General features: G+C 33.1%; 1 protein-coding gene across 1 annotated transcript; it reads right to left on the bottom strand.

Annotated features, from left to right (window-relative positions):
• Positions 1-6,352: 6,352 nt before the first annotated feature.
• Positions 6,353-32,586, bottom strand: LOC143204498 (uncharacterized). The gene is made up of 15 exons (XM_076417045.1): positions 32,370-32,586; positions 29,295-29,564; positions 29,096-29,239; positions 25,928-26,139; positions 25,652-25,874; positions 25,381-25,597; positions 24,283-24,559; positions 21,030-21,279; positions 17,406-17,678; positions 17,207-17,350; positions 11,975-12,186; positions 11,702-11,924; positions 11,433-11,649; positions 7,444-8,060; positions 6,353-7,158 (listed from the first exon to the last, which is right to left on the bottom strand). The coding sequence occupies exons 1-14, from the start codon at positions 32,557-32,559 to the stop codon at positions 7,790-7,792; spliced, it is 3,123 nt and encodes a 1,040-aa protein (XP_076273160.1). The 5' UTR covers positions 32,560-32,586; the 3' UTR covers positions 6,353-7,158; positions 7,444-7,789.
• Between the last annotated feature and the right edge of the window lie 39,503 nt (positions 32,587-72,089).

Here is a 72,089-nt window from a genome sequence, read left to right on the forward strand (position 1 = left end):
GAATGTACGGCACGGCTAATCTTCAAAAATTGAGATTTTGTAACGTCATTTCACGTTACGAATTACCCTTTCGTGTAACATAACAACAACAAAAGGTGATGTCTAAATTGCAAGTTCGTGTTTTGTCGTCTATCACTTTTTCGCTGGTGCGCCATAAAGGTTTTGGAGGCGGAAATGTTTTGTCGGAAATATTTTCTAAAAGAAAAGGCACCTTATTTACAGCGAATGGCTGTTCCTTTATGTTTTCCTTCTGTTTTTCGAAATTCCTCGCCCTATTTTACGACGTTTCAGCGTCAACTTATTTACGGCGCGGCGAGACAAGTTTATTTTTTCCCGTCAGACTGTGACTGTCTATGAAACTTGTACATTATTATTAATTTTAATTATAAATGGGAGTTATATTGTCAAGAAACCATAACAATATGTAAAAATTTACTTATTTTATTGCATTTACTTTATGATATTTATTTATTTAATTATTTTTTAGCTTACTTTAACAACTGTTTTATTCAAATAAGATAATTAGAAAACAGATGACCCTTGCACATGGCCGCAATAGTCAGGGCCGTAACGCTGCATTATAACAGGTGAATTGAAAAGTCCCGGGCCTGACACATAGATGGCGCTACTAGAATTAAATCCATATATTTTTTAGTTAGCCCTAACGCTCATAAGGTGCGTGTATAAATTTGACAGATGTCGAGTCGTTAGTTTGTGAATTATAGCATTTTGAGTGAAGCAACTTTTGTTATTGTGAAAAAATTAATAATATTGGGCCGTTTAGTGGTGCACGCCAGAGACCAAGGAGCAGTCGAAACAGTGGACTTCGCCTAGTTAACTTGCTCCGAAAGAGGCGAAGACTGTCCTATCGGCCGGAAAGATGATGGTCGTCGTTTCCTGGTATTGACAAGGTGTGATCTACATCGATTGCCTGGAGAACGGCAAAAAGATCACAGGGCTGTACTATGGCGAACTTTTGGGCCGATTCGATGCCGATTTGTAGAAAAAACGGTCTCATTTTGGAAAAAAAGTGCTCTTCCACCGTAACAACGCACCGGTTTACGCTTTCTCCCGCCCAATTCAACGCATTCTCCAGATTTAGCCTCGTGCGACTTCCTTTTGTTTCCGTACTTGAAAAAGTCACTCATCGGGCAGAAATTTAAGTAATTTTGCTGACCTCGAGAAAACATACTTTTCGGACGAATTAAAGAAGTCGGAACATCTCTGGATCAGATGTACCGAGCTGAAAGTGGACTATGTTGAGAAATGAATCACCAGCTTTCTATAATTGTCCCTTTTCTTTTGTAGGCGTATCAGATTTTCTTATCGCCGGCTTCGTTGACGCAGTGGTTAAGGCGACAGGACCGTCCTAAAACTGCCGCGTGATTGTAAACATTTTTATAGGCAACCGTAGAAAATCAGACAGGGAATAATTGTCGCAGTCACGCCACTAAGCAGCCATAAACAAGAGGTTCGGTCAAGATAAACCCTCGTTGGTAAAGAGACTTAAAAATATGTTAAAGAAAGATCTATTTAACGGGGCGTCCTCGTATAACTCACTTTTATGAAAATATTTTCCATCTGATGTTCGAATTATTTTTTTAACCGTATACCTTTTCTTGGACGCATAAGACAGACATTGTTGAAAATTACCATCGCGTCCCGATGAGGTATAATAAGGAACGGCGGGTTCGAGGATGTCGTAGTCATAAGTTCCTACTTTGTCCTCTATCACCTTCGCGCCGGCGTGCCATAAACGCTCCGGAAGCGGGCGATGTTTTGTCGAAAATATTTCCTAAATGAAAAAGCGCCTTATTTACAGCGAATAGCTATCCTTTTATGTTTTTCGTTCCGTTTCGCGATTTTTCTTGTTTCGTTTTACGATTTTTCGACGTCGACTTGATTACGAACACGGCGACACGATTTTATATTGTTTTACAATGGAGCTTCTTTGAAATATTGCATGCCGGTTAGCGCAGATATACGGAATTCTTCGTTTAATATGACGTTGCGTATAGTTTTAACATGCAACCTTAGTTTATATAATTGCATAGGTATGCAAGAAAAACATCTGGAAACCCTGTAGGTTTTCGCTAATCGTCATGTTTTTAGGTTTGCTGAATCAGATAATGACATAGGACAATATGTTTCTTGAAAATATGAATAACTACATCAAACAGTTATTATATTTAAATGAAAGAGAATAGATTTAATAATATTAATCTATTTACAAACCAATAACGATGCATATTTCGTCTAGTTCTTGCTCCGTTCGGTGTAGTGTTTCATTGTAAAGTCATTTTTATATCAGTGTTTCTCTTTAGTTTATTCTGTTACTACCTGTATACATCCTTCTCGATAAATATACATTTAAACATTATCTCTAATACATTTGTCTTCTCCGTAAAACAGTTAGTATTCTTACTCTTCTCGCACATTTTAACCAAATGCTCATGTATATTCTGAACAATTACACCCAAATATTTGCACATATATCTTTCATACCCCGTAATATATTATCCTACAGTTATCGTATATTAATTATATACGCATCATACTCTCTTGGAAATTGTCAGCATTGAGTCATAATCTTGAAAAGAAAATCCACACTTGAAAAGTTTCACTTAAATGTATAACTAAGCTTTTAACTTCCAATCTATATAATATTTGATCTTTTTAATTCTTCAATATGTCTGATCGAATTCATCCAAACCGAAGGTGTTATTAGCCATGCCTGAACGTGTACATCATATCATTCACGAATATTTGGGTATGAGAAAGCTCTGTGCAAAGTGGGTGCCGCGCGAGCTCACTTTTGACCAAAAGCAACGACGAGTTGTTGATTTAGAGCGGTGTTTGAAGATGATCAAGCGTAAAAAACCCGAGTTGTTGCGTCGATATGTGACAATGGATGAAACATGGCTCCATCATTTCACTCCAAAGTCCAATTGACAGTCATCCGAGTGGACTGCACACGATGAACCCGCTCCAAAGCGTGGGAAAACTCAACAGTCGGCCGGCAAGGTCATGGCGTCTGTATTTTGGGATGCGCATGGAATGATGTTCATTGACTACCTTGAAAAAGGAAGGGCCATCAACAGCGACTATTACATAGAGTTATTGAACCGTTTGAATGAAGAAATCGCCGAAAAACGGTCGCATTTGAAGAAAAAGAAGGTGCTGCTTCACCAAGATAATGCACCGTGTCATAAATCAGTGAAAACCATTGCAAAAATCCATGAATTGGGCTTCGAATCTAGCCCCCGTTTCCTGTTCTCAGATGTCTCAACAGAATGCTCGCTGGGAACAAATTTTCGTCGAATGAAGAGTTGGTCGTCGAAATTGAGGCCTATTTTAAAGCAAAGGACAAATGGTACTACAAAAATGGTATTGAAAAGTTGGAGGGTCGTTATAATCAGTGTATCACCTTTGAAGGGAACTATTTTGAATAAAAAAAAAACTAATTTTGCCAAAAAAATATGTTTTACTATGGTAGACCGGGGACTTTTCAATTAACCTGTTAACTAACAAAACCTAATCAATTGTTATTTCAATGTTTGTTTTTTCCATCAACTTTTGTTACCTTAACAGTACTTTTATGATCATCTTGCCATGAGTGCCCCAGAGTCCCATTCTGAAATATCCATGTCTCTAATCCATATCTAAATGTACAAATTGAAATAATATATCTTTCTTGATTATATTATTATATAATTCAATTAAATATTGATTATTAATTGATTAAATTATATCAATGCTTTTAAAAGTGATGTTCTTTTAAAAGCAATGTCTGGAAGCTCCATTATACCTCTTCGTGGGTTGTCTTTACATCTTTTAAAACCTATATTACGCAACAGTGTATGAAGAGATGTTTTAGATCCTTCAAGAAGCTGCGTATCTCTAAATTTTTTATGGATACTTTTCAGACTAACAGTTTTCTCTGAAAGAATTGTATTAAATGTTTATATTGAAAAAACAACTCAGTGTTTTTGTATATGTCGTATATTGAATCTTTGATAGTTTTTAGACTGTTTCTTTTCGGTGAATCCGAATTCTAATTTTTTTAGATATTTTAATGTATGTGCCCGTACATAATAGTGCAGCTGTTAAAACATGTTTTCAATAAAACCACAGAAACGTAATCTGTAACAGTAAAAATGTTTACCTCTCCAACGAATTTTATTGGCAAGAGGTGCCTCCATTATCTTAGTTCTGTTCGAAGTAACTGATTAGAGGCGTAATCTGTTCTGTCTGCGGCTTCGGCGTTTTCAATCAGTGTTATAATAAGCAGCGATTTTAAATTTATCAAAACAACCAAGGCGTTAAGACAACGTTCGCCGATTTATAACCTTAGTTATTATAACTGATATTTTGTAGTTTTGCCATTTGATGACTTTCGTAGATTAATTCGGTTACATGTTCGAATGTATCAGACAGCATTATATCTCTTTCCAGCTAGAATAAGATGAGAAGGAAAATATTGTCTAGTTCTAAAACGAATTTAGAAATTGCGACAGGCATTGCTTTAAACAGCTCGATGACGGAAGTTCACTGTTATTTGAACCTCTAGTCTGCAGGTTGAATTTACACTGAAATCTGAATACCATGGTTGCATTAACTGGAGCAAAGAATAATAATATAATCGATTTATTACTAGTGGCCAATTTACGAGTAGACTGAGTGGGCTGGAGACTAAGACGGCAGAATTTAGGAGACGGATAATTTGGTCCAAACATATTTCGCTTTATAACATATTACATGCTTTATCGAAATAAAAAAATACATGGAGAAAATGAATCTGGGAACTTTAATGATTCAATCAAAACTTCAATATACAGATTACTCCAACACCTTTATTTATATGAAAAATTACTGAACCCTTCGTAAAATATACTTTTCTTTAAATATATACGATTATTATCTTTTTTCTTTTGATGAAACATGAAAAGTAATACATGCTGCACATGAACGTTTTCAGACATTAAAATCGACATTTTCAAAAAAGTATTAAATCAATAGTACAATCATTTTGGCGGTACCTAACTTGTGCTGTTTAGAGGTTAATGTCAGTGGAATAAAATGATATATGTACCAAAACACAGCATTTTATACTTATAACTAGTAAAATATGTTACAAAAATACCGGAAGGCAATTACGGGCACACTTGGTAACACACCAATATTATATACAAATTAAAAATAAAACATAGAAAAGATATTTAACTATTTTATTAAGGAGTATCCAAAATGTTTATGTCCGATAGTAAAATAAATTATAGTAAAATCTATATAATTCGTTAACATACAATTAAAAACGTATTAATATTTTACATAACGGAATTTTTTATAAAACCTGAAAATGTTCAATTATCAGTTAACATACAGTATTAAATATATTGAAGAGAAATAAGTAAATAAAATATGCCAAAATTCATTAAATACTATCTATTGTTTAATACTTAATACTCACATACATATAATTTTTTTATTTGTTCGTTTTTATAAATTAAGCATTAGTTGAATTCGTATTAAATCCAAAATATAAATAAATGTTCAATGTCAGTAATACATCGTGAAAACCAGTTTTTTTAGTTAACAATCGTTGTTTTGCTTTAAAATTTTATTGATTAGAATTTTTATTATTATTAGTTCATTTTGTTATAAGTTTTAAATTACTAAAAATTAATAAATATGTTGTGAAAATGTATGAAAAGATATTATTGGACAATATTCCTATATGTAATAACCCATTGAGTACTATTAATCATAGTGCGTGAAGCGTATTGGTTACTCAGTCACCGAATTATAAAGTATATTCAAAGTTATTTTGTATATACGTCATCTAAATTGGTGTCAAAACGTCGCAATGTTGCCGCATCAACTCTTAAGTTTTAGTTCAGTTTGACTTTGACATACAACAAAATTCTAATCTAAATAAAATAAATGAACAAAAATGTTATCAAATATAGTTTATTTTAACATTATAGTACATCCAAAAACTGCAGTTAATTATACAGCTACAATAGTTTATAGGTTAGGTTTGTAACCTCTTATCACTATTGCTTTCAAGGATTTTGCATACGTCTGACAACTGCACGACTTTGAAAGGCTCATCCGTTTACGTGTTCATACTAAACTGATAGTACTGTCTCTATTTTGAAATGGCATGGACATCTTGATGACGTATCTACAAAAAAACTTTAAATAAACTATAGATTTATCCTTACCTAGTATAGTAACTGGTGTGAGTGCGTTGATTCCTTGTTTTTTCCAAATACGAGAACTATAATAAAGCTAGGAATAGGAAAACAAGGTATGCATCATTAGCACACTCATAAAGATATCGAATGAATATATTAGAATTCCATTTAATTCTACTAAATTTGATTGGTACACTGTTTTTCCACTTATACAGGTATTGGGACGTTTAGCATTTATTAATAGCATTCACTGATCCATGACTACTATAAGATACAATTAAAATACAATATTTCAGGCACCAGAAAATATAACAAAGCTACAATTCACCGTCAAGTTAACTGCTGTTAAGGCTAAGAAAAACTTTGTTTAAAAAATCTAACCTACTAAACTAGTGAAAGTCAGTCTGAAGACGATTCAAGGTGAATTAAACGTCTTAAATTACCGTTTCATTTCTTGAACCCAGAAAAATCCAATTTAAAATTTATTATAATCATTATTATTATCATTGTTATTACAGGCCTAGATATTTGGGTATAAGTTAATGGTTTTATTGGTTCGTTTGATTTGCCACATAAATGCATTTAATTGGCTCATTTCTATAACGCAACGGTTGGTTTCGTTTTGTTTATTACGCCATATTTGTGTGTCTGATATAGAGTAGGTTCAGCATTTTTCTGACTTTAATTGTAATCACTATTATTTGATATAATGTATCTTCAGTCTCAAAGTGTTGCCTATCCAGTGTATGTGCGGAAATAAAAAAATACAAAACCATTCAATATATATATAGAGGGACATTTTGTTGACCTTTAAAAAGTTGTTTGTAAAGTGTCATCAACTAAAACTTAAATATATTGAAGGGGTCATGCATTTGAATTTTTTTTTGTTGTTGTTCTTATTACGTTCTTAAGTATTACTTTTCGGTATGCCTTCACCACTCTGACGTATATCATACAACTTAACCGTTTTAATTATGCGTTCCACAATAATTATAATTCGCCTCAATACAGCTTGTAACAAGTACACAAAATATTAGCAGACACAGACAGTCTGCATATTATTTTACATCTTATTTAAATTGATAGTACTAAAGAAATAATGAAAAAGGGAAAAGGTTCTATAGACAATATTGATTATATATATATATATATATATATATATATATATATATATATATATATATATATATATATATATATATATATATATATATATATATATATATATATATATATATGTTACATTTGGGTTAGTAGAATGTGGCGTCAGGGGTTAGTCACGTAATGTGTATGAAATCCTTAAGCAACGAAATGCCTTCCTAATAAAATATTTTCTTTACAGGTGTCTGTAATGCTAATTTAAACTAACCAATGAAATACAGCGGAATGGCGTTCTCAGCGCTTTCCTGCTATCACCACGCAAAACAATTCATAAATTATATGTATTAATTTAACACTCTATGCTATATAGCAAAAATAATGCTACGTACCATTATATATACACGTTAATTCAACCTATTACTTTATTCTTAACTGTTTTTATCATTAATGTAAAATTGCGCTATTAAATTAACTAAGATGCGGGTGCGTTATTGACGTTTGAGCTTCGGCTTGGCCCCACCGCGCACGAATCGAACGAATCGATAGACGACGTAGGCGAGGAGTAGTACGGATCCGAGCAAAAACGCAATAACGTCCAGGAGGAGATACTGATAGAAGGGCATGTCAACAGCAGCGGATCTCATATGTCGAGCTCCTTTGTACCGAGCAACGTGCTCGACCCAGTAGACCGCGGTGTCGAGTGGCGGAACTAATCTGTCTCGGAAACGGCTCGACAGCTCCTTCGCCTTTTCTTGCACTCTGCGAAGAAAAAAAACTAGATTTATTAAAATGTAAAAAGCGCATTTCCGTGGAAATGGTTTATTGCGTTCTTGCTGTTGAAAATATATGTTTAAAAATCCCAGTAAAAACGTCATAATTTTGCCACATCAACTCTCAAATAACAAAATTCTAATCTAAATAAAATAATGAAACAAAAACGAAACCAAATATAATTTATTTTAACATTATAGTATATCCAAAAACTGCAGTTAATTATACGGCCACAATAGTTTATAGGTTAGAGTTATAACCTTTTATTACTATATTTTTTGAAGCATTTTCCATACGTTTGATAACCGAACGACTTTGACAGGCAGATTCGGTTACATTGTGTCTCTTTTTGACTTGAATAAAATTAGAAGAACAATATTGTCTGATTCTGAAACGAATTTACAAATTGCGGCAGGCAATACATTAAACATCTTGATGACCTATGCCCAAAAAACTTTGAATAGGCCATATATAATTGCATAGATGGAGCTTCATACACGACAAACAATAATTATGAATTATTAACAGAAAACTTGTAAACAAGCTAAAGCATTAGTAAATACTTGTGATCACCCTGTGCTCGAATTTAGATGTCTATAAATATTAAAATATATGGACACTATCTCAAAAACAAACACTCCCTAAACCTTTTATTAAATGACATTTAACTGAACCTAATTTCCATTGAGTTTCTATAATCGAAAGAGTATTGATAAGTTTAAATTACTACACCACTGAACATTATAACAAAATATCTCAAGTTATGAAACTTGAAATCATCAAATATAATTATACATACTCTCTACTTTTATGTTATACGCATAAATATGGAACAAAAAATGAAGTAATACCTGTTTGTATGTTAATATATTAATATATATGAATATATATTCATATAAACAATTCTGAAATTGATATTTGACTTTCGAGTTTATATTAAAACAAAAACGAACATAATTAGGCAATTTATTTTGTACTCTTTAAAAATGTATATTCAATTAATGTAGATGCAATAATTAAATCAACTAATGATTTCTCAAAAAGTATGCCTATAAAAGACGGAATCAAAAGATTTGACACAAAATTCAAACAATAAAATGCCATAGAGTCACATAGCTTAAAACATTAATCGTTAAACACCTTAATATTTATCAATACTTTAAAATGTTTACACTTTTACTGTTAATAATTCATTTTTATTTATTTTATAAATTAGCTAAACTAGCTTAATATGTTATTATAATAATTTATATAGTACTCGTAGATTTGATTACAGTTTCTTGTAATGACTTGTTGCATATAACGCCTTGTTATATATTTTAACAGCATTTTCAGAGGGTAAATGCCAAGGGTAATTTGCCTTTAATCTGAATTAATGTGGTGACTATTTATTTATTTAGAGCTTTTAGATTGAAATTAGAGATCTGAAATTTGTTCTTGTGTTTTACAGATTTCTATCTAGTAGTTTATACACTGATGTTCATTATACTTATTATATATATATTTATATATATATATATATACAAATTATGAAATATTAATTTGATAATTTGATTTGATACTGCCACTGGAATCATGACTATAGTATTGTTACATTTTCTATTAATGTTACTTTATTGCGGAGTAATCAGTAGTCAATTATTGATTTTAATTCAAACTGTAATTTTGATATCCACTATATTCATCAAAACGTTATTAAATAATATGGTCTATTAAAAATTCCTTTATTAGATACACAGATTTAAATTTAATAGACATTTCTCGACCTAGAATTTTTTTGATTTAGCGATCAAAGCTCAAAATTACATTTTCGACATTGATTAGTTTGATTTATTGTTGAAAATAGGTTGTCGAAGCCCATCAACATATTTTGAAACTTAGAGTGATGCTGTTACGTCAAATCTATACACCATCGCCAGTTTCGATTTCAACGATTTAAGTTGACGCCACCGACAAGGAACGACATGGATGATTAAATAAGTTCGAAAACGATGAATTGCACGATTTATTAGACGAAACACCAACTCAAAATCTTAAAAAAAATTGGCGAGTAAAGACTTTGAAGGGTACACTGTTGCAGCGCACTCACCCAGCGTTTTCATCAATAATGGTGTATTTTGATTACTATTTGTTCAGTTATATCAATAACATGAATTATCTGGTGTCAGGTTTAAAAATACGTAACTCCTTCAACAAAACCAACACCGTCATTTCGAGTCGGTTACGATATGTCGCCAGAGATGTGAAAAAGTTGCAGAAATTGATGAAAAATAATTTTATTAATATAGCAGGTCAATTGAAAAGTCCCCGGCTTACTATAGTAAATCACATTTTTTGGCAAAATTAATTTTTTTTATTCAACATAATTCCCTTCAAGGGTGATACACAGATTATAGCGACCTTCCCTCGAACTTTTCGATATCATTTTTGTAGTACGGTTTGTCCTTTGCTTCAAAATAGTCCTCAATTTCGGCGATCACCTTTCATTAGACGAAAATATCTTCCCAGCGAGCATTCTTTTGAGAACTGGGAACAGGAAATAGTCGCTGGGGGTCAGATCTGGCGGATGAGGAAGTAACTCGAAGCCCAATTCATGGATTTTTGCAATCGCTTTCACTGACTTGTGATACGGTGCATAGTCTTGGTGAAGCAGCACTTTCTTTATCTTCAAATACGGCCGCTTTTCGGTGATTTAGTACTTCAAACGGCCCAATAACGCTATATAATAGTAGCTGTTGATGGTCCTTCCTTTTTCAATAGTTAGTCAATGAAAATTATTCCATGCGCATCCCAAAATACAGATGTCATAACCTTGCCAGCTGACTGTTGCGTTTTCCCACGCTTTGGAGCGCGTTCATCATATTCAGTCCATCCGGATGACTGTCGGTTGGACCTCGGAGTGACATGATGGACCCATGTTTCATCCATTGTCACATATCGACGCAAAAACTCGGGTTTATTATGCTTGATTATCTTCAAACACTGCTCCGAATCATAAATTCGTCGTTGTTTTTGGTCAAAAGTGAGCTCCCACTTTGCACAGATTTTTCTCATACCCAAATAGACGTGAATAATATGATGTACAGGTTTAGTTGATATCTTTAGAGTAGCCGCTATTTCATACAATTTCAATTTACGCATCTTTTGCGGGTTAGGGCTAACTAAAAAAAAACATATGGATTTAATTCTAGTAGCGCCATCTATGTACCAGGCCAGGGACTTTTCAATTGACCTGTTATATTGTACAAATTTCTCTAAATGATTAATTTGATAAAATTTAAAAGAGTATTTGTATGCAGTGTATTAATGTTTATTATTACTTTTGAGTACTTCGCATAACACAGAATGAAGCTCACTTACCTTGGACTTAAAGCTTCTGTTAAGGCATGCTTGAGATTTTCATAATTGGCCTCTCTCAGACGTAGAATTACTCCGGCCCCTTGAGCTTTGAGAGCTTCGGCATTTAGTGGTTGATCTCCAAACTGCGGCATCACTAAAACCGGCACGCCGCAATGAACTGCTTCAGTGATTCCGAGTAGCCCTCCATGAGATATAAATAATTTCGTGTTCGGATGACCTTCATTGAAAAATATTATAATACAAGAATAAAATAATGGATAAAATATTACATAAAATGTCAAATTGTGGAGTCCATTTGTTGATCATCACGTTAGGAGCTTTTCCGGTCATAGTGTCGTTCTCCCACTTCCATAAGATACGATGTGGAAGTTCGGAGAAGACCTTGTTGAACACCTGAAGTTTATCTGTGGGAAAGGTGTGTCCTTTTAACAACGACCCTAAACTGAAATAAATTAAACCCCTCTTGGCTCCGCTACTCCAAGTTTCTATATCCTACAATGATTAAAATTAATTGATTTTGTCGAGAATAACCGTCGACCTACTTGAGGAAGTTTCTGAGGTGTTCTGGTAGAGACGTGGATTCCTCCCACTTCCACTATACTGGGACTGAGCGGCCTGGCTCCGTGTAAAGTGTGATGTAAGTTGAGCAGCATTAAGCTGGCATTGTATGGATCCACAGGATCGTATCCAATATATTTTTTCGACAGTTTAGATCCAGGATATTCCATGAATATTGTGTACCATGCCTTATGAGCTGAAATAGTCGAACAGTATATTGATTCATTAACTATAACAGATTTTTTGGTATGTAAAGTCAAGTAATAATATTTATCTTATAGTTTCGAAAACAGGTATATCAAATTTAATAGTTGCCTACATATTACTGTTAAATGGAGAGAATAATTAGTGACTTCCATTTCGCCATACGACGACACGTTTGTTGAGAATTTCAGTAGTTATATTAAACCAGTTACTATATCAAAATAAAAAATAATAAACTTGAAAATTATTATTTAACAATATTTTCTTTTTACCAGTGAGGATAGTAGTCGAAGTGGAAATATAGAAAATGTACTTTTAGGCTCATTAAGTAACCAAGAGTTTGAAATGGTTTTGGTAACTTTAGAAAGTGATTTTATAAATGTGTTCACCTATCCCAAATTACCTATAGCAGTGGTAAAAGAACTTTATGTGAAAGTATCAATGCTTCTTGGATTGCGTTCTTTTCACCAACATTGAACTCTCTCGGTCTTTTTGGTTCAGTGATTTTCTCGGTCTCCGCTATTTCAGCATGCACAAACTTTTGAAATTACGGCACACCTACCAACCATGGTCCTCATATCTGAATTTTTCAAGAATATTGTGCGTGTCTTTGAGGTGTATGGTTTGACTCGCAGGAATTGAAGCACAAAAACCGATGCTGTGAAGCAGAACTGTTTTAAGGCTTATTGTAACTTAAATCTAGGTATATAACTAGGAGGACCCATCGGCCCTAACTCAGTCTCTGGTGAACTAATATTTATACATGACACTGCTGAATTTTTTAATATATGCACCTCAATACACAACACTACACAAGATCAGATGATTTGATTCTTTTGAGCCTGTGTCCTGTTCTGGTGGTATCCAAAAGTTGCAATATTTCAATATTAGTAAGAAAATGGAGTCTTTCCTCATGCCCCCTTGCAATTCCCTTGATTTCTTGACTGACTGTGGGTATCTGAAGGTCTCGATGTAGGTAATCACTCCTATAGTATTTGGGTGCATCCACAATACCTCTCAAGACTTTGTTCAGAAGAATTGGTATTTTATTAATGTTACTCTTTGCAGAACATCCCCATATTGAACTCCGTATGTCCATATAAGTTTCAATATTTGCTTATATAATAGCAATTTATTATGTACTGGTATATTTCAATTCCAGTTCTTTTCTTTTCTTCTTTATATGTTCCTTCCAGCGAAGTTTTACAGCAAGATTCAATTCGAGATATTTAGCGTTGTTGCTATACGGAATTATAGTGTTATTTAATGTTATTGGTGCTTGTACGGTCTGTTTATAGGTGAACTGCACATGTACAGATTTACTTTCATTAATTCTTATTTTCCAAGCTTGTGTCCAATTATTTATATTGTCACTGGCCTGTTGTAATTTTCATGAGGCTTCTTCACTATTGTCTCCGACAGCTATAATCGCAGTATCATCAGCAAATATAGCCATCATGATAATTTCAATTTGTGGTATATCACAAGTGTAAAGTAGATAAAGCATTGGTCCCAGTACACTTCCTTGTGGTACACCTGCTTTAGCTTCTTTTATTGTAGAGTAAGCTTCTTCTGGCTTGACTCTAAACATTCTGGTTGTAATGTATGATTTTAATAGTTCGATGTGTTGTTTTGGTAGCATTTTTGGTTATGTAAGTAGTAGCTTTGAATGTAACTGTAGTTTATGACCAAGGCCTTCATGCCAAACCTTATCGAAGGCTTGTGCTACATCTAAGAATATAGCTGAACATACTTATTGACTTTCGTAGGCTTTTTCAATAACATCTGTTATTCTGTGGACCAGGTCAATTGTTGAGTGTTTTTTAATAAACCCAAACTGGTGTGTTGGTATTAGGTTTTTTCTCTGTATGATCGGTTTTATTCTTTTCAACAGCAATTTTTCAAAAACCTTAGATATTACTGGCAGCAGTGATATAGGTCTAGAGGATTTTATTTCGTTTGGTGACTTTCCATGTTTTGGGGTCATTATAATTTCCGTCATCTTCCAAATGTCTGGGACATGTTTTAATCTAAATGCTGTAATGATCAAGTTGGTGAGTTTTATAATTCCCTTTCTTGGTAGTTTTTGCAGTAATTCTCCTGTTATTAAATCGTAGCCTGGTGATTTCCCGGGGTTAATGTCGGTTTTAATAACTTAACTCTTTCGTTAACTCATTGGCGCGAATTCAATCATCGAATTTTCAGCTTCTATGCCCGGTAAATTATGTTCAATATTAGGTTCGTTTGGTTTGAAAGTTTTTTCTAGATATTCAGCAAATGCTTCTGCTTTTTGGCGATTGTCACGTGCCCAATTCCCACATAGGTCTCTTATAGGTGGACTGTGTAGACATGAGCGCTTTAGATACTTTGTGGCTTTCCAGAGTGAGTAATCTGTTTCTTTATCACCTGTTAAATTTCTGAGATAGTCATTTATGGTTTTGTTTTTTATTTCCAGTATTTCTCTTCCAAAGACTGAACTTTGGATTATATTGTTTAAACTATTTTTATTTTCAGGTGTTCTGTTTTGTTGCCATTTTTTTCGTAATTTACGTTTTTCAGCTACCATTTCCTTCACTTCTTTTGGATAAGTAATTCCTTTAGTTGTACTCTTAATTTCTGGAGTATTATTCCAAGCAGCTCGTTGAATATCTACTACGATTTTTTCTGCTTCAAGATTTAAAGGTTCAGTTGTCTTGAGGGGTACATTTAGTTGAATTCGTTTGTTCAATTCTTCAGCAAATTCTTCCTAGTCTGTTCTCTCGTTTGTTAACGTTGGGTTTCTTTCTTTTCTTATTATATTTTCGCTCAACGTCAGAATCACTGGCGTATGATCTGAACTTAGCTCAAAATTTTCTTCGACTTTTATATAGTTGGATGTTATGTTTCTTACTATGAAGAAATCTAACACGTCTGGGGTTTTCTCTTGATCAGTCGACCAATAAGTTGGTTTTCCTGTTGACATGTAACTACATTTTAGTTCAGTAGCTGCTTTATGTAGTTCATTGCCTTTAGTTGATGTCATTCTGGATCCCCATCTTATATTTTTTGCAGTATAATCACCTCCAATTATAAATTTTTCTCCCAGGTTGCTTAGGACATTCAAATAATTTTCCTTTTTTCGATTGTATCTTGGAGGACAATAAATTGCAGCATTTATAGAAATAATGAAGAGAAAAATGGAACCTTTATTTCCTGCAGATATAATATATTTTTAAGAAACAATCAATATATTGCCGTATTACAGAATGGTTATTCAAAATTAGTCATTCATCCCAATTCAGCAAGTCATCATTGAGCAGTTGACCTTGTAAGAGCATTAGGACTCAAATAACATACATCTTTTAACATTGGAATGTGAATGGCTTTCAAATTATTGGTAAAAATTAATATACCTTGACTTTATTTTAAATTACTAATTAATTTAATCATTGGAACAAGATCATGGTCAACTATATTGCTTTATTTTTTTTATGAAATATGTTTATTATTCAAATTGTTATAGTGACATAATATAATTAATACTAAGGCTATTATCACGTATTTCGGTTAGGTTAGGCCAGAAAAAACTGTTATTTGTTTTCTTTACAAGCCAATAACCTGAAATTATTAAATTGGTTTGTTTTTTTTATCAGTATGTTTTGTAAATGACAGCCTTTTAAATAAAGGAAGTTTGGAGATTTTATAGTTGAAGAGGAAATAAGAAAAACATTTAACGGTTATCTCCAATTGATCACCAAGTAATGTGTATTGTGTACAACGTATGTGTTTACCAGGTGTACCAGGTAAATATTGGCCATTTTATTCTATTCATGTTCTCCATCTTTCTCCCTCTCGTTCTTCGAAATTGGCGAAATACAGCTCTGCAAACGCGTGTCCCCTTAATGCGAAAAGGTGATATTCGGACGGTGCAAGGTCTGAAGAGTAGGCGGGTTGATAATATGTCCCATTCAAGAGCTTTTAGTGCTTCCTTGATGGGTTTCGCTTTATGAGATGGCGTAGTACTGTCTTGTGATCAAATGCGAAGGATTTAGATGGTAAGCATGATATTCGCTGATACGACTTTTCGGTTTTTCATTTGTCTGTCATTCCATTGATGTGGTATCTTCCCATCTTTTGGATTTTCCCCATTGCTCGTAATCAGTCGCTAATCGTCTCTTGGGTCATATTTAACGCTTCTGCTAATTGTTATTGAGTTTGGATTGGGCCTTCATCCAATAAATCTTGCAATTTCGCATCTTCAAGCATTTTGGGTCTACCAGAATGGTCTTTGCCTTGCACATCGATATCATCACTTTTAAATTTTTAAAACCACGCCTCACATGTTTTTAAAGTTAGAGCATATTCGCCGTAAGTTTCTACCAGCAAACGACGACTTTCAGAGCTTTCTCCTTTTGATAAAATAAGAAAAGTAATGCGTGCCGCAAATGCAGGTTTTCGTACATTGCTTATCATTTTCAAAAAGATATAAATCTATGAAGGTATTACTTTCGCAAAATATAACATGTATAACTTTGAAGCTTGATATCAGTAGAATAAAATGACATATGTGTCAAATTATAATACTGCATACGTAAACCTAGTGACAAATGTTAGAAAAACGGGTAGAGACTTCCGGTACACTGGTTTATTATCTATATACTACGGACAGAAATCACATTAATTCATCAAATCAATATTAGTTGCTCTGTAGGTATTAGGAATTGCGTGTTATTACACTGTCAATGTGTTTCGGTGAAGCGTTCTCCAATACCCAATTTTTTAAAACTTAATAAATCAGATATCCTAATTGGACGGACGCTGCGGTTGCTCACAAAAGATAAAAATACTCGTGAATAAGCCAAAATAAACTTTAGCGATGTTAGAACACAATTTGTATGAGTTGTAGAATAGCTTTAAATATATGGGGATGAAGGATATATTCTTTAGAGACTAACAACTATTGTGAATAGTGGGTTTATCGAGAGTATAGTTGGGATCTTACACATTCGCACATTATTCCACATGGTACTTACCCAAGTGAACTAGCGTATTTTCTACACGTTGCCAGAAGTCCATTGGTACAGGATGTGCCATATATATAGACGGAATGTAGGATGGATTCGATGGACTACCAAACCACTGAGGATGCCAAGCCATCATTGCGCAAGAACTGAGTCCTAAGGAAAATCACTTCTCGTTTTAGGGCATATTTCAATCTTTATATTATCTTACCAATAAATGGAGCCTTCAGCTTACTTATCAGCCCATAGAAGCAGTTAGAGTTAAACAGTTCGACTAAGATCACGTCATAACGGTGGTCTTCCTTGAGGAACGCTTGAAACTCGTTACTCTCTAAGCTCGACTGACAGGTTAATTCTGCGAAACTGGCGATCATTTCTGCTTCGAGATATTTCTGAAGGCGACTTCCAGTAAACCTATTGATATCCAAGACGTGTTTCATCGCCTGCTTCGATAGCAAAACGTCTCTGCCATTCTTGATATCCCCTAGTTAACATTAACATATTTTTTCATATTTATATTTAATGGTTATTAATTTTTTAAAAGCGTATTTTATATTTTAACATTAGAACATTTCTATGCAAAGGGTTGTTCAGTATGTAGCTGTGATATGTGGTTAAGTGAAGTATATAGACTTAAGTGTGTCGTTTGTATTCAAATAGTGTTGAATCGACTCTGTTGTTTCTGTACAGTTATCCAACAAGTCGCCACTTCTTCTTGTTAAAACAAAATTGCCTCAAGTAAAGTAAAATGTCTCAATTTAATGCCTTTCTTCAATACAGTTCTTTCTATTAACTGGTATCAATTTACTTATCAAGAAAAGCAACCTTTTCGACAGAAGAAAACAGGTTGATGTTACTGTACTTTAGCTATAAGGCCATCAAAGTTACCTCTAAAGACTATTTTATTTTTGGGACATAAATATTTGAGAAACCATCCCATACAGACTACACCATGAGAATTTGGGTAACACCTGTGTAACCCAGTGATCGATCAAAGGAATACAGAAGGACGAAGGGACAGCCAATACTCACAAATAATTTTATTACTACAACTGTGAGCTGTCCAGATGGAACAACGAGTAAGTGGTCGTTCCTTCAGGAGGCACCCTCCAGAATTAATAAATATATCTGCTTTTACTTTTTGCAAATATGTCAGATAATGGCGATATAATTTCTTTATCATGGCACCGAATTATATTAGGTAATTCGCTACTATTTTCTTCTATAATGTATACATGCCATTCAGCATTCCAATTTAACGAGGGTGTTAGTGAACTTCAGAGAGTTGTGGCTGATATAACCTATAAATTTGGATTATTTAATTTAAAGTTACGCCAAATATCCAATATTTAATAAAATACTTAAAATGGAATATTTTAGTCACGCGCTTAATAACAATAAACTTATCATTCCAATATCGTCATCTAAATATTGGTTTAGGAGATATAAAAATATCAATTTGAATGGAGAAGATAAGGAGCATGCAGTAATGGTATTATCAGAAATTATTACGTGAAAATTCAATTCAAATGCAAAAAAAATAATAGCATAAAGTATCTGCCATTAAACTTCTAATAAATGTTCAAGCGCCAGAAATGCAATAAGAAGGGAAATTATTGCAATATCTAAATAGAGAATTGATGAAAGTAAATCTGTACATGTGCAGTTCATCTATAAACAGACCGTACAAGCACACATAACATTAAATAATACTATCATTCCATATAGCAACAACGCTAAATATCTCGGAATGAATCTCGATATCGCTGGAAGGAACATATAAAGAAGAAAAGAAAAGAACTGGAATTGAAATATAGGAAAATGTACTGGCTAATTGGAAGAATATCACAATTATCAGTACATAATAAATTGCTGTTATATAAGTAAATATTGAAACCTATATGGACATACGGAGTTCAATTATGGAGATGTTCTGCAAAGAGTAACATAAACAAAATACAAATTTTTTAGAACAAAGTCCTGAGAGGTATTGTGGGTGTACCCAAATACCTTCAGACACCCACAGTCAGTCAAGAAATCAAGATAATTGCGAGGGGGCATGAGGAAAGACTCCATTCTCACACGAATATTGAAATATTACAACTATTGGATACCACCAGAACAGGACACAGACTCAAAAGAATCAAACCATCTGATCTTGTGTAGTGTTGTGTAGTGGGGTGCATATATTAAAAAATTCAACAGTGACATGTATAAACATTATTTCACCAGAGACTGAGATAGTGTCAATGGGCCCTCCTAGGTATATACCTAGATTTAAGTTATCGTAAAGACAAATTGTAGGTTAGACGGAAACGACTAGTAAGAACATATTCATTAAATAATAAAAAAAATCTAAACAGAGACATCTTCTACTGTGGCCTGATCTTGTTTTAAAGTATCATTAATTTTAAAAAGTCGGTGCCGAACCTAAACAATACAAAAATTAATAATATAATTTTGTGGCATATACAAAAAATTGCATTACCAACAAAACAAATCTAAATTAATATAACTATTTGGGTTCGGCACCGACTTCAAAATGATGAATTGGTAATAAAATAATATTGTAAATATATAAATAGGTTTAGGTAGATAAGCTAAATTGTGTGTGTATATAGTAGAAGATAAAATACGTCTAGTAAATAGGTTAAATAAGGTTTTTCTTTATATTTATTTAGTTATTACAACAATTATTATGTAGATATTTTATTTTAATATGTTTTTTTCTGAGTTAAAAATCTAAGTTGGATTATTTTTTAATTTTTAGTGGGTTCCTTATTTATGAGTTGAAGTATGTTAATTTTTTGGTTAAAAATATTTTTATAAATTATTCACTACTTGAGTCAGGCTGTATCAGGACACTGTTGTATCGACAAATATCTTTACAAAAGGAACAAGAGCAGAGGATATTGTGGGAAGAATTATGCGAAACATATTCTATTTAAATGTCCTCATTGGTACGGTACCAGAGAATATTTCAGAAGTGATGCTTGTTCCTTGCTCACGATAAACAGAATGATGTCGATTCTGATAAAGTCTGAGAGAGATTGAAGAAGCAAAGGAAAGGAAATTCGAGTTATTAGATGACTGTGGCATTAAAAAAAGGCAATAATTTAAACTTAAAAGTTAAAAGAAGAAATGGAGTGGTATTTTAACAGTTATAAAAACCTACCTTCCGTGGAGACATGGCTAATTATAGTTATGTTATGGCCCCTATACCCCAATACTTGACATAATGGATTAAAAACATCATAGGGACTGTTCCCTGGATGTGCCAAGATCACCAATGTATTTAGACGACCCACTTTATCAAACACAATCGAACATAGTAAAAAAACGATTATTATGTACATATTTTATTTTAAAATGTTTTTTTTGTGTTAAAAATCTAAGTATGATTATTTTTTTGATTTTTAGTGGGTTCCTTATTTATTTTTTGAAGTCGGTTCAATTTTTGTGTTATAATATTTTTATAAATTATTTACTACCGACTACTACTTGAGTCAGGCTGTCAGAAAACTGCTGTATCGACAAATATCTTCACAAAAGGAACAAGAGCAGCACATGTTGTGAGAAGAATTATGTGAAACATATTCTATTTAAATGTCCTGATTGGGACTGTACCAGAGAATTTTTCAGAAGTGATGCTGGTTCCTTGTTCACGATAGAGAGAATCATTTCGATTCTGATAAAGTCTGAGAGAGATTGGCGAGACCAAAGGAAAGGAAATTCGAATTATTAGAAGGCTGTAGCATTTAAAAATATATAATAATTTAAATTCAAAAGTTAAAAGAAGATATGGAGTGGTATTTTAACTTTTAAAAAAACCTACCTTCCGTGGAGACATGGCTAATTATAGTTATGTTATGTCCCCTGTTCCCCAACTCTTGAAATAACGGCTTGAAAACATCATAGTGACTCTTCCCTGGATGTGCGAAGATCACCAATATATTTAAACACGCCACTTGTTTAAAAACAATCGAACACAGTAGTAAAAAAACGACACATGTCCGTGGTATCGTGATCATTGCGATAGTAAGACTACAGTCCCGCGAATAGCAATCGAAAAGCGCCACAAACGTCTAGAGCAACGGTACATTATTGAATGTAATCTGTAATGTTATGAAATCGTTCTCAAGGCCACCAGACCTTTTTTAAGTCAGGTCAGGCAACCGCATACAAAAATAGATGATTATATTATTTTCCTGTCGTCAGTTTTTCAATTGTTTAAAAATATCTTACTAAGAAAAGTTGTAAGTGGAAATATTGTTAAATTAACCTGGTTATACTGTAAATATTGTTGTTTCTATTGTAGTTTTAGTTGAGTTTTTGTTTGGTAATAGACTGGATGACTGTAATAAAGAATCACAAAATAGAGAAGAATTTGTTCAATAACATTAAATGAAACGGATTATTGTCAAATTGTGCTTGCTGAACACACAAACTTAAATGAATATTTTGTAACACGTATTATTTTAAAATTATAATAAATTTAAGTACTATAAATAAATAAGGACAGTATTAAAATTTTAAATCATATCTATTTATTATTAATATATATTATTTATTAATTTTACAGAAAAACGGTAATATATATTTACAAAAAGACAAGGAATCACTATAGCTCAGATTTAAGCCTAAGATTATAGTCTCTTGTTTGAGCCGATGTGTGCGAGCTCGCATTGTCATGATGAAGAACAATCGAACAAACAATTTCGCGAAGAAAGAGGCCACCATTTTCTTTGAAGAGCTTCGTGCGCGAACAACTTTTGTTGAATTTGGTTCACCTTGGAACACCCATACTGTCGATTTTTGAGCGATTGTCAAATTGTGTGGGATCCAACGCGAACATAAGTTTCGCAAAGCTATGTGTTCATGTAAAATCGCATATATGCTGGTGGAACTAATGCTTAGGGATGCCTCAATATCACAATAGGTGACATGACGATCTTGTTTAATCATTTCGCAAAACAGCCAATTTTGGACGATCTTCACGAAATTCGTCGGACAGCGAACTACGACCACGATTAAATTCAGTAAACCAGCCATACACGGTGGTTTTTGATGGAGCTTGTTGGAAAATGTTTACGATTCAATTCCATTTTTTGCCGAGAGGAAACTTTAGACTAAATATAAAATAAACAAATAGCGTCCGTGCGATAAAATGTTCTGAGTACGTATATCGTTAAAAATGTCAACGTTTACGATGGAACAGTTAGATGAACTCACATGACAACAGCGTTGCCAATTCCCGAAATATAAATAGTGACCCTCGTATTTCTTAACAACACTCTTCTATCTCTAAGGTTCTCAAGAGGTTCATATTTAACGTTTGATTTACCACAAACAAAGTCAGTTGTTTCAGGTCAGTATTTAACTTCTTAGGGTTTTTTGGTGACTACTCTCCTACAAACAGAGAAAACAACAGTATTTCGTGAAACCGTATTTCGTATTTCCTGTAGTCCAATATAACAACAACTCTTAAATCAGCACAAACTTTCCAGTTGTATTCTTTGTATCTGATTAAGACTAAAATAAGGTTCATGTTTTCATACGTTTCTCTTAAAATTACTGAATATGCATTGTATAGAAGTATATCGGCAGCCATTGTGGACTAATACAGCTTTAAGTGTAAATAGTATTCACACTATTACTAAGGAATGTGACGTGTTAGAAATCATATCACTAGACAATGTTTTTAACATTTTAGTACAGAATTCAAAAGTAATACATCTTTTTATTATTTATGGTAGCAAAGTTGGGTGACACAGTGTTATTAAAATATATTCATTTGAAAATTAAAAGTGGGATTACTAAGATTTTAAGAAGAATTACAGAAATAAAAACACAACATATCAAAGTTCGCCATTTTAAGTCATCTAAAGCGAATCACAAGCACTACGCATCATCGACGTATCATATGTTTGAACTTTTTAGAGCGCTTAGGTTTTGTTTGTATTATCCATCTATATAGTTAAAAAATAGAAAAGATAAATCAAAATATTGAACTGAGATTTATCAAGGCAATGAACCTAAATTTGTCTACAGTAGATCTGTCGATAATGAACTGTAGTGTGTGGCCATACTCCATAATTACGTGAGTAGGCATTCCAGCCACACTACACTAATAAATATTTAGTAAAAATACTATCAGTATAACAGTTGCTAAGAAAATTAATACATGCAGATAATAACTCTATCTAAGTAACCAATAATTCCACAATCGCCAAGATATTTTTCCCAAGATAAATCAAAATTGTATCGTGGCAAACCTACTGAGAAATTGTATGATGATAATTTGACGATACAGATGTAAATGTATTTGGCAATGCTAGCAAAATATGTAATTTATATAGTTGATAGTAACTACAACAGAAAAAATGTTTAAATTTTATACTTAATGATGAATGTGCGATTTTCTTAAAATTTCAGTGGATCTAAAAGGTGTATCAAAGAAGGGAAGTGTGAAGTATCGTATCAAATTACGTTGTAATAATTGGGTAAATAAAATGCACAAATTGTAGTTTTTAAGGTGATTTTAATAATAGCCTTACAATCTTATAAGCATGTGCACCCTCGTACTAACTCGTAATTCTTCATCAAAATCTCTGAAGTCTGTTTTCAATATGTTACAGCTATACATATCAGGATAGGAAATGTAACTAAAAACCACTCTCTTAGGCCATAATATTGCTTTATTTTTTCAGTTTATTATAATATTATTCTATTTTGTATATATTCTCTACTCTTATAGCCCGTGTCGTAATTATATATACTGTGAAGAAATATATATTCAAATAAAACTATCTTAAGAATGCTACCAAGAATATAACATAATTTTTATTTCCAAGTCTATTACATCATGATTAGTAATTAACAAATACAAACTGGCGATTTTTTAGATTACAAATTTCCCAAATGTTGTCTAACGGATCTAAAACCAGTTTTTATGCTGGCGACTGTAATTGGTGGTACAGCGAAGCTTATAAACCCATTTTTTTAATACAACTTTATAAGATTACTTTCACAATAACAGTCCGAATTTATATTTTTTCACAGCACATCATTACAACAATTTGAGTCTAATGTTTTTTAAATTTCTTTTTATTCGGTTTTGTTTTTCTGAAAAAACGTCGTGCACATTTGTATAATATATATGTACAAATGACACAACATCCTAGTAGAAAAGCGACAACATCTAGAAGAGCATACTGGTAAAAAGGCATGTCTACCGCCGCGGATTTGAGATGTGGGGCTCCTCTATACCGGGCTACGTGTTCAACCCAGTAAACACTTGTATCCAACGGTGAGACCAATCTGTCCCGAAAGCGGGCTGATAATTCTTTGGCATTTTGTTGAATCCTGTAAGCAAAAGATGTTTATATATATATATATATATATATATATATATATATAATATATAACAAAATTAACATGGACAGATTTGGAGCAATAAAACTGTATTTATCAGTCTCTAGTCCATTTGTAGATCTTATTGTTACTTATACTTTATCCATAGCCTTAGACAGAGATACATCTTCTGCCATCATAATAACTGTGGCATCGGCAAATGTTCCAAGTACTGTTTCTTTCGTTGCTGAGATATCAGCGATATAGAGCAGACACTGTGGAGCACAGCCGAAATAGTTTTAAGCGTTTAGAATACCCCTTCACGCGGGACTCTAAATTTTCTTTCGGAAAGATATGATTTCAGCAGTAAACAGTAATTCCGCGATGACAATTTGCTCATTTTGTAGATTAATCCCAAATATCGCATCCGATAAGAAACTTGTGAGACGTCCAGGAATATTGCAGGGCAGGATTTTTTTTCATCGAATGCCTTTTCAACAACCACTGTTACTCTGTTTACTTGGTGGAATGTCGAGTGACATTTTAAATATAGAGGCTTATTTTTAATATGTATATTTATTTTTTACAATATAAACGCAGATTTAACCTTATATAATTATTAATACAAATTTGCTGACAGCTTTGTTGACCACATTATGTCAATCTTTATATGTCAATTCTAAATGATATTTAACGAAATGAATATTTTATTTCTGCCGTCTAATAGTTATTCATTCGCCAGGTATATTTTCCTTGTGTTTTCACTTTCTTATTACAGTTTTATTATTGAAATTCGACAAACAACTTCTTAAAACATCAATACGAGCACTTACTTTGATTTGAAACTCTCTGTTATGGCCTCTTTAAGCCTGTCATATGTTACATCTTTAAGATCCAAAATAACGGCTGCTCCTTGTTGCTTCAAGGCCTGGGCGTTGAGTGGTTGATCGCCGAATTGGGGCATCGCCAACACAGGCACCCCGCAATATACCGATTCAGTGGTTCCGAGCAATCCGCCGTGAGAAATAAATAATTTCGTATTCGGTTGACCTTAAACATTAAAAATGCAGCGATGATTTCTCATATCCAAATAGGAACATTTACATAAAATATCAAACTGTTGAGCCCATTTTATCGTCTTGACATTATCGGGTTTCCCCGGCAAATCATCGCTTTCCCATTTCCATAAAACCCGATAGGGCAGCTCGGCGAAAACTTTGTTGAATATTTCCAGCTTGTCCCTGGGGAATGTGTGTCCTTTTAACACGGATCCCATGCTAAAGTATATCAAGCCGTTTGTGGCTCCATCAATCCACTCTTCTACGTCCTGTAATTAACAAATCTAGTATAATATAGGCACTTTTTTCGTTAAAATAATACTTTAGGAAGTTTTTCTGGTTTCCTGTCGAAGACGTGCAGCCCTCCTATCTCGACAATACTGGGACTAAGAGGTCGAGAGCCTTGGAAGGTATGATGGATGTTGACTAAGAATAAACTCGCGTTGTAGGGATCAACGGGATCATGACCGATGTACTTCCTGGATAATTCTGTTCCCGGGTTTTCCATATATATTTTGTACCACGCTATATGAGCTACAATAAACATAATATACAACGTGTATTAAAATAATCAAACTTAGTTGAGAATAGAAAAATATTAGACCTTTTCTACTTATTATTAGATGCGGTTTTCATATATATTTTGATCATTTTTTCTGTATAAAAAGGCATCTATTGGGAATATCAATTTCAACAAGTACAATACCGTGTTGAAAGAACGATGTCGATTTGACACATTTCGCCAGCATTTCAAAACCGTGTACATCTTAGTCAAAATATGCTGAATCGATCTAAGCAAGTGAAAGTCAGAAGGCTCTATCTGTAAGGGTGTTGTGTTTACCAACTTTTTCAACTTATGGGCGAGTATTGTCATGCAGATATTAATTTTCAATCCCTTTCCTGCTGTTTTACAATACAATATTCAGTGTATTTTATAGAGAGAAAATCTAATAACTATACACCAGTTCAACAATTGACCAGATTCATAGAAAAATATATGTAACCAAAAAAAGCCTATGAAGGTAAAATGTAGCGTTGAGAACTATCGACTGGAAACGACTATCGACTGTTCTAGTCGCTATTTTTGGTTTGACTAATTTTACTACTTTTTACTAGTGACTATTTCCAGCCGCTATTTTCGGTCAGACTGATTTTGTTACTATTTACTATCGACTGTTTTAGTCGTATTTTTAGTTACTATTTTTGGTTCTACTAGTTTCATTCGACTGATTTTTAACGTTCTGACTCTGTCATTATGTCTAGCCGCGACCTTGATGAAAATATACACAATTTATGCTTACATAGATTTATATGTAATATATATAGTTTTATGATTTTTTTTAGTAGTTTACTTGTTAATAACAATATATTGTATATTAAAATAGCATCATATTGGAACGATATTTTTCATGATGGTTAATGTAATAGGGTAAAACGATTAATATTGTGAATGATAAATAGTAAAATACTTTTGACAGTTTTTATGGCAATGATAGGTAATATTTTGATTACTCTCTCGATTTTTGTTAAAAAAATATTTCCGTTCAATAATAAATAAAGCATTTACTTTATTTAAAAAAGCTCTAGTAGTTATTGAGCGATCATTTTTAATTATCTCATGAATTAGTTTTTTTTCTATGATTTAGTATTTATGGTTATTGTATATCTTTACTTTTTAGGTTTTGTTTAATATCTATTATATTGTCTATATTTATTATAGTATATTATTTGAAAATAACAATTAACATATTAAAATACGATAAAACATTTGTGGGCTATTATTCCATTCCATAGAAAAGTTCGATTCCTTTTTACTCATTCACAGACTATTCAAATATAAATGTAATTCTACTTAGTTTAAAATGAAATTATTAATTGCATGTTAATAGTATTCAGTAAATATTTCTTTCCTTTTGTTTTTTAAAATTAATACGTGAAGAAATATGTACATTTCTGTCTCGGTTAAACTACTGTTGGAAAATATAAGTACATATAAAATTTACTGCTCCAAAGAATTATCTCCGTCCTTTCCTCTCTCACAATTTGTACAAGACAGATTCGTACATCTTCGCCATCATGAATGAAAAAAAAAGCAATCAAACCGTGCTTTGACTAAAAAAATAGTAATTACTATTTTCAGTCGGTAGTTTTTTGACTATTGACTGTTTTCAGTCGATAATCCCCAGTGCTAGTAAAATGTATGTTTAGCCAAATTCTTAGATGTTTCAATTCATTCTAAATTCAAACACAAGGAAACTTCCATATAGCAACAACGCTAAATATCTCGGAATGAAACTTGATGTAAAACTTTGCTGGAACTAACATATAAAGAAGAAAAGAAAAGAACTGGAATTGAAATATAGGAAAATGTACTGGCCTATTGGAAGAAAATCACAATTATCATTACATAATAAATTACTATTATATAAACAAATACTGAAATATATATGGACATACGGAGTTCAATTATGGGGATGTGCACAAAGTCCTGAGAGGTATTGTGGGCGCACCCAAATACTATACTACTAATTACCTACATCGAGACCATCAGATACCCACAAATCAGACAAATAAGACGACAAATCAAGAGAATTGCAAGGGGGCATGAGGAAAAACTCCACTCTCATGAGAATATTGAAGTATTGTAACTTTTTGATACCACCAGAACAGGACATAGACTCAAAAGGATCAAACCATCTGATGTTGTGTAGTGTTGTATAGTAAGATGCATATAATTAAAAATACTGCAGTGACATGTATAAATATAATATCACCAGAGACTGAGGTAGGGCCGATGGGTCCCCCTAGTTATATGCCTACTTAAATCTAGGAAAAAAGACAAATTGCAGGTTAGTCGTAAAAGACAAGTAACAATGTAATAATTAAATAATCAAAAAAATTAACCCCGAAAGTTACGTTTTGTCAACCGACGTTAAACTGATACTTCATATCTAAAGAATCTAACATTAATGTGATCTACGTCAAACTTGCATCACAATAACGCAATTATTTAGATATTGTTATAGTTGCTGTGCTTCGAGTTTGCTTTTTTTACGCAGTAAACAATGCAGTTTCATTTATCGCTGAAATAGTACTCTCTAAAAAATCACCTTAAGTAAAAAGTACCAATTGGTTCTAGTGACACAAATAATATATTTATTTTGTTTACATTATTAGTACATTTTATTTTTACACAAATATCCAAATATCAATAATTCAACAGTTTCAAGGTTACGAAAGGTGATACTGTTTTGATACAAATGAGCTAAATATTTAATTTTGAAGTATTTCAAAGAATAAAATATGTCAGAACATATCACCACTATTGCAATAGAGCGATGAATGAAATGAAATTATTTTAATGGTGATAAAATAGTTAATTATAAAATTTTTTCAAATATATTCTGAACGGTCTTGCAAAAGACACTTGACTGGATCATTTTGTCACGCCCTGTATTAACTGTGAACCTATTTTTATATCATTACCTACCTAAGTGTATTAAAGTATTTTCTAATCGCTGTAGAAACGTCATGGGTACAGGAGGAGCTAGAAACACTGACGGGATATACGAAGGATTCGATGGTGTCCCAAACCATCCAGATTGCCAGGGCATCATGGCGCAGGGACTTAAAGCTGAATGAGTAAATCCCCTCAGTTACTTCAAAATAAAAATCCTTTAACTACATACCTATATATGGAATCTTTAGTTTATTTACTAATCCGAAGAAACAATTTGTGTTGAATAAGTCCACTAGTGCTAAATGATAGTTATGCTCCTCTCGAAGGAACGATTGGAATGGTTCTGCTTTCAGACTAGATTCGCAAATCATTCTTGCTGAGTCAGAGAGCATCTTTGGTTCGAAATATCTTTGCCTGCGACCTCCGATGAATTTGACATCTAGCAAATGTCTGGTCTCGCGTGTGGATAGAAGAACGTCTCTTACATTTTTAATATCTTCTGGAAATGTATAGGAATATTAATTATCCATTCTACATATTAAATTATTATATATTATAACACATGATATTATTAACACATGATATTATTAACACATGTATTCGAAGTATAAGTTGTAATGAAACATACTAAGATTGCTGTTGATTTGTTTATGTTTATGTATTATATATACATGCGCGTCATTTATAGCGTTTGTCTCCATCATATTTGGACCATCCTCGTATATATATATATATATATATATATATATATATATATATATATATATATATATATATATATATATATATATATATAATGCAGTAATATTAAAATGTTGTTCTGTTAATAATCTACTCAATTGAAATAACAAATCTTCTAATGTAAACAAGAATGTAATTTCGGTTTTATATTTTTACGCAAACCCTTAAATTTAATTGCGACAATAACGAAAACAATGAAATGTGCTCTTGACAATCAAATATGATTTTAAAAAATTACTGATTTATCGCGTGTAAACAATGAGGTTAAAAGTCTTCGAATAATGTAGCTACTACAAAAGAAAATAACAGTTATCTGATACGAATAAATGTTTTCATTGTTTCTAGAAATGTCAACATTTACTTAATATAATTTCTTTTAATGATCAATTATTGGAACTTTATTGAAAACATTATGTTATGTATAAACAGTATGGATTTGATATATGTTTTGATCTTGAAGATATATTTATTCGAGACATGTTTAGAATGAAGAGATTATTTTATTATTTATAGACAGAAATTGTAGTGAAACAAGTTGGAGTTAGCTTGTAAAAATCACTTGCTTCAGCTTCAGTTTCATTATCTCAAGTTTTTATTTACGATATTTTTTTATTTATTTTTCAGATGCATCCTCATAGTTACAATTCTATCAAGAATTACATTAAACATATTTTTATGGTAAGTTAATAAGAAAAATATTATTATATAAACAAAAATATTAGAAATATAAAAATATTTTAAACCAATTTACTAAAATATTGTGGAACTTTAGCTGCTGAAACTATATTATAGACATCAGCTTTTTAAACGCCTACTATTGTCTCTACTATATAACATCGAATATGTTTCTCAAAAGAACATTGTTTTCTTTGTTAAGTTACATTGTTTTCTTACTAATTTTAATTAATATTAAACTACTAAAGTGTGAATATTAGGTGTGTTTTGTGATCCACAGTAATTACCAATCTTCTTGATTTTCTATCATCACAGATATCATTTTTCATCTCTTTTATGTCACCAAAAAAAGACAAATTGGTTGTATAAAAGTGGAATTTCACACTCCTTTCACCAGATAACTAAGGGTTTTGTTTGGATTTGGGTGTCATGTTAACTACTGTAAGAGCATTGTTAGGGTTTTGATATCACTCAAAAACTTAGTCACAACTACTTTAATTGTTACCCTCGTTTTTCTTATTTGTATCAAGTTGGAAGTAAATATGTCAATGCAAATCCACACTTCCTTCTAAACTTTAGCTTCTGATAAATAACGACTATTTTACTACCTTTAGCAATCACCGTTTTTAGACAAAGTTTGATTCTTTTAGTCAAACTTTATGTGTAGTAGCGGTAGAAGAATGTTTTTGGATTTTGGATGAAGTTTTATAACTAGTTTTCTTGTGGTGCGTTAAAATTTCGTTTAATATATTCTTAGTTACAAAAGTAACTATTCATACAATATAGCAAATAACGTCTTTCCAATAAAGTATAGTCATATTAATTTAAAAACTATATAAGAAGCATTATTATGCAATGTTATACCGTTAGGTGGTGGCATGTACTTTGATCAAAGATCTCTCAGTGAAAATTCGAAGTATATATATATAATATGAATAACTGTTATACGACTTAACCCAACTGTTAAAAACAGTTGGTATTTCTTTACAGAAAACGATAGTTTAACATCAAGTATTATTAAGTTATTGACTATATACAGGCGATAATTATGGAAGATCCATAGTTGCATTTTAAACATTCATCACTCTGGTTGTTTGGTTTGAAGAAATAAGTCACAAAAGTTCATTAAATATATCTAAAAGCTTATGGCGATAAAATTACATCATATCCCAATTATTTGTGTTTATAAATATCGATTTTGGGGCCCATGACAAAGAACGATTTGGAGAACAAACAATTTACTTGTTGACAAGTTGTTGTGGCTGGAAACTTGTTCAAATTTACAAAGAACTTTCTCAAGAATTTCTATGTGCGAGAGAAAATATACAACAGCGGGTAATCACACGAATTGGTTGAAAATATCATTTCGTTTTTACATCGTGGTTTCATTGACTATCAGGCATGTACGGAAGGATTTTTGTGCAGTATTGTGACTGTGTATTGCTACAAAAAAAGACCATCAATAGTACATGCCAACGCTTGATCATACGTTGCAAGGTTTTTGCAAGCTATTTCCAATCTTTTTTTATTGAAGTAGCAAAAAATTTGGTTTGATGTCGAGTGTCCGGAGACTGCCCCAGGAAAATCAATCATCAAGGAATGGTATGCTAATTTTAGACGTGGTGAGATAAGCACCGAAGACGGGCGAACGCAGTGGATGCCCAAAAGGGGTTGTTGCCGACGAAAATATTAAAAAAGCCATAATATTTCTTATATTATGTTAATAGTTGGAACAAACTAACACCTGTGCATTTTCTGAAAATTGCCCTGACATTTTATTGCCACTATAATAATGACACTATAATATGTTGCCAAAGTAATAATATTTAATAGATAATAATAAGGTAATTTATGACAGAAACTATGAAGATATTGTTTATATTCCTACTTTTTGTAGAAATATGACTGATGATGGTCAGGTTATGTCCCCTTTCTGCCAGTTCTTGAAACAACGGTCTAAATACATAATACCGACTTTTAACCGGATGCGAAAATATCACTAATATATTATAACAACTAGCACACTCAAGGAACACCAAACAAACAAAGAGCGCCACGATATAACCTGTAGTTCTCATGGTAGCGATTGCACAACTGGAGATTCGTTGTTTACCAATTATTTTGTTATAGTCTCCTCATCTCAGATATTAACGGTACCTATCTTATCGCATGCGCTGAGACTTTTTGTTTATTTATAAACATCAAGGTCATCAGGAGCATATAGATATGATAACTGTTATGTATTAATCATTACTAGCGATTGCTCAGTGATCGAAATTCAACCGTAATTCATAAAAAATAATTATGCTTCCTTTGTAAGGTTCTCTTACTGATACATAAGCACAATAAAATGAAAAAAGTGTGCTTAGTATACCAAAACCTGTTTATTTTTAAAAGTTGAAATTTTTATGTTTCCTACAATTATGTAAATCCTAACGTTGTATTCAAGTCATAATTATATAAATTAATATAAATGATCAAATATCCAAGGTTTTTAGCCAAAATTTAATCTTTTAAATATTATAGAAAATCATGGGCAGCATATAATTAGACCCGAATATGTGGGCAGAAATCATTAGTCTCTACTAAAACCAATTGAAATTATTTGCTAGAATCCGCAACTCTCACACGTTCACACTTTTAACTTCTTTTATATGCGACTGATTTGTTTGATCAAAGGGTACATAATATAAATACGTTCAAAGGAATATATCGCATATAAAAGGGTCTTCAATTTTGGACATAAGAAACAATCGTTTATAAAAAATAAAGTATAATATATATATATATATATATATATATATATATATATATATATATATATATATATAGTATTATAAAATAATACTGAGTGTATGTTTAGGTCTTGAAGACTAATACTATGCCGATATCTGAGTTTTTTTGTAATTAAGCCACAGAGTCACTCACGATGTCCCAAGCAAGACTGAGAATATTCAAATATTTTTAACAGTCCACGCACGCGCCAGCGAAGTATATTCAATCTACAGGACAACGATAATTTTTAATGTATCCTGACGAAGTGTGTTGGAATGCAGAGATCCTCTCACCAAGCACCGGCAACATTTCTCCGCTCTCCCTCCGGCCATGTGGTGTCGCTCCCCCACTTCCTTCGCGTTCCGCGCTCGCCACCCCGCAACTCCCCAACCACCTGTCAAGAACCTGTCAGCTTCCGGCGACGTCTTTTCTCTTTTTAATCCGACCACGTCAAAAAAACATCCGCTCCGTCAGATCGATGATTGTTCCGCGTGAAGGTAACCGGCGGCAATCCGAGCGAGAACGTTCGATCAGCCACCACCACCGACGACGACGAGGAACAACAGAAACGTCGATTGTTTGCGATCAACAGTTAATAATATTGGCGGCACGGTGACGGGGAACGGTATCGTTTATGGTTTTGATTAACGGGCCGTGTTGTTTGACTTTCCAATATTTGAGTTTGTTGTAATAGGCTAGATGACTTTAATAGGGTCACAAAAAATATTTTAAAAAAAATTGAACAGGCTTCAAAAGTAAATAAGGAATTCACTAAAAAGTAAAAAATATTCAAGCTTAGATTTCTAACATAAAAATGGTTTTAAAATAAAATATGAACATAATAATCGCAATAACTAAATAAAAATATTGTAAAACCTTATTTAACCTATCTACTACACGTATTTTATATTCTACTATATACACACAATTTAGTTTAATACTAGTGTTGGGAACTAGCGACTGACAACAATCGAAACAATCGATAGTAAAAAAAACTAGCGACTGCAAATGGTAATTACATTTGACTGAAAATTCAAATGCACGGTTTTACTTCTTTTTTAACTCGTCATTTCAGACGAAGAGGCACGAATCCTTTCCTGTATAAATTGTGAGAGAGGAAAGGACGAAGACAATTGCTTGTGATAGTTAATTTTATATGTGCTTAAATTTTCCAACTGTAGTATGAGCGAGACGAAGATGTAGATATTCCTTAACGTACTAACTTTAAAATAGAAAAATCTGATTTTTCCGTGGACCTGTAAAAAGGAATGGAATTTTTCTATGGAATGGAATAATACCCCACAAATGTTTTATCGTATTTTAATATGTTGATTGCAATTTTTAAATAATATACTTTAATAAATATAGACAATACAATATGTATTAACGAAAACCAAAAAACTAAAGATATACAGTAGAAATATATAGAAATATAACTAGACCATAACATAATTAAAAATGATCGCACAATTACTACTAGAGCTTTTTTAAATAAAATAAATGCTTTATTTGTTATTGAACGGAAATATCTAAAATAAAAACGAGAGAGTTAGAACCAGACCAAAAAGATAATCCAAAAAATATTACCTATTGTTGCCATAAAAAAAGTCGAAAGAATTTTACTATTTATCATTCACAATATTAATCTTTTTACCCTATTAGTTTAACCATCATGAAAAATATCGTTATCGTAACTGTACGATAACAGTAATTTACAAAACATTTTATAAGAGGTAGAAAGAAAAATACAGCATAATATTAAATTTTTAATTATAAATTAAAGGATATAAAGCAACGAACCTTAACTATGCCATAAACAATTACTAAACTACTACATATTTGGGTAATACAAATGTATTATATATAAATAAAATTTTATAACAACTTCCTTGTAGATACATTCCTTTATACTTCTCACACTATTTACTAATTAATTACAATACAATAAAAGTTGCAATAGAAAATTTTTTCCAAATAAAGGCAAGGTTTAAATATTTAATGGAAAAAGGGCTTACCCACTAAAACACCAACACCATATTTAATGAAATCAAGTACCTCAAAATCAATGATGTTAATATTTTTTGTTTTTCTTTAGAACTTACATTTCAAGTATTTGCAGATTACTCTTCGTTATCAACCGATCATACAGTTGTTGCAAGTACAAAACTTTTTCAAATAACTACCTCTTCAGGATTAATGGTATGCAGTCTTTCTTGCATTTCTAGAATGCCTATAAACTGGACTTTGAATTTATATTACTTAAATATATAATTCTCCATAACCTTATATAGAACCAAAAATAGTAACTAAAAAAATAGCGACTGAAAACAGAAGACTGTCGATAGTCTATTTCAGTCGAAAGCTTCGAACGCTATTTAATACCTACCTAAACCTATTTATCTATTACAATATTATTTTAAATACTACCAACTGATCACTTTGAACTCGGTGTTGGACCCAAACAGTTATATTAAATTAGATTTGTTTTGCTGGCAATTTTATTTTGTGTATGTAACATAAATTTATATTATTATTTTTGTATTCTTTGGGCAAATCGTATTAAATTGACCTACCAACCTGCAGTTTTTTGTTGACGTCTTGTACATTTACTAGCATATAACAATTGAATGGGTGGAAAGCAAACGGTACTTTTCAGCTGAAAGAAATCTCCATCATTATTTTTAAGTTTCCATTTACGAAATAATAATTTATTTAGCCATACTCTTTATAAAAAGGTGTTCTCTATTCCTAGTTTGTTCCACCCTTCCACCTTCAAGGAATCACCGTATCCGTTAGATCACTAGATCGTTGATCTTTTTATGTGTTGTTTATTTGATCCAGGTCAAATCTTGTTAAACTTCTTCTGTTTAATTTCTTCTTCTGTTAATCTTATTCCATATTTCAAAGTCGATTCTATGGATCGATTTGAAATTGGAAAGCTAAATTGGACATTATTTGCCAAATAATTTATGCTCACAAAAATAAGTTCTAAGTAATCTAATATTGAACCAACCTTGACACGCGGACTGAAGACCCGAGTTTAGGGCATCAAATAACGTTAAGAATCGTTCTCGTCTGCTCTCGTCCAAAAGTTAGGCCAAATTGGTGTACTTTCGTAAACAGTACATTTGGTAACTTTATACCAAGTCTTGGATTTAACTGGAATAGAATTATACCGAGAGATGTACATTTTTAAACTGGTTTTAATTGGTTTTCCCTCCCCAAAGGAACAGAACCCATTCTACAACGTTACATCGCTGGAAATCGTCTCCATTTCCTCCCTAAAAACTAATATAAATAAAATCCCGCGCTTTTCTGGAACATTTTAACTAAAATGCACGTTCGCTCTAACCGTTACGCGACTCCGTCGAGTCCAACGAGTCGTCGTCGTAGAAGTCTCCGAACACTGACTCCGCAAATATAAACGAACTAAAGTGTTACTAGATTAAATTAAAGTTTTTAGCGGTTTCCTGCCGTAGCGAAGTGACTATTTTATACTGCTTCATAATTTCGAAAGTTTTCGGGTAGAACCGCGGCCGGGTGAAGCAGCGCGAAAACAGTCGGTGGAGAAGTAAAATATGTCGTTAGTAATAACCGGCAAGTCCGACTTTTTGCTTCCTTTCCGTGCGAGTCCCATCATGTTCGTTTCGCGTGTTTATTTGCTGGTTCTGTTCATTTAATGCTACGCTTTTCGAAGTTGTCGTCTGAATGTTTATGTACATTTATATTTTTGTAGTGGTTAATAAATAATTAATTCGAACTTTATAATGATTATTTGCAATGTTTCGTTCCAAACCTGGAATATACAAAAGTCTAGTTCCGGAGATTCCAGGCATGCGGGCTAGGTTTCGTATTTGCAACGTTGCCAGGTGTTGAAAATTATACGTATATTTGAAGAATATAATATAAATAGAATAAATTATTTTATATCCGTAATTTTATATCAATATTTCTGTTGACTCAAGCTAACGATTTTTGGTACATTTTGCAAGAAGCTTTCACAGGCATATTTCATTTAAAACAATTTTGAAAATAATTTTTTTACTTTCGCAGGGTCAACTATGCCTAAAATATAATGAATTCGGTATATAATGGAATCCAATTTCCAAAATTAAAATACAAATAGAATGGATACGCACTTGGACGGAATGTCTTCATATATCTCTTCAGAACAAATATGTTATAATAGATTTTTTGACAATATTGACAAATCGATTACTGACTACCATTTATGATGAAAAAGAAATCATATAAACAGTGCAAGAGTAAATATACTCTAACCTTACAAAACCGAGCTCCTACTAATACCAGGAGCCAAATCCGAAGCGACTGCTATTATTCGCTGGGTTTTACCTCTCGATTACTTGCAAATAGCAACGTCGCAAAATCAAGCAGGAACTATTGATGTTTACCGAATACCGATCGGGATTCTCCCGAAATCTCCACTATTTGGAAAATAAACTTTTGTATGACAACCCTTTCAATAAAATAAGATCATATAAATTAGTGACGCCAAAACATCGCAATGTTGCCGTGTCAACTCTGAGTTTTAGTCCATTTTGGCGTTGACATATAACAAAATTCTAATCTAAATAAAACAATGAAACAAAAATAATATTTGTATGTTCTAATATCCTATAATAATTATCGAAGAATTTAAACTATAGTCATGCAATTAACATTAGCCACAATACTAGGATACAAAAATACTGAATACAAGGATTTGTCAACTTGCTGTGTAGCTGTTTATGTATATGTATATTTTGTTGTGGTTAATGAAATATTGATTCAACCATTATACTGATTACTTATAATGTTTCATTGCAGTAGTGGAAATTAAACTTGTTTAAAACATATATACTTTCATCATTAATTACAGTTATAGTTTAACCGGTAAAACAGTGAACTTCCTGTCCAAAGGCCGATATAATGTTTAAAGCTCAGAGAAGGCCTTGTTTATTTTTTGTTTCAGATATTATTTTATTCAGATATTAACACATCGAGCATTAACATGGATAAAAACCACAAAACATTTAAAAATAATATCTAATAGATTTACATTTTAAGGATATAATCTGAAAAAAAAAACAGTAGTGTCAATTATCTCCAACAAGAGCTTTTCATTCGTATTGAAATATACGAAAAAAGAAATTATTTATTCCCAATCTATTGGTTTATGGAAAAAATGTGAACTTTTTATTCAGGACAATGTTTACAATATTTTAAAAGATTACATTTTAGTAGAAATTACCTATAATCCTTATAACAATTAAAACTATTTAAATGTGATAAATATTAATTATATTTTACAATGTTATATCGTGTAATTTACTTTCTATTATAGACATAACTCTAGTTCAGAGAATCGTTAAAATATCCTTGAAAATTAGATGTTTGGTCGCAGAGTAACGACAATACTGAATATTTACAAGGTCAATTATCAAAGCTCCTTGATGCCACAAGTGTTATAAGCTGGCCATCTGGTGACCTAATTCGAAATACATGCCTGGTGAGTTAGTTCAGTGTTTGTATGCCCTTGGGGCTACCGCTCATGAAATATTTTCAATTCAATCTCGTCTATGGAAGAGCATTAAGGTTATGTCGTAAGTTTATTAGACGAAGCATCATTATTTTTGTCTATATTAAATCTGATAAATGATTAATTTGTAAATAACACTCAATTTTATCTGTCATAAGTACATCATCTTTTTTTGTTGAGTTTAATTTAATTTGATAATATTGAGAATAACACAAGCTATGTACGCAGTCGGTACAGAATTTGCTAGCAATGGAACCAAAACAGTACATTTTACCATTTCGAAGTCAGATTTACAGGATTACTGGTTATATCAAGTTTTAATGCCTTGAAAATAGAAAAGGTCCAAGAAATCCGCGCCCTAAGGTTCTTGTCATGAAAATTACGGTTTACTTGGTCTTGGTTTGCTATCCTTACAATTACAGTTTCAATAAGAATACGGATATTTACTGCCTCAACTATTTTTGATAATTGAAATTTAATAAGCGGTAGTCAGAACGGTAGTTGGAAGAAGCTGATTTATATGTACCAGGTACTTTTTGGATAGTGTTTCAATATTTTTAGGAATACCTAGTTAGGAGTGTCTTCGCAATTTTTCGAATGGTGAAACAGTACCTAAGTCGGTTATTGAATTTTCATCAATATGGTTGGTCGTTTCCTATAGCTCAGCCTTAGTTTGATCTGCAATTGTAAATGTTTTATTGTTTTGTGGATTCCATATTTTATTAGTATCAACGGCTGCATCAAGACCTCTGACCACCCTACTACCTGATCCTTTTACTTTTGAATCAAGAAAGACGTGTTCCAGGCTGCCAAGTGTGTTCTTTTCGCTGACTAGATTGATAGAAATTGCTTCCTCAATTTGCTGTTCGAGATTTAACTTAGAACTTGTAGAGATACAGTTTAAAGTCAGATTTTCTATCAGCTGGAGAGAATGGGGCTTCAAGTAACAAGTCAATTAACCCAAACCATAGTAAAACACATTTTTTTGGCAAAATTACCTTTTTTATTCAACATAATTCCCTTCAAGAGTGATACACTGATTATAGCGACCATCCAAATTTTCGATTTCATTTTTGTAGTACGGTTTGTCCTTTGCTTCAAAATAGGCCCCAGTTTCGGCGATCACCTCTTCATACGACGAAAATTTATTTTCACCGAGCTAGATCTGTAGTAATTCATGGGTTTTTGCCATCGTTTTCACTATCTTGTGACACGCTACATTATCTTGGTGAAGCGTCACTTTCTCTTTCTTCAAATGCGGTCGTTATTGGCAATTTCGTCCTTCAAACAGTCCAATAACGCTATGTAATAGTCGCCGTTAATGATCCTTCCTTTTTCAAGGAAGTCAATGAAAATTATTCCATGCGCGTCCCAAAATACGGACGCCATAATCTTGCCAGTCGACTGCTGCGTGTTCAAAGGCTTTGGAGTGGGTTCATCATGTGCAGTCCACTCGGATAACTCTCGATTGGACTTCGGAGTGAAATGATTGAGCCACGTTTCAAGCATTGTCACATATCGACGCAAAAACTCGGGTTTATTACGCTTGATCATCTTCAAACACTGCTCCCAATCGTCAACTCGTCAACATTGTTTTTGGTCAAAAGTGAGCTCGCGCGGCACTCACTTTGCATAGAGCTTTATCATACCGAAATATTCGAGAATGATATTATGTACATGCTCAGTTGATATCTTTAGGTGTCTATGCGCCTTTATTCATAGAGATCCCTGCGATAAATGGGCAGATTTTGTATTATAACAATAGATACGTGTGATACGTCGTATATTATGTATATAGGAGCTATATAAAATAATATGGATAAAAGAAAATAACATCTGACATATACACAGTAGTATTTATTAATAAGTTGTTGAGTAGAGGATTTGAATAGTTAACGGAATCTTCCTTATTCTTTCATTTAATAAATGTTCAGGTTTTATGAATGGAGCTTCCGCCGTACTGTTTTTGCCAAAACAGTATTACTCAAGGCAATACCGTTGTCACTTCAACCGCGGTAGTTTTGTGTGATCTGGCTATAATCTTTTTTATTCTTAATCAGTTTCTGTCAGTTAACTTTGAGTTTTGCCGGTTATACTTCTTCGCTGGTGATGTTTAACCATGTTTTTGGTATATGACTTTTTGGTATAAATTGAGCACTACATACGCGTCTTATTATTTACAGTGTGGCAGTGTTGCCAACATGGAACAAAATGTTCTATATTACATGGTATTTATATTATTTTGTCCATCACCTGTAAATTAATTAAGAGTTCACACAAATTAATGAATACTTTGTTGTTTATTTGTTCAGTATATATAAATTAAAACATTCCTGAAAGAAACTGAAAGAAAAACTTATTTGAATTATTTTGACTAGTAAAAAATTCTCATAAAGAGCTGTATAGAGAGAGGATCGGAACGTATATCGACTAGAGTAATAATTAAGTACGTAAAAAAATTAAATAAAAGGTCTTCTTGTATAATTATATTTAATGGAAATAATAATTACAATTACTTAAAAAAAGGAATAAATAAACATTGTTGAAATATTTCAATTAAATATATTCATATTGGTCTCACATATCTAATATTAGTTTAATAGATAGAATATTATAGAGTAAAAATTGTGAATATTTGATACGAAACCTTGAAATTATTTCATAATTTACGAAATATTAAATTCGTTCATTTGATACAACTAATGAAATATAAATTTATATTGATATATAATGGATAAAACATAATATATTAATTTATGTATATTGTATTTGCATATTAAAATATACATCTTGATAATGAGTATTTTGTCAGTTCAAACTCTTTTTTGTTGATTAGCTTGCATTAAATTTAAAGTTACTGGTTTTCAAAAAGTGATATATTTTGTGAATATAACTCTTCACAATCACAATGTGCTTATAAATTCCATAATTCAATGTACTCGATCAAATGATATTGTGTTTAGAACTTAGAGATTGCAGGAACTCATTTGCACTATATCTTTATATTTTTCACATGTATATATCATATAAATATATGTATTATCTACGTCAAACTAGGCATCAAGATAAGTCTCTTTGTCCAGTCGGACATATGATATATTATAAGCAGCCACAATGTTTTTCTATTTTAACTTGACACCTAGTGTCATGCCCAAATTTCTTGCTGTAAGCTGTTACTTAAGAGTGACATCTCACTAAAAGGTGATATATGTTTTGTAGGTATTTTGTAGCTGTCTATAAATAACTTTTAGGTGTCTCCATTAATTAATCTAGGAGGTTAGGCTGTATCATCAGACAGTATGGTTAATCTTATATTTATAAATATCACTGTTACAAAATAAGTACAATACTGGTTCAAGAACACCCTCTTTTGGTACCCTTACCCTGTACCGATCAGAAATGCAAGATTTAAAAGTCTGACTCACCTGACTATATAATTTATTTGAGAGCTTGTTGTTCAAGTTTCATCTTGAACAAATTTCCATTTTTTTCCAGGTGTTCTTACGATCTATCTGATTAATAGTCGAATGTTTGTTTCTAAATTCGAATTTGTGATTCCAGATGGGTTTCTGTTTTCAAATAATTGGTTTGAAATTTTGACTGCTTAGATAACAGGTCAATTGAAAAGTCCCCGGTCTGACACATAGATGGCGCTACTAGAATTAAATCCATATGTTTATTAGTTAGCCCTAACCCTCAGAAGATGCGCGTATAAATTTGACAGCTGTCGGATCATTAGTTTGTGAATTATAGCATTTTGAATGAAGCAGCTTTTGTTATTGTGAAGAAATTTTTAAAAAGGAATTTTGCGTTAAAAAATAATTGATAAAATATACTTTTAAAAGAAATTGATAAAATATTGCTTTTTGAATGGAAAAATACATTTGAAGTAAAAACTTGTCTTGATTCCGAGTTTCCGGACGCTGCCCCAGGATAATCGACCATCATGCTAAGTTTAGACGTGGTGAAATGAGCACCGAAGATGGTGGACGCAGAGGATCCCCAAAACAGGTTGTTACCGACGAAAATATGTTTAAAAATCCACAAAATGATTTTGAATGACCATTAATTGAAATTGAATGAAATAGCAGACACTTAAAGATATCAACTGAATGTGTACATCATATAATTCATGAATATTTGGATATGAGAAAACTCTGTGCAAAGTGGGTGCCGCGTGAGCTCACTTTTGACCAAAGACAACGACGAGTTGATGATTCGGAGCAGTGTTTAAAGATGATTAAGCGTAATAAACCCGAGTTTTAGCGTCGATATGTGACAATGGATGAAACATGGCTCCATCATTTCACTTCCAAGTCCAATCGATAGTCGTCCGAGTGAACTGCTTATGATGAACCCGCTCCAAACCGTGGAAAAATGCAACAGTTGGAATAGTTCCTGTTCTTAGATCTCACAAGAATGCTCGCTGGAAAGAAATTTTCGACGAATGAAGAGGTGATCACGGAAATGGAGGCCGATTTTGAAGCACAAATCGTACTACAAAAATGTTATCGAGAAGTTGGAGGGTCGCTATAATCAATGAAGCAGTGAACTATCGCTAAGATGGTGCCGGAGGATGACAACGGAGGAAAGGGTAACTGGGACAGACTCGCGAGAGAAGCCACCGAAAAGGAAGAAATAGGGCTGGAAAACCACGGATAGATCAGCACCAGAACCATCAAAAGGATCAATGAAGGAGAGGCAAAAAGAAGGTGGCAGATATATTGGGAACAATCCATTAAAGGAAGAACCCTTTATAAACACTGCCAAAAAGTAGGGACAGGAAACATAGAACTGAGCAGGAAAGCTATGTAACTGATGACAGGCCACCGGAATATGCAATTCTATCTGCACAGATTCAAGCTGAAGGAGACCGAAGGACTCTGTGAATGTAGCACAGGACCAGAAGACACTACGCATATCTTGGAGACATGCGTAATTGAAAAAAGGGTAGAGGCCCGTAACAGGCACCGGACAGCCGACGGGAACTACCAGTTAAGAAACGAAGGCGGGCGCTCGTCGATCAGGAAACTGTTGCAAAGATCATCGTTTGGGCCGAAACGGTAATCGAATTTGAAAAGAGGGAAACCCAGAACAGCAGCCAGGAGGAGACACATGCAGGCGCGCAAGTAAGCGGCCAGGGTAGAGATCAGGGCGTGAACATGGGTGGAATCTAAAGGGAATAAAAAGGCGTGACGGTACCGAACAGGCGTTGGCAGACTTATTCGTGAACTATACGAATATTTTATGTATAAATGACCAGCTCAGAGCTGTAACAAGCACCAGAGCCAATGACAATTGGTCTACAATTGAGTATTACTGATTCATTAATATTTGAAATAAAGGTGCTTTCAAGCAAATATTTCCACATAAGTAATAGAAGAGGAAAGCCACATAACTCTGTCTCCATTTTCAACAAGGGTTCCAGTAGCCATCTGAAATCCAGTACGCCATCCGCAAAGACAATGATGTATACAGCATGCTATTTAAAGTTCTTTGCAGAAAAATCGAAATCCAATCTCACAGAAAAGTATAGCTGTAAAAAAATGCTCTTTCGGCCAGTCTGCCCCTGTGAAGCAGGTGCGGTATAATTACGTCTGTGGGAGACAACTTGCATTCATTCAAATGTTCCAATACAAAAAGTGCTCGCGTTACTCAATGCCTTATGGTTTTTGAGGAAAGTGAACACCAATGTTGAGTCAGGCATCCCATTTGTGAAAAGCTTCACGAGTACGCTCAGTGTCAGGTTCTCGACTGCATATACATCCATTGATAAAAGTCCTATCCTCTCACCATACACGGTAGATATCTGAAATGCGACAAACCCAGTTATACTCCAGGGTCTCTGTTACCCGAAAAATTGAAATTTCTCGAATCTGAAGCAGTCCCAACAAGATCAACTGGTACTAGCTGGAAAACCTGGTTTAATTAAAAAAAAATCGTATTCCGGTCGTTTTTCACGGATCACCTGGCTTAAGCGCACCAATTGTAGTCGATAGCGATCTCCGTTGGTGATTTCATGGAGTAATTCCTTCAAATATTCGTCTAGAAATTATTTTGGCTGGCCTTCGGTGTCAAAATCACCAGTTTTGAAACGTCGTAACCAGTGTTCACATGTTGGCATCGAAGGAGTATGATTGTCATAAGCTTCACACAGTATTCGAAGACCTTCAGTAGCATTTTTCATCATATCAGAGGTAAAAAACCAAAACTTACCGAAATTTTATCGCACTCAAAAAAATTGCTCACGCTTCGACTAAATGACGCATACTGTAAAATGGGGCTTCGATATAAAGTTGGTTAGCAATGTACCAGATGCGGATTAATACGCAGTAATAACACCTGTGCTAAATCCTTTAAAATTAATTTATGGCCTTGATGAAATCAGCAATTTGTAATCTTTAAATATTAACAGAAATGCAGTTTTCGGATTCCCATCCGAAAGTGTATTTCATAGTCGTAAAATACGACCGAAATAGTGAAAAATATACTCCATAATGCCGCGCATGGAACAATTAAAAATAAAATATTTACGATGCGGAATAGAGATGCCCTTTATGGACTCGGGATGGCAGTGCATTGCCGGTCGTCCTTCTCCACCCTCGCACCGCGGCACAACCAGCGCCGTCGGCCTCACTCCCCAAGGACGTAAAAACCCATTTGGTCTTCATTTACTTCAATCAAAACCGTAAAACTTTTATGCCCCCGAGACATTAGTTTGACATGCGCTCGTCGAATGAAAAATGGCGTCCCAAGAAGTTTATTGCTCCGACGGTTCTAGCGTTATTTTTTAATGATCGGCAACATGCGATGAATATATTTAGATTTTTCATAATTTTGTGGGTTTAAAGACGCATATTTTTCTCTTAACCTATCAGTCAAATGTTACTGGGATTCGAAAATGGATGTTTCAGGACATTTTCTCGTTATTGTGCACTTTAACCACCCAAAAAAGGAAAATACAGCTCAGGCTCATATCAGTGGCGTCTCTTGATAAAAATGTATGGTGTTCTGTACTTTTGGCAATAATTGTCTAGTCTCCTTCAACATGTCTCAATTTATTCAAGGCAATTTAATGTTCTTCAATCATTTCTTGAATAAATACTGACTGACAGTTCAGTTAGTAATCGTCGTCTATCAAGTGTGGGATAAAAGGAACATACGGAAGTGTGTTTATGCTCAAGAAATGTATCGCAATACCCTCCAAAGTGTCCTAAGTGAGCCATAATATTAGTTGACCTTAGCAATGCTAATCACATACAATGATGAAGATGATTTTAGAGTTTTCATGTCTTTTTATTTTCAAACTTAACTGATCTAGATCGGTGACCCCTATTTCCAGCCAAGTTTTATCGTCACCAAAAAGTAAGGAGGACAAACAGTACAATGTATTTTTGTTACATCTATAAATCCATTCACTTTTTATATAAATATCGCTATTAAATTTACGGGTGTAACTTTTTCCTCTACTTACACCAGATTTTTCAATAATAATCGCTAGTAGTGGTCCATCTTTTCCTTTAATTTTCAAATTTTCTTCATAAGAATTTAAAAAAAATGTCTTTACATTAACTAAATTAAAGACCACTTCCATAGCCGCAGTTACTAATATTTTAATTAATAACTAGCGTTAGGAACTCTCGACTGAAAACAGTCGAAACAGTCGATAGTCGCAAAACTAGTCAAATGCACGGTTCGACTGTTTTTTTTTCTCAATTGATGTCAGACGAAGATATACGAATCATTTTCTGCATAAACTGTGAGGGAGGAAAGGACAGAATTTTCCAAGGGTAGTATAAGCGAGACGGAGGTGTACATATTCCTTCACATACTAAGCTTAAAAAAGAAAGGGAAAAAATAATTACCGAATACTATTAACATGCAATTAATAATTTAATATTTGAATGTTCTGTGGATCTGTAAAGAGGAATGGAATTTTAAAGGATCTGTAAAAAGGAATGGAAACCCCACTGATGTTTTATCGACTTTTAATATGTTAATTGCTATTTTTAAATAATATACTGTAATAAATAAATACAATAGAACTTAAACAAAACTAAAGATGTACAATAGACATAAATACTAAATAGAAAAAAAAACTAATCCATGAGATTATAATGATCGCAAAATAACTACTAGAGCTTTTTTAAATAACGTAAATACTTTATTTATTATTGAAAGGAAATATTTTTTAACAAAAATCGAGAGAGTAACCGAAATATTACATTTTATTGCCATTAAAACAGTCAAAAATATTTTACTATTTATCTTTCACAATTTTAATCTTTTTACCCTATTACATTAACAATCTTGAAAAATATCGTTCCAAAATGCTGCTATGATAATATACACTATATTGTTATTTACAAACAAACTACACCTACACATTTTATAAACTAAAAAAAACATAAAACTATGTATATTACATATAAATCTATGTAAACACAAATTGGGTAAAAAATATTAAACATAACTAAATACATTTTTGTCAAGTTCGTGGCTAGGACGACAGAGCTAGGACATTAAAAATCAATCGAATGAAACTGGTATAAACAAAAGTACGACTGAAACAGTCGATAGTAAATAGTAACAAAATCAGTCGGGCCGAAAATAGCGATTGAAACCAGCCGACTCATACAGTTACTCGTAAAAGTAGTAGAATCACTCGAACCAAAAATAGCGACTGAAATAGTCGATAGTAAAAAGTAGTCAATTACTAAACAGTTGATTGTCGTTTTCAGTCGATAGTTCCCGACACTATTAATAACTAGTCGAAAGTCGCGTAAACTTCCGATATAGATAACTGATATCACATACGGGCGATACAGCACTGAACTAAATGCATTGACATATCCACTTAAATATCGGCCTTGGTTTAGACCGTTAATGACAGGCATGAAGGTAGCGTGTGCCGGGTACTTGAAAGAGCTCGCAGGGCACGATCGTGTGGTCCAGATAAATAATAGGGATAACATAAGTCTGCACTCTACCTACGGCAAATTACTCCACTGGTCCATATTACTTCCGCTGCTCCCACCTCCATTGTTTATCTTTTTATTCCAAAGTGGGTGCCTAGCGAGCTTACTTTTGACCAAAAAATTCAATCACCTGTTAAATAGTGCTGTATATCACTGTCCAACTAAAAAAAATAAATAAATTGGCATCAATTAGAAATCTAATAACAACTTAGAGGAAGATCATTTATATTATGATCTTTATAAAATATTTTGAGTAAGTATACGAATAAATGTATTAGCTTTAAGCTACTTAACCAAGACAGTTAAGAATTTTCGGCTTCACCAATTTAAATTATTTATTTTCCCGAACATTGTCCCTTTAATTATTAGATATTCGATATAGCAATTTTTATTAGATTCCTATATAAAACAGCGTTACATCACAAACAAATATTATTTGTTACTTCCAATATTTTACAAATCCATATTACAATATATTATATTTCGGATTAAATAGACTCTATCAAATAAATATAATTTGCGAATAGTTTGTTATACGGTTTAGAGTTAAATCTGAATATTTATATTACAAATTAACGGATAAAGTTTTATTAGGATTTAATACATTCATGCATAAATACGTATTCAGTAAATTAATATAAAAGGAAATAATAGCAATTAAAGCATATATTGGCATGATACTGCTATGAAAGTTCTGTTGTTATTTCTCTTTGATTGTGTAGTAGAGATTAATCTGCTGTAACTAACTACGGATGGTTGTTGGAATCCATTGATATGTCCGTATATATATATATATATATATATATATATATATATATATATATATATATATATATATATATATATATATACGTTTTCCTTATCATTATATGAACTAAGTAACATACATATTCCATAAACCAGAAAAATAACTTTATTGCTATATTTGTTTCATTTTAACACAACAGTTATTCATTCTTGATAGTTAAATTATGAATGAGGATGCATGAATGAACTACACCACTGTTACCTGAATATAATATAGTTCATTAAAATTTGTTTGTACATACGTCATCAAGATATGTAATGTATTGCCTATCGCAATTTGTAAATTCGTATTAGAATCAGGCCATATTTTCCTTCTTGTTTTATTCTAATTAAAAAGAGACACAATGCTGTCTGATTAGTTCTGACACGTAAATGAATGAGTCGTCCGGTTGTCAGACGTATGCCAAATTCTTGAAAGCAATAGTGATAAGGTTAGGTAACTCTAACCTATAAACTATTGTGGCTATATAATTAACTATAGTTTTAACTTTAGTTAACTGTACTTGTACTATAATGTTAAAATAAATTATATTTGATAACATTTTTGTTTCACTATTTTATTTAAACCAGAATTTTCTTGCATGTCAAAGTCAAACTGAACTAAATCCCAGAGTTTTTATTTAACGGAAAGAAGATGCGACTTGTTGAACGGCATCCAAAGAAAAGCTTCACCACTCAAAACAACAGTGTACTCACGTCCCAATATGTGCCTGTCGAAAGTTGTAAATTTGTTTTTAATTTTATGAATGTTTGTTTGTGATTAAATGCTGACAATCACCAAGACAGGGTAACGAAAGAGGAAACAACTAAAGGTCAATATATAATTAATATACTTTAACGTAGGAAATTGTGTTATAGAGTGTGAAAACTTTATGTGCATGTGTATTATTGTTCAGATATATATGAAAGTTTGGTTAAAACGTATGAGGAGAGAAATAATACTAACTCTTCTGCAGATATGGCAAATGCATTAAGGAGAATGCAGTGATTAAATGTAGTTTTATCTAGAAAGATGTATACAGGTAGTAACAGAACAAACGAAGGAGAAATAGAGTGATATCAAAATGTATTTACAAAGAAACATTGTAACAAAGGACACAAAAACATAACGTAAAAGGTGAATATGCTCTCTAATGAAAGTAAAATATGTTACTGGGATATACAATTGTTAATTAGATGAATTAGGCTTTTGGGGGATACCAATACATAAAAAAATGCCTAGAACTCTACCTTTACTAGTGTGGAAAAACGTTCAATGTAAATATAATTAAACAACTCTAACATATAAATTATTGTTGCTGTATAATTAATTGTAGTTTTCAGTTTTTATATAATATATGCATTAGATGTAATATAATGTTTAAATAAGATTTGGTATTATAATATAATAATTTAGATTAGAATTTTGCTACAGGTCAGAGTCAAAACGTACTAAAACTCAGTAGTTAATGCGGCAACATTGCATCATATATATACATTACACGTCCAATATTTTTTCGACATTTATAAAAAAAGCTGTAGTATTGATGCTCCGATAATAAAAATGTTTTCACGGAAACATTCTGTCTCTGGAAACAAATGAACAAATAAACAAATTAAAGTTGCGCGAATCGCAATAACAATAAAATACGACCGCCAAAAAAACGAACGAAATGAGAGGCCATCCGACCAGTCGCTGGGGAAATTTGCCTAATGACGTCAGCTCTTCATATTCGTTCGCTTCGCGTCCGGACGTGGACCGGCGAGACGTATCCACCGAACAAACGGTGTCACCCTGCAATCGAACGGCAATGGCGGAGTGGCCTTGCCAGTCTTCGGGGGCCGCAGCGGGGAACGGAGTAGTCGGAGGTGGAGAGCATTAACGGAATGAGTATCGCCAAGTTTCATCGGCAATCGGGGTGGACGTAAATGCGTACACAATTTTAGGTTCTACCTCCCCTGAGAAATTCTCATTAATGATATTGTTGTGTATTTTTACCAGTGGCGGATGCCATTCCGGGGTAGGCCTTTTATCGAACGAAAAATGGTGAAGTTGTTGGGCATACACGAATTCACATATTAATACTCACATATTTCCGTATCCCGCCAACATTAAGATACGAGGGTCACTATTTGTATTTCGGGAATTGGCAACACTGTTGTCATGTGAGTCCATCCGACGGTTCCATCGTAAAGTTTCACATTTTTGACGATATACGTACTCAGAACATGTTGTCGCACGCTATTTCTCTATTTTATATTTAGTTGAAAGTTTCGTCTTGGCAAAAAATGGTGAACATTTTCGTGCGATGATTTTTTACGATATTCGACGTGGATCATCACAAAAGTGAATCAATCAACTTAATTTGACTTTTGGCTGGTTTAGTGAATTCAGTCGTGGTCGTAGTTCGCGCTCCGACAAGTTTCGTGAAGGTCGTCCAAAATCGGCTGTCGTGCCAGAAAGCATCTATACTGTGTACGAAATGATTAAGCAAGATCGTCATGTCACCTATTGTGAGATTGAGGTGTCCCTAAGCATTCGTTTTACCAACATATATGCGATTTTACATGAATACTTAGCTGTGCGAAAGTTATGGTCATATTGCAACAGTGCCTCTAGAGGATCGTAGAACAGTAAATTTTGATTGGTACATAACCATTTGTTTGACAGAAATATTCAGTGAAATAAGGAAAACAAACAAGAGATCCCGGATTGTTCTTCATTATGACAATGCGAGCTTTCACACATCGGCTCAAACAACAGACTATTTGAGCACTCAAAACATCGAATTGATGGGTCATCCGCCGTACAGCTCTGATTTGGCACCCAATAACTTTTTTTTTGGTCCCATCACTGAAGAATAAACTGGGAGGTCAACGATTTTCATCGCCCTAAGAAGTTATTGAAGCGTTCAAAAATCATGTTTTGAAGATACCTCATTCGGAATGGAATAAATGCTTTGAAAATTTGTTTAAGCGTATGCAAAAGTCTATCGACCATCGTGGCGAGTACTTCGCAGCTTAACTATTTGTTTTGTTTCCTATTCCCGAAATATAAATAGTGACCCTCGTAGTATTACCGGGGCGGTGGCTAAGAATCATTGAGTGTAGTCGTTAGGTGGTGTTTTGTTGGCGCAACAAAGAAAATAACTTTTTTTATTCATAACTGGTTCAATTCATCAACGTAATCACCATCAGGAGCCACATAATCATTCCAACGTCGCTCTAACAATTCAATACCACTTTTATAGAACGATTTATCTTTTGCGTCAAAATTGGCCAAATAGTTTTGCCATTGTTTTGATTGACTTATGACACGGTGCGTTGTCTTGGTTAATTTTTATTTCTTTACCATTTGTGGCCGTTTCTTTGCAATTTCGGTCTTCAAACGTTCCAATAAAGGTATATAATATTCATTGTTGATAATATTTATCAACTCAAGATAGTCGATGAATGTTACGCACTACGCACATCACAAAACATCGAGGCTATTGCCGATTTTTGTGTTTTCAGGCAGTTTGGATGAGGTTCACACTAGTTGCTGTCCACTCAGATGACGATCGTATTGATTCCGGAGTGAATTGATGGATCCATGTTTCATCCATTGTCACATATCGATGGAAGAATTCTTGTTTTTGGTCAACAGTTGCTCACTTTTGGTCAACGCTTTGAACAGAACTGTCTGATAGACATATGCTCATGCAATATAAATCCAACACGTTCTTTTGATACCTTTACGATGTGAGCTAACTCACGCAACTTCAATTTTCGATCATTCAAAAACGATATTCTGGATTTTTTGATGTCCGCAACGTTCTGCATCATCGGTCTGTCTATGACCACGTTTGAAGTCGGCAAACCAATGTGTTATTATTATTTCTGATGGAGCTGACTCCTTATAGCACTTTTCAAACGATTTCTTCTCTTGAACGGTATTTTTTCCCATTAAGAAACGGTGTAAAATTAAAACACGAAATAGTTTTTGGTCCAATGTTTAGAAAAAAAGAAAAGTAGATCCCTAACTTGTTGCCACCTTCTTCTGGCTTTTCTTTTTCCTGTAACTAGTTCTCGAATTTATGTTGGGCACTTTACACCTTTAGTTTTGTGTATATTCACTTTGAATAACCCTCGTAAAGTTCCCATCATCTTCCACTGAAGAATATAACTCAAAAAGCCACTATATGGTCTACACTTCACGAAAAAAATACGATAAAATTTCTCCAAAAAGTATTGTCGGTTAACATAAAGCTTTTCCCCCTTTTTTTCTAAACAACATTGAACCGAAAACTGGACGCCAATGCGTTCGAAACCTGTTCCGAAGCAATAGCCGTGAAGCGGACCAAATGGACACGTTGTTTCCCCACGGAGCAGTTGCTCCTTTCTTTTATTTCAATTAAATGGAAGCCGGAGGCCCATGTCACGGACGTGACTAAAAACATAAATTGAAATCGTATTGTTTTTGTCGGAATAATTGGAAATAACTTCGCCGGCCATTTGAATGACATCACGCGGCCACGTCCGATCCCTGACGCATTTTTCTCATTAGCGCTAAGTGGCAACTCTATTGGCTGCGTTTAATTAATTTTTTGTTGATCCTGAAACTATACTGCCAGTGTATTTTGTTACTGTATTGGTTAATCTGGTGAAAATCCACAATATCCTATAAAAGAAAAAAAATCAATTATTTCTTCACTTTGATGGATCATCTTAATGATCTTACTCACCATATATCATGACTTTTATATCCCCTCCTAAAATCTGACCTCCACTTGGAGTCATCCACCTGTCATGAGCCATTTTATCCCTAACTACTTCACTCGTACCTCTCATATAATTACTGATCTTCTTTCCAAGTCTGGAGTTGGCCTGTTGCATGCCTTCTTTCACCACTACCCCAATTTCCCCCCTTCGACGTTCACTAGCCCCTTTATAGGTTATTTTCCTTATCTTATTCGGTCCAAGTTCTGCGACAATATTTGCTTTTATCTTGGCCGCAAGCTGATGGCTCTATATCTGGCGGCGAGCTTGCCAGGGCATCCATGGTGATCAACCAGGAAATCCGTTTCAAGCTTCCTGAACAGCGTTGACTGCTGAACTCTTTGTTATGCATTGCATAGAGTCTTTCAAAGAATGGCTCATACTCACCGATTTCTGAAATACCCTACAATCTTTCCTGGAACGGAATGGAATTGGAAACAACCAACCCCCGATCACCAGCTCACTGTCAATTAAACGTAACTTCCACTCGAATGACTACAAGATTAATATTAATTCCTTCTCACGTTGGTAGTCCAGGAAATGAACCCTTCCCCAAAAGAAATACTGTTATATACACAGACCTCATCCTATTCGATGTCAATCATAATAGACATCGTAACATATCGTATTTAGCATGGTTTATATAAAGCTTAAGTTACGTATTGCCTGCTATTCAATAATTATAGCTTTTGTTAATGCACTTGATGGGAAGTTTTATACCAATATGCTAATCTGCCCCAGGAATAAACCAGTCTTGTTTCCAACATAAAGGACAATATATTTGCAATTAATATATATATATATATAAACAAGTTTTTCATGAATTTGACCTTGGATAGCTAACATCAAGTTGCTCTTGATCAACGCAATCTGTTTCGACTCTGACTGTCTAATGGCTTCGGCATTTTCAATTTTTTCTTTCAGCTTTATATCAAAACAAGCAAAACGCCAAAGGAACATTTGCCGGTTTATAACCTATAATTATCACATATGCTTTGAAGAATTTTGTAGACGTTTGACAACCGGACGACTTTTTTAGATTTATTCGATACGTAGTTATGTTCAAATGTATCAGTCAGCATTGTGCATCTTTTTTAAACTCTTAAAACGAATACACCTATTGTTACATATGTTATATTAATATCAATATGTTAGATTCTCGGCTAGAACAATAAGATTTTTTTATATTGCAAAACTATAGTGAAAAGATTGATTTCATTTTAAAGAGCATTCTTTTGAATTGATTGATTTCTTTTCGGTAAATTTTCGCAAGGATCCAACACTTGATAGATAACGACTACGAATTGACCTGCTAGTTATTTATTCAAGAAACCATTGCAGAACATCAAATGGTGCAATACCTCTTTTACAATTACAATTTAATAGCAAACAATCTAGGAGACACATTGAAAGAGACTAGGCAATTATTAGAAATGATGGTAACAATTCCGAAGGGCCTAAAGCTATTTTTCAACATTAAGGGCATCAAAATGTTTCTCAGAAGTTCAATGACTGAAGATCGTTTAACAATTGGTTATATTATAGGCGACCTGACAGTAATAGACAATATAATATATTACAAATATTCTATTAAAATCTACATAGACTTCATATTAATAATTGGCACAATGTTGTCTTCATCGGTTGAGATTACCAATACCGAATACAAATCAACATCTGGTACACCCTATACCATCGATATACGTACATCTATAGAAAATATAAACGCAGATTTTCCAGTCCATTACTATTCCGGGATACAAAGACAGTTTCCGATGAAGACTTTAATAATATTTCGACGCTTTCAATAAATTATTCTCGCCTCTGTACCGCTCGCACATGCTCTTGCCGCCCACGAACTTAATGCTCGACTGTTTCACCGCCCACTCGATGCATATTTCATCGGGTATGTTTTAGAGGCGCCGTTTCTGATACGGCCGCGTATAAATTTTTCAAAACAAACATGACATTTCCTTGGAAAACACATGTTAAAACCAACGAGAGGCCCAAAGCCGGCGCGCGTACTATTTTTATTGCAATTCCGCGGGGCGGGGGGTGACCGAAAGGCGGCAATGTCAGGTGTTCCTCGTCTCTGTACCAATGTGGAAATATTCGTGGTTGGATAGGGAACGAGCATTAGTATTTTTCCCACGGTGGTCTGTTGGGTTATATATAGTTCCGACTATTCCTAGTTTGCTTTTCTCTGTTTTAGTTTTTAACTGAAGTAGTTTTCCTTGAGTAATCCGAAACTGTCTTGTAATAGCAACAGGAATTTAAAAATACCAACAGTTTTGTTTTGATAGTATTACAGTTTTAAGAGCGACGGGATGGTCCACCTACAGTTGCGATAGTCGCGGGTTCAAATCCTGCTGGTGCATCGTCATAAAGTTATGTTTGTTATTGTTTAATATTCGTGATTGTCCTAGGCAAGAGTGTAAAATCCGACAAGGACAATGATCCCAGTCACGCTAGTAACCAAGCTGGGTAAGACCGATTGTCTTCTGAGATGTTTTCTAAGTTGGTCACTCGCCAATCGGTGGGCTTAATGCCGAGGACGGTGGTTCGGAGCCCATGTTAAACTATAGGTCCATCCCATATAAACCCTCATTGGTAAGGAGATTGTAAAATATGTGTTAAAAACAGTTTTTGTCAAATTGTACCTGCTGAATATAAAAATTTAAACTGGTTTTTTTGTAACACGTACTATTTTAAAGTTATAATAAATTACAGTACTACAAATAAATAAAGACCATATTGAAATTTTAATTATATTTATTTACTTTTATTATTAATTTTATTTAAAAAATAGTAGTCAAAATAGCTCACGTTTAATTGGTCAATAGAAAAAAATGAGCCATATATGAGCCCTATTCCCAAAGAAAATAGAGAAATATTAACTTTTCCTCTTGTGAACAGTAGAATCCTTTTTCATTTCATTTCACAAACTAGCAGTAATCTGCTGCTGCTATCTGCTTTATATCCTGGTAAAATCCTTCCCTTTGTTCATCACTCACCATTCCAACATTAGTGACGAAAAATGAAAATCGGAATGCAACAAATTTATTTTAAAAGACATTCTGCACTCCATCGTTTCACATTTTTGTAACTAATAATTCACTAAATACTCGGCATTTTCAGTTTTAAGACTGCCTAAAAATCCATGAGTTACTTTCTTTAGAGATTACCAAACGCTAACTGGTTTGCGGTAAGGTTTTCATCGCATTCATTGTTGTTTTATAATTTCTTTTATTTGTGGGCCAACAACAATGCCATATATTAAATTAGCATTACTTAATTTAGAGAAAAGAGTATTCAAATACAAAAATTCCTTACCATTTTTATCCATGGCCTAGAAAGAATGTTTCGTTCAACCAAGTTTTATATGTAAGGATGGAAAAATCACATTTTCTTGTGGGATAAAAGGTTCATATTTAACGTTTGATTTACCACAAAGTCAGTTCTTTTTAGGCTTCTTAGGTTTAGGTTCTTTAACTTCCTAGTGATTTTTGGTGTCTCTGATGTCCCGCAAACAGAGAAGACAACACTATTCAGTGAAATCTCCCTGTAGTATAACCAGCACAAACATTCCAGTTGTATTTCCTATTGGTAAATGATATATAAATAAATACAGCTGTGTGTTTTAGTTCAGTGTACATAAAAAATGACCTACTGTTTAAATTGCTTTAGTTAGGAATTGAATTTTTGTTTACCAGTGCTCTTTCACAACTAGGTATGTAGTTCTCCAATTTGAAATGCAATGAATAAACCCTCTTGTACTATTTATGTTTGTCATTTTTGAGTTTTAAATACCATTTATGCCTTACAGCAGGATCTTTAGGACATCTATACATCTAAGTGGCACGTTATATCTTTCGTTTTTACTTTTAAACATATAATTTAATTATAATATACGGTAAATGCTACAAGAATGGCATCATAAAATATGGTGCTAGTTTCCAAAACACTTACTTGCTATAAAAACTTAGTGAGTTTTATACGGTAATTATAATTGGTTAGTAAATGGTAGAAAATCAAACGTAAACATTTAAGATTAGTATATGTTACCAGATATCCCCAAATTATAATCCACCACTATATTATTTCTGAAGCTATACATGCATGATCCCAAGGTCACCCATTTACGACCCTGTTCCCTTACAGTTTAATTATTTTTTATAACTCTAGGCAGAGATATACCCTTTTCTATAGTTACAATTTCAAAACTTGTTTCTTTTGTTTGTTGACAAAACACTACCCTGCGAATCTCCAGGAGAATTACAATTGCTCCTATCTACGTATATCGTTATCGTTTTAATCACAATAATAAATAATAAAAAATCCTTTATTTCCTAACAAATATTCGAACTTAATTTTTTTCATCCCTTCTTCTATCTCCCTGACAAAATAAAACTGTTAAATCTGAAAGGGAGTATTCAAAGTAAACGCAAACAAAAAAAGTAAATCAAACAATAAAAAAAAGTCAACCTTTACGACATGAATATATTAAGGGGAATAGCTGAAACAAAGAAAATAGGATAATATACGAAGTAAGAATCGCGAATAAGGTAGGAAAGGGGATGTTCAAGATAAATAAGCCGCGTTTTTTTTTTCGTTCTTATCAAAAAGAATACGAAATATCACGTTAATTCATCTTGTAGTCCGTTTCATTTTTTTTTTATTTCCCTATATTGTATAAAGTAATTTGGATGTTTACAGATTGCAAAATTAAGAGGTTTAAATAGGTCAGGGATGCATTTTTCAATCATTCACACCAATTCCTATGCTATTTTATGTATTGAACAGTGTTTTATTACGATATATAATAGAAATACTTGTGCTTCATTGCAAGTTGTTCATTTAATCCATATCATAGAGGATTAACTTAAATAGACGAAGTCAGGGAATTGCTTTGCGTGGTACCACCAATGCAGGTACTGATACCATTTGCTCTAGATGTTTTATTGGTATCGTTTGAATTGTCCCACGAAGGCATTTCATTGATTCATCTCTGTAACGCTCGATAAAGCTTGGCATGAAGGTCTTGTTCATAAACTACAGAAAATGTTACCAAAGCAACACGCCAAACTACTAAAATCATACATTACAGCCAGAATGTTTAGATTTAAACAAGAATAAGCTTACTCTACAATACAAAAAGCTAAAGCAGGTGTACCACAAGGAAGTGTACTGGGGCCAATATTTTAGCTACTCTACACTTGTGATATGCCAAAAATGGAGAATATTACGATGGCTACATTTGCTGGTCATACAGTGAGTACATCTGTCGGAGATAATAGTGAAGAAGCAAAAAGAAAATTACAACAGGCAAGTGAGAATATAAATAATTGGACACAAGCTTTGAAAATAAGAATTAACGAAAGTAAATCTGTGCATGTGCTGTTCACCTACAATCAGACCGTACAAGCATGAATAACATTAAATAATACTATCATTATATATAGCAAGGACGCTAAATATCCCGGAATGAATCTTGATGCAAAACTTCGCTGGAAGGAACATATAACGAAGAAAATAAAAGAACAGAAATTGAAATATAGGAAAATATACTGGCTAATTGGGAGAAAATCACAATTATCAGTACAGAATAAATTGCTATTATATAAGCAAATACTGAAACCTATATGGATGTACGGAGTTCAATTTCGAGGATGTTCTGCACAGACTAATATAAACAAAATACTTTTTTTTCAGAACAAAATCCTGAGAGGTATTGTGGGCGTACCCAAATACTATAGGACTGATTACCTATATCGATACCTTCAGATACCCACAGTCAGTCAAAAATCAAGAGAATTGCAAAGGGGCATGAGGAAAGACTCCATTCTCAAGAGAATATTGAAGTATTCCAACTTTTGGATACCACCAGAGTAGGACACAAACTCAAAAGAATCAAACCATGTGATCTTGTTTAGTGTTGTGTAGTGAGGTGCATATAATAAAGAATACTGCAGTGACATGTATAAACATTATTTCACCAGAGATTGAGATAGGACCGATGGGTCCTCCTAGTTATATACCTAGATTTAAGTTTTCATAAAAACAAATTTTAAGTTAGTGGGAAACGACTAGTAACAATGTAATAATAAAATAATTTAAAAAATCTTATAAACATTTATTTTATTTAAGTAAGCTCTGGTAGTTATTATGCGATCATTTTTATTGTTATATCATAGATCAGTTTTTTTCCATGATTAGGTTTTTTTTATTTAGTGCTTATCGTTATTGTACATCTTCAGTCTTTAGGTTTTGTTTAAGTTCTATTTTATTGTCTATATTTATTATAGTATGTTATTTAAAAATAGCAATTAACATATTATTAAAATGCGTTGAAACATTTGTACGTTTTTTCTTTTTACAGATTCACAGAACATTAAAATATAAAAATAATTCTACCACTAAATTCTTCATGGCATGGTAATATTATTCAGTAATTATTTCTTGCCTTTTCTTTTTTAAAGTTAGTACGTGAAGGAATATACACATCTCGGTCTCGCCTATACTACCGTTGGAAAAAATAGCACTTTCAAAATTAACCTCTCCGTCCTTTGCTCTCTCACAATGTATACAGGAAAGAACTTCGTCTGACATCACGAATGGAAAAAACTGTTGCACCGAACATGAATAGTTATTCCAATTTTTAGTCGTTAGTGTTTTGACTATGGACTGTTTCGACTATTTTGGTCGATGGTTCCCAACGCTACTGAATATTTAATTAGTTAATAACTAGTTGTAATATCAAAAATTACAAACTACCGAACAGTATGGTTGGTTCTTTTGTAGATAATATTTTGGGTTACTTGAGGAAGAAGATTGTATATTACTTGAAGGATAAAATAATTGTAAATCGCAATATTTCTTGGTTAAAATAGCAGTATTTTTAAGCAGTGAGAAACATAAAACGATATTAAAAATTTAGTTTCCTTCTTCAAACATATTCTCTTTTATTTTAATTAAATTTTCCGGATTTTACATTATTTCCGTCTCGATTTCGCATGCCCTTAAATTGAAATTTTATATACTGCTACGAAAGCTATCAAATAGAAGCGCCTTATAGCCGCAATCTCAGAAAGGCGTCCGCTACTTGACATGGATATAGCAACGCATTTATGGTTTCCTGGCTAGACGTGATTTCTTGTTCGTGACCTGCCTCCTGCTCGGGCTGAAATGAATCAGGCTCAAATTTTGCTGCAGGATTACAAAATATTCCCGAACGTGGCAAACAGTCACGCTGCATCAGAAATAACTACGCGGACGATATCGGATATTATTTGCAATGAGAAAATTGGACCAATATCGGCGGACATCATTGGAATATTAAGTGAAAATTACGCGGGTCTTGATGGTAATGGCGTTGCTCAGATACTGCACTTATTTTCCGATTATGTCTTTTATTTTCCTCTGTGCATTTCAAATTACAGCGCAGCGTGCTGTTCGAGACTTCTTAACCGACTTCGAGAAAGGAGGACGTTCTATGTTCGGTTGTATATTTGTTTTAATGTATGTTCGCAGATTTCTCCGTCAATTGTGGGCCGATTTTCAAAAATCTTTTTTTATTCGAAAGAGTGCACTTACGAGGTGATCCCATTGGAAACAAATCAGGATCTGCGGGGCAATGGGGGGAAATCAAAGGAAATAATCAAATTTCAAAGGCACGTACAAAATTTTCCCATATTTTTTTATAAAAAATAATACGATTTTTCTGTATAATGTTATTGCTGACGGAAAATCGGAATTCATTCGGTTTGCTTTTTAAGCAGAAGCCATAGTACATAAGACCTCGTAAAACTATTGTTGATGACGACTTTATGAGGTAATGGTTAAAGGGTCTAGCTCCCAAACGGAGGTCTCGGGTTCTACTCCCGGCGGAAACAATAACTTTTTGTTGTTGTTTTGCTTATCCCACCCGTTGTGTTATTAAATAAAATAACTGCGTAATTTATTGAGTAAATATCTAAGACTAAATAGAGAAAAATAAAATATGTTTAATAAAAACATAGAAACGGCTTCAAAAATTTAAATAAGAAACTCATTAATAATTAAAAAGGAATCAAACTTAGATTATTAGGACAAAAAACATTTCAAAATAAAATATGTACATAATAATCGTTGTAATAACTAAATAAACATAAACAAAAACCATATTTAACCTCTCTACTGCACACATTTCATATTCTACTGTATATATACGATTTATCTTAACCTATTTATCTATTTACAATATTATTTTAATGATAAAACGAGTCCAAACAATATAAAAATAATAATATAATTTTCTGACATATACGAAAAGTTAAATTACCAACAAAACAAATCCAAATTAATATAACTGTTTGGGTTCAGAACCGACTTCAATGTAGTCATTTGGTGGTAGTTAAAATAATAATATAATTAAATAAATAGGTTTTTGATCCATCCTTGACTTAGGGGTATTTTGAAAAGCTTGAATGTTTCTTACTTGGAATAGTTTGCGACCTGTGGTCATTGAGCATTTTCTATCATTTTCAGGTGACACAAAGTTCACTGCGTCATAGCCATGCGTTTTTCAAGAATTCTGATAAAAATAGCGTTATTCGCCCACTCACATAATAATAATTGCGGTTTGAAAATGAAGACAACAGCAAGTATTTTCTTGGTTACTTTTTTCTTTTGACTTTCAAAATGGGGAATTTAGCTTATACCCATAGAAAATTGTACGGTTTAATCGACATATTTCATTCTGCAAGATCATAGGGCAAGCAAGTATACGTCGACTTTAAAATAGTATTAAACCATTTACATAAGATTATATAACAAAATAAGCATTATATTTAAGCTCTACATCAATTAACAATTAAATATTATCTAATTCCTATCGCTCGTCAAAGCTACTAAAATGAAACGAAACTGAAACACGCGACTGAAGTGAGGAGTTATTCAAAGATTGAATTACACACGACTAAAACATGTTAAGTAAATATTTGGAAATGTGATACAAAATATTTGATAAACAAACAATACAAGGACAGAAAGAAATAAAAAAGTAGAAGAATTGGAGAGGTAAACAAGACAATAAATATTTAATATATTTAGATTCAATGAACTGGAGAATGAAGGCCTTAAGAAAATAACTGAGAGTAAAACGAACGTATAGAAAACCGAATTGGGTAAAAAGGATATAGAATTATCTAGATTGAAATAGAGAATAATTGAAGTTATGATAAAAACAAAAATAAAAGGATATCGAAAGAACTTTGAGGGCAACCAGAGAGCAAAATACAGGGAAAAGGATCAAATAAAGGAATAGCCTCAAAAGATAAATCGTTTTATCGAGATAGAATCCGTAAATTGTCTGAAAGATGGGGAAAGGTAGTGGTTACCGATGGACAATACCTTTAATGAAGTACTTTTTCACGATAAAATTCAATTTTATATAAAACCTATATAAAATCCCAATATAATCATTATCATCTCAAATCCCGAAATATAAAAGGCATCCCTCTCACATAATATTACCCGTTCTCTTTCGAGTCGCGAATCATGCCGTCTGGTGCCTCCAAGTGGCTCCATCTAGTTCGTGTTCGTCGTTTCGCCGAGAATAAAGTATAACCGTTCAGCAGGAAAATGATGTATGGCCGTTGTCACTGCGAACGTGCGCCATTGAAAGTGACATACGAAGTTAAATTTGTAGCAAATTGTTTGATTTATTGTTATTTCGATGGTATTAGGCCGTCGAGTCGCCCCGTCTCACGTATACCTAAGTAATTTTTTCCACGTTTTCTTTTTCGCAATATTAAATTCGCCGTCGAGCACTTGTCAGCCGAAATGTTCATTATTTCTCTCACTTCCGAACTTTCAACGCTTTTGTCGTCGATTTGTCAATAAGGATTTTCAGGTTGTATTAAATTTTATGATGTTTTATGTTAACATATAAATTATACCGTATGTTATTACAATTACAAAAGCTAAATCATGTTTATAATTTATAATAGCAACATTAATTGGTGAAAATGTGAAATATCAATATTAACACCTGTTAAATAACTTAACCAAACTGTTAATTAGAAAATAATCATTTCTGAAATCTATTAACCACTATTATATGATTATGGTGTTTATACTCCATTATAGACTCCATTTCTGAAGCGAAGCGAAAACACTCTACTTATAGAAATTTTTACACAAATTGAGGACCCTCACCCTCTCATTAGACATTAGAATTAAAATTATTAGACATTAAAATTGGAATAGCAGATCAATTGAAAACTCCTCGGCCTACCACAGTAAAACACTTTTTTTTGGCAAAATTAGTTTTTTTATTGAACAAAATTCTCTTCAAGTGTGATACACCGAACATAGAGACCCTCCAACTTTTCTATACCATTTTTGTAGTACGATTTGCCCTTTGCTTCATCACATTTCATTCGACGAAAATTTCTTCCCAGCGAGCGTTGTTTTGAGATCTGAAAACAGAACATAGTCGTTGGGGCCAGATATGGAGAATACGATGGGTGACGAAGCAATTCGAAGCCCAATTTATGGATTTTTAACACGGTGCATTGTCTTGGTAAAGCAGCACTTTCTTTTTGTTCAAATGCTACCGTTTTTCGCCGATTTCGTCTTTCAAACGGTCCAATAACGTTATGTAATAGTCGCTGTTGATGGTCCTTTCTTTTTCAAGGTAGTCAATGACAATTATTCCATGCGCATCCCAAAATACAGACGCCATAACCTTGCCAGCCAACTGTTACGTTTTCACACGCTTTGGAGCGGTTTTATCGTGTGCAGTCCACACGGATGACTATCGATTGGACTTCGGAGTGAAATGATGAGGCCATGTTTCATCCATTGTTACATATCAACGCAAAAACTCGGGTTTATTGCCCTTGATCATCTTCAAAACTGCTCTGAATCATCAACTTGTCGTTGTTTTTAGTCAAGAGTGAGCTCGCGCGGCACCCACTTTGCAGAGAGCTTTCACATAACCCATTATTCGTGAATGATATAATGTACATGTTCAGTTGATATCTTTAGAGTGTCTGCTATTTCATTCAATTTAAATTTACGGCCATTCAAAATAATTTTGACAATTTTTGACAATGTTTGACAATGTTTTCGTCGGTAACACCCTGTTTTGGGCGTCCTCTGCATTCACCGTCTTCGGTGTTCATTTCACTACGTCTAAATTTAGCATACCAATCCTTGATGGTTGATTTTCCTGTCCGAAAACTCGGCATCGAGCCAAGTTTTTGCTACAACTGTATTTTGTCACTTCAAGAAGCAACATTTTACCAACACGAAAAATTTCTTTTTATCAATTTTTTTTTCACAATAACAAAAGTTGTTTCACTCAAAATGCTATAATTCACAAACTAATGATCCGACAGGTGTCAAATTTATACACGCATCTCTTGAGGGTTAGTACTAACTAAAAAACATATCGATTTGTGGCGACCGCCACGACCCTTTATTCCACCACGAATTCACCAACAAGAAGTACAAAGGTTTGCAACGCCGGTGAATTGGTACCATGCAGTTCCAGGCTATAAAAGACCATCACGACGACGTCTCGCTCTCTTTTCTTTTCTCCATCCCCTTGTAATAGTACCACTTCCACAGCGCTACCATATTTCCTCTACCTAACCTAATATCCTTTCAATCCTCCCGTCGACCACATGTTTAATTCAATATTAAAATAAACAGTATTTCTTCAACCAGTGTTTTCAGTTCTGGTGCAAATTCCTTCCAAAAATAGTAGTGAGTGTTCTGAAAAATAATCGCAGCCACACATTTCGACCGACTGACCGACCCGACGAACATTCTTACAGATTAAATTCTAGTAACGCCATCTATGTGTGAGGCCGGGGACTTTTCAATTGACCTGTTCAGCAATAAATACATTTACTAATATTTTCATCTGAAAGCTATCCGTAATCATATTTCAAAATATTTTCCTCAATTGTGTTCTATCTACGTTCTCCGCCTCGTAAGAGTACATCTCTTGAAATCGTCCTCAATTCTAGTGTCATTTCCAAATCTCATAATCCCACGGGGCATTAAGTAACACGTGTGACGAATAGACGTAACTTTGAGCCGGCGGCTTTACCTGGAATCATTTGCGACGCTCTCGTTTTCGGGTCAGGGTTTCGGACAATTGCTCTCAGATTTCGACGGTACCCTTAGACGATTTAAGATTACCATTTCCGTAATTAATTTTTGAAATATATTTTAAATCACCACGAAGCTTACGAATATAGTTAAATTTAATTAAAGCCTCTTTAATTATATAACTATGGTGGAATATTGGGTTAGAGAAAAGGTAATTTCGATTTTACTTAATAAAATAAGCTAATAACATAGCTGACCCTGCAAACGTTATTTTACCATATAAATCATTTCTAGAGAATATCTAGTATACATGTAAGTATTAGATAGTTTCACGAAAGAGAAAAATTTTATTTTTCTTAATTCTATCGAAATACATACCATATGTATAAAAGTATAAATAGTTAAAAGAATTCTGTAGAAGTTAGAGCTCTTATAAATAAGCACACAAAAAATATCCCAAATCTAACTTTCATCGAATTTGTTTTTCACCATGCCCAACAATATTTTCCTTATAAATAAGAAAGAATAATTTTGATTTTATAAAAAATGTATAAAAATAATTTGTACTTACAACTCAATAGCCGTTGTTTGCGGGAACTCTTGACGCGTGTAGAGTATTTTAGAGGTTATGTACTGGTATGTGCTTGACTTCCTATAAACAGATCTAAACACATATTTTGTAAAGTACTGATGAAGTATTGTAGTTGCACATAATTATAAGTTTGTAAGACTATTAGTCGTTATTAAAATTAACTTCAAAATACAATTTGTATATCCAAATATTACAAAGTAATTTGATACATTACCACTTTGTGCCATAGAGCTGCTAGAAGTTTAAGAAGATCAAATGTCCATCATAAAATGTGTATAATTTAAACCTTTTTTATGTTGTAGTTACTATCAAATATGTAAAATGAATATTTTGGTAATCTTATCAAATTAATTTGCATATGTATCTTCAAATTTTCAGCATAAAATTGTCCAGTAGGTTTGCCATCGATACAAGTTTGATTTGTCTTAGAAAAAATAAGGCATTTCATTTCAATAATATTACTCTAGCAGTTCCAAAAAGGCGATTGTGCTATTATTTTGCACTCTTGCAAATATTAGCAGCATTTGTTATTTTAGTTAATGTTCTTGAATACTCTACTATATATCATGGTTAGTGTGTCTGGAATACTGACTGAATTATATATAAATTCTAGTATTCTAGCTCAGTACAGTCATTATCCACGAATCGATTTTGGACAAGTTTTGCTTGATAAATCCTATTTGTTTGCACAAAGACAATATTTTAACGAAACGCGCTTAACATTTCAAATGTTTGAAAGTGGATATGATTGTCGGAGGACGATAAGTTTTTTTTATAACATCTTTATTAGGTACGCTTAGTACAATCTTAATTATTATTATTATTATTACAATTAGTTTATTACTACTTTTCCTATGTGCTTGGATTAATTAACAAGCAAGACGAGTGGGAGAAAATACATCAGTATGTATTCCTCAATTATAAAATTATAATTATTTATTAATTATTAACTTATAGCTATAGTTTACACTAATAATACACACTAAATGTTCACACAAGTTCGTATGGTTTTGTTCGTTCAATCTCCTGACATCCTGCGCGCTGGAGGACCATAAGTGACGTCAATGTTTCGTAGAGCTTCTGATTGGAGTTTAACCCCGGAGTTTTTGTTTATTTCTGTTACAATCTTAACGATTCCACCTTTAGTTTCAAAATAAATGTCTTTTAATAACATCTCTATAGTATATTATTTATAATAAAAGGATTTAAAATTCTTATTCAATCTCTATTTTACTGATTTGAAGAGATACTGCGAGATAATGTCAGATTTTGCTGTCATGTTATGCAAAAATGAGAAAAATACAGCGATAATTAGTGTAAGTGTTTAAGGTTTTCCGATCTAGAAATTTAAAAAATACTGATTTGTTTCTTCACAGCTTAAAAGCTTAACACTTTAAGATGAAACTCTTAAGAAGATATTTCAACATTTAAATTATATTTAGAATGTTAGTCATTTTAGCTGTTTTCTGTATCGTCTTTTTCGAGTGTAGTTAATGTAATATCTCAAGTTCTACTGAACTGTTTTTTTTTTTTTCGAAATGAAGACAAATCTCGCCCTGAGAGGTCAAATCGTTGAGAAACTCAATGAACTTATTCTTTGTGACATTATTACTGAAGCAATGATTTCTCATGAAATAGTTTTAAATTAACTACATTTTGCTGGATACCGAAAGAAGCAGTTTTCATCTGTAGATCACTTCTAAAATGAAACAAAATATTAACATGAAATAACATATTTGAAACAAATCAACGCGGATAATGAAATGTGGAAAATCATTGCCTCTTTCTATATTAACTGTACTATCCGACGTCCATCAAAATATTCACATTCAAAACATTTCCTTCATTCGGGTTTACAAACCTTTAAAAGTGGAGTTCCGCTGTATAAAGATAATTTTAAATTGGTTTTGTTTTTAACGAAGAATAATATAATTTCGAAGAATTATCTGAGGTAATGGGGACTGTTTAATATCCTGCCCATTCCCTCACACGCGTCCCTTAAAACCTGGCGGGATTATGATAATTGTCGACAACGCAAAGAGACATGGCGTTACTAAGGTGGGCGATGGAAAGTGGAACCGATTAACGATAGGATATTAAAACGTTCTCCGAGTTGATGGAAGCTGGAAAATTAAAGCGTTTCATCGTGTCGCTTTATTGACGAAACATTCGGTTTATGTATAATTTCGAACCTGTTTTTATGCGTGTACAAAGCAAATATTAACTCGCTAAGTACCTTTATTTAAAATTACTCTTTTACTGCCTTCGTTTTACTTTCTATCTTATTAATCATCAATCTTGTACTAAGTTGTAGAGAAAGGTTTAATAATTTAAGCTACTCTCAATGAAAGAACATAAACTATTTAAGTCATAAAATGATCAGATAGTTTAATATATAGTATTCTGATACATTTTTAGTTTAGACAATTTTTTATTTTGATAGTAGCATTTATGAAGAAAAATTATTTCCAATCTATATATTAATCGGCTTAGAGAAAATTTTGTTTCCATTTTTGAGGAGAAATGTAGGCCTAGAAATTTTGTGTAACATACACTACAAATAAATCAGTTTCAATAAAAATAAATAGCACTTAATAATGATCACTACTGACAACAAATGATGAATTTGGACCATCCATTGATCAAAAGACGTCCAAAATGGGCCCAAGACACGGTAAAGTGATTTTAGTTATTACGATAACGCGCTGTTTCATAATGAAAAACCGATAGAGGAAGCCCTGAAAGCACTAGGATGGCACATATTATCGCACACGCCGCATTGTCCAGACCTTGCCCCACCCGACTATGAATTTTTGGTATCAATGGGACACACGCTTGTAGAGCCAAATTTCGCTAATTTCGAAGAAATTAGGAGATGCCTAAGAGAGAGAGAAGACAAACAGTTTTTTGGGATGGCATCCACACATTGCCTAGAAGATGGGCAAGATATATAGAATCAAATGGCAAATAAATTTAAAAAATGTCTTTTTCCCTTTTCCTGAAAATTATGTAACATTTTTTCCAAAAAAAAACGGTAATGACTTTCCGGTACACTTGATATGATACATTAATTAATTGCAGATACTAACATATGGGCCGAAAAGTCCAGAACGTAACAAAGAAAACGCTGTTTTTCTATTCGTCAACGCAATCTCTATCAAGAGCCACACAATCATTCCAACGCCCCTCTAACATTTCAATATCACTTTTGTAAAACGATTTATCTTTTGCCTCAAAATAGGCCTGCCACCAGTTGCTGTCCACTCAGACGATGCTCGTTTTGTTTCATGATTCTTCCATTGTCACATCTCGACGCAAAAATTCCAGGTTGTTACGTTTAACCAGGGCCAAACACTGCTCAGAATCATCAACGCATTCTTATATTTGGCCAACAGTGAGCAAACGCGGCACCCACTTTGAACAGAGCTTCCTCATAGTAAATGCTCATGCATTATAAAACCAACGATGTTAGCTTTACTTTTCGATCATTTAAAACTATTTTGTGGATTTGTTTAATGTTTTCTGGTGTTACTACCTCATTTGAACGTCCACTGCATTCTGCAACATCGGGGTCCTTACGGCCACGTTTGAAGTCAGCAAACCAGCGTTTGTTGTTTGTTGTTTCTAATGAAGCGAAGTCTTTATCACAGTTTTCAAGCCATTTCTTCGCTTGAACGGTATTTTTCCCATCAAATAATGCAAAATTAAGACACGAAATTGTTTCTGATCCATTGTTTTGAAAATAAAAGAGGTAGTATCACTCTTAGCACAACAACTAATAAACCTATGAGCAGAATATGAAGAAATTTTATCAACTTAGAAGGTTAGTACTAACTGAAAAAGCGGTGAATGCAATAAATCTAACGCCATATATGTGTTAGGCCAGGGACTTTTCATCCCATGTGTTATTTGACGCTTTTTAGTTATACTACCTTACCAAAATTTGATAATCACAAACAATTTTATTTCTAATTTTATGGTCTCCAACATTGGTTATATCTAAAGTTTGTTATTCAGTTGACATGTTCTTTTTTTACACCCCTCAGGTGATAACCATCTTATTCAACCAGCATTTACTACAACTATTATACCTTAAACAACTAATCGCGGCATGCTACTTGTATGCCAGTGATATACATTAATCTAAAATAACTGTGTGGTGTAAGTCATAAAATGTAGTCAATAGCATACATACATAAACAGGGCTCTCAATTTAGTATATATGATAATTTACTAACTATCCCTAAGCCTAGATATGCAATACTGTATAAATTAGTATTTTGAAACCTGCTGTAATATATTCCTATCTATAAATAGATGAATGGACTTTAATGGAAACCCTTTTATAATGTTGCCGTTTCAGTCGACTCCGCTTTATGTTGTTTGTACCTACGGGTCCTCGTTACCTTTTCACATTATCAGCGGTTCTGCTGTTATTTTGAAATCTTATAATGCCGTCGAATATAGTAACGGTAACATGTGTGCCGAATAGATCTCCATCTGTCCCTTTAAAGCTGCGAGATCTACCTGAAACAATTTGGTGGAATACCCTGGACTAATTCTTTCGGGCAATTGTCTCCGACTTCCAGGAATTTCTAAGCTAAGGTATATATTACGAGGACGGAGACGATGGAAATACAATGTGGTGATCGACAGAATTTAATTAAGCGATATATTTTAATAATAAAAATATCGTTTTTATATAAATGATAATCGATGTAGGTTTTGTGACGTAATTTTCATGTTTTGGTTGTGCTGAATCGTTTTTTATTCATATTATGCCAAGAAACGTGATAATTTGGCTATGTTGAACGAATTATAACGATACATAATTTTTTATCTAATATACGATCACTAGTACCCACTAAAACCGTTTTTTGTTACCAGCTAGGTTTCTCATTATTCATTTTCGATTGTGGGAATAAAGGACATAAGTAGAAAAATTCGTTGTAGATATCCAACACGCTGCTTGGAATAATACTCCAGAAATTAAGAGCACAATTAAAGGAAATAAGTGTCCGAAAGGAATCAGAGAAATGGTAGCTGAAAAACGAAAACTACGAAAAAAATGGCCACAAAATAAAACGCCTGAAAATAAAAATATTATGGACAGCGAAATACTAGAAATTAAAAACAAATCCATAAATATAATAGATCACAAGAAAATAGATTATTTGCTTTAGAAAGTCACTAAATAGTCAATGCAGCATCTCGACTAAAACATATCCCAAACGTTCTGAAGATAACTGAAATTATCATGATCCCAAAACCTGAAAAATAAACAAGTGAAACTAAAGCCTAGGGATATATCTCAGTTCTACAAGTAATATCCAAGATATTTGAAAAACTACTGTTGATAAGATGAAGACCAATTTTAGAGATTAAAAAAAACTACAAATTCTCAGATACAAAACACAAGCAACTTGGGCTTAAACTAAACCAAATATATTGGCTGGTAGGGCGTACATCTAAATTATCATCAGATAACAAAGTTTTGCTGTATAAGCCAATACTTAGGATCATTTGAACCTATGGTATTGAACTGTAGGGTATTACTAGCCAACATAACATAGATATCCTCCAGAGGTTCCAGAATAAAGTGTTGCGAGTCATCGTCGATGCCCCATATTACGTCGCAGACAAACTAATTCAGCTCGATATCCTCTTAGAACCCATAGTGAGTGTGATTCGAAGTGTTAGTGCAAAGTGCTCTCAAAGACTATTATTGCATCCCAATGCACTCGTCAGTGAAGTGAGTAGGCTCAAACGCAAACTACCATACGAACTGATTAATAGACACATAGAATAAGATTTAACAATTTCTAGAATAGTCTTTAAATTAAGTTAGGATATACTTCAAATATAAGTTAGAATAGTTTCCAGGATAAGATTTAGATTATAAGTTATACAGCAGATCACTTACTGAAGAAATCTTCTACGTGTCAAGATAGTTATATTATATAACGGAAATTATATAATAATTCTTATTACCCACGGACAGATCGTTGACGTTCTAAGAGATTAATTTAAAAAAAAACTTAGATGTACCGCAAACCTTCGATAATATATGGTATG

This window comes from Rhynchophorus ferrugineus, unplaced genomic scaffold (assembly GCF_030347505.1).
Source record: "Rhynchophorus ferrugineus isolate W39M unplaced genomic scaffold, kcgeb_rfMv2 rfM11, whole genome shotgun sequence".
Taxonomy (NCBI): domain Eukaryota; kingdom Metazoa; phylum Arthropoda; class Insecta; order Coleoptera; family Curculionidae; genus Rhynchophorus; species Rhynchophorus ferrugineus.

Bases quoted from the DNA above. Each gene is read 5' to 3' on its own strand.
- LOC143204498 (XM_076417045.1), bottom strand. From the start codon at position 32,559: ATGAGAACTACAGGTTATATCGTGGCGCTCTTTGTTTGTTTGGTGTTC. The intron at 11,925-11,974 runs GTAGGTCGACGG...TAATCATTGTAG, and splicing joins CACCTCAGAAACTTCCTCAA to GATATAGAAACTTGGAGTAG. The intron at 8,061-11,432 runs GTAAGTGAGCTT...TTTTCTTCGCAG, and splicing joins ACAGAAGCTTTAAGTCCAAG to AGTGCAAGAAAAGGCGAAGG.